This window comes from Protomyctophum parallelum, assembly GCF_964188405.1.
Source record: "Protomyctophum parallelum genome assembly, chromosome: 4".
NCBI classification, from domain to species: domain Eukaryota; kingdom Metazoa; phylum Chordata; class Actinopteri; order Myctophiformes; family Myctophidae; genus Protomyctophum; species Protomyctophum parallelum.
The window spans coordinates 31,481,410-31,546,493 of record NC_139700.1 but is presented as its reverse complement, the minus strand read 5'-3'; the positions used below and the strand labels follow the sequence as shown (position 1 = coordinate 31,546,493).

General features: G+C 41.3%; 1 protein-coding gene across 1 annotated transcript; it reads right to left on the bottom strand.

Annotated features, from left to right (window-relative positions):
• Positions 1-8,327: 8,327 nt before the first annotated feature.
• On the bottom strand, positions 8,328-44,549 carry appl2 (adaptor protein, phosphotyrosine interaction, PH domain and leucine zipper containing 2). Its single transcript, XM_083762617.1, has 21 exons — positions 44,398-44,549; positions 40,328-40,426; positions 38,841-38,900; positions 38,452-38,523; positions 36,264-36,351; positions 36,032-36,073; positions 34,498-34,556; positions 26,445-26,591; positions 25,145-25,227; positions 23,506-23,658; positions 21,038-21,226; positions 20,872-20,914; positions 20,320-20,376; positions 18,533-18,627; positions 16,073-16,234; positions 15,610-15,662; positions 14,707-14,881; positions 12,453-12,489; positions 10,664-10,822; positions 10,078-10,125; positions 8,328-9,238 (listed from the first exon to the last, which is right to left on the bottom strand). The coding sequence occupies exons 1-21, from the start codon at positions 44,452-44,454 to the stop codon at positions 9,107-9,109; spliced, it is 2,010 nt and encodes a 669-aa protein (XP_083618743.1). The 5' UTR covers positions 44,455-44,549; the 3' UTR covers positions 8,328-9,106.
• Between the last annotated feature and the right edge of the window lie 20,535 nt (positions 44,550-65,084).

Genomic DNA, 65,084 nt, shown 5'->3' with positions numbered 1-65,084 from the left:
GTCTAAAAATGGGATAAAAACGTCTAAAAATAGACGTCTAAAACACGTCTAAAAATAGACGTGTTTTAGACGTCTATTCTTTGACGTTTTTTATCCCATTTTTGACCATGGGCTATAGCCCATACCGTACGGCATACTATAGCACGCCGTTTTTCATAATTTTTGAGGATTTGAAAAAATCTAAAAAATCTAAAAACGATGGGCTATAACCCATATATATATTTTTTTTTTTCCCCATTTTTTTCAAATCCTCAAAAAATGATGAAAAACGGCGTGCTATAGTATGCCGTACAGTATGGGCTATTAGACGAGCGTCTAAAAATGGGATAAAAACGTCTAAAAATAGACGTCTAAAACACGTCTAAAAATAGACGTGTTTTAGACGTCTATTTTTTGACGTTTTTTATCCCATTTTTGACCATGGGCTATAGCCCATACCGTACGGCATACTATAGCACGCCGTTTTTCATCATTTTTGAGGATTTGAAAAAAAAAAAAAAAAATCAAAAAACGATGGGCTATAACCCATAGTTTTTTTTTCTTTTTTTTCAAATCCTCAAAATTAATGAAAAATGGCGTGCTATAGTATGCCGTACAGTATGGGCTATTAGACGAGCGTCTAAAAATGGGATAAAAACGTCTAAAAATAGACGTGTTTTAGACGTCTATTTTTTGAGGTTTTTTTATCCCATTTTTGACCATGGGCTATAGCCCATACCGTACGGCATACTATAGCACGCCGTTTTTCATCATTTTTGAGGATTTGAAAAAAATCTAAAAAATCAAAAAACGATGGGCTATAACCCATAGTTTTTTTTCCTTTTTTTTTTAAATCCTCAAAAATAATGAAAAATGGCGTGCTATAGTATGCCGTACAGTATGGGCTATTAGACGAGCGTCTAAGAATGGGATAAAAACGTCTAAAAATAGACGTCTAAAACACGTCTAAAAAATAGACGTGTTTTAGACGTCTATTTTTTGACGTTTTTTATCCCATTTTTGACCATGGGCTATAGCCCATACCGTACGGCATACTATAGCACGCCGTTTTTCATAATTTTTGAGGATTTGAAAAAATCTAAAAAATCTAAAAACGATGGGCTATAACCCATATATATATATACTTTTTTTTCCTTTTTTTTCAAATCCTCAAAAATGATGAGAAATGGCGTGCTATAGTATGCCGTACAGTATGGGCTATTAGACGAGCGTCTAAAAATGGGATAAAAACGTCTAAAAATAGACGTCTAAAACACGTCTAAAAATAGACGTGTTTTAGACGTCTATTCTTTGACGTTTTTTATCCCATTTTTGACCATGGGCTATAGCCCATACCGTACGGCATACTATAGCACGCCGTTTTTCATAATTTTTGAGGATTTGAAAAAATCTAAAAAATCTAAAAACGATGGGCTATAACCCATATATATATATTTTTTTTTCCCCATTTTTTTCAAATCCTCAAAAAATGATGAAAAACGGCGTGCTATAGTATGCCGTACAGTATGGGCTATTAGACGAGCGTCTAAAAATGGGATAAAAACGTCTAAAAATAGACGTCTAAAACACGTCTAAAAATAGACGTGTTTTAGACGTCTATTTTTTGACGTTTTTTATCCCATTTTTGACCATGGGCTATAGCCCATACCGTACGGCATACTATAGCACGCCGTTTTTCATCATTTTTGAGGATTTGAAAAAAATCTAAAAAAATCAAAAAACGATGGGCCCATAATTTTGTTATTTTTTCATTTTTTTCAAATCCTCAAAAATGATGAAAAACGGCGTGCTATAGTATGCCGTACGGTATGGGCTATTAGACGAGCGTCTAAAAATGGGATAAAAACGTCTAAAAATAGACGTCTAAAACACGTCTAAAAATAGACGTGTTTTAGACGTCTATTTTTAGACGTTTTTTTATCCCATTTTTGACCATGGGCTATAGCCCATCATTTTTGAGGATTTGAAAAAAATCTAAAAAATCTAAAAACGATGGGCTATAACCCATCGTATTTTTTTTTTTCCATTTTTTTCAAATCCTCAAAAATGATGAAAAATGGCGTGCTATAGTATGCCGTACAATATGGGCTATTAGACGAGCGTCTAAAAATGGGATAAACACGTCTAAAAATAGACGTGTTTTAGACGTCTATTTTTAGACGATTTTATCCCATTTTTGACCATGGGCTATAGCCCATACCGTACGGCATACTATAGCACGCCGTTTTTCATCATTTTTGAGGATTTGAAAAAAATCAAAAAAATCTAAAAACGATGGGCCCATAATTTTGTTATTTTTTCATTTTTTTCAAATCCTCAAAAATGATGAAAAACGGCGTGCTATAGTATGCCGTACGGTATGGGCTATTAGACGAGCGTCTAAAAATGGGATAAAAACGTCTAAAAATAGACGTCTAAAACACGTCTAAAAATAGACGTGTTTTAGACGTCTATTTTTAGACGTTTTTTATCCCATTTTTGACCATGGGCTATAGCCCATACCGTACGGCATACTATAGCACGCCGTTTTTCATCATTTTTGAGGATTTGAAAAAAATCTAAAAAATCTAAAAACGATGGGCTATAACCCATATATATATTATAATTTTTTTCCATTTTTTTCAAATCCTCAAAAATGATGAAAAACGGCGTGCTATAGTATGCCGTACAGTATGGGCTATTAGACGAGCGTCTAAAAATGGGATAAAAACGTCTAAAAATAGACGTCTAAAACACGTCTAAAAATAGACGTGTTTTAGACGTCTATTTTTTGACGTTTTTTATCCCATTTTTGACCATGGGCTATAGCCCATACCGTACGGCATACTATAGTACGCCGTTTTTCATCATTTTTGAGGATTTGAAAAAAATCAAAAAAAATCAAAAAACGATGGGCTATAACCCATAGTTTTTTTTCTTTTTTTTCAAATCCTCAAAATTAATGAAAAATGGCGTGCTATAGTATGCCGTACAGTATGGGCTATTAGACGAGCGTCTAAAAATGGGATAAAAACGTCTAAAAATAGACGTCTAAAACTAGACGTGTTTTAGACGTCTATTTGTTGACGTTTTTTATCCCATTTTTGACCATGGGCTATAGCCCATACCGTACGGCATACTATAGCACGCCGTTTTTCATCATTTTTGAGGATTTGAAAAAAATCTAAAAAATAAAAAAACGATGGGCCCATAATTTTGTTATTTTTTCATTTTTTTCAAATCCTCAAAAATGATGAAAAACGGCGTGCTATAGTATGCCGTACGGTATGGGCTATTAGACGAGCGTCTAAAAATGGGATAAAAACGTCTAAAAATAGACGTCTAAAACACGTCTAAAATTTTTTAGACGTCTATTTTTAGACGTTATTTTATCCCATTTTTGACCATGGGCTATAGCCCATCATTTTTGAGGATTTGAAAAAAATCTAAAAAATCTAAAAACGATGGGCTATAACCCATCGTTTTTTTTTTTTTTCATTTTTTTCAAATCCTCAAAAATGATGAAAAATGGCGTGCTATAGTATGCCGTACAGTATGGGCTATTAGACGAGCGTCTAAAAATGGGATAAACACGTCTAAAAATAGACGTGTTTTAGACGTCTAGTTTTAGACGTCTAGTTTTAGACGTCTATTTTTAGACGTTTTTTATCCCATTTTTGACCATGGGCTATAGCCCATACCGTACGGCATACTATAGCACGCCGTTTTTCATCATTTTTGAGGATTTGAAAAAAATCTAAAAAATCTAAAAACGATGGGCTATAACCCATACTTTTGTTATTTTTTAATTTTTTTCAAATCCTCAAAAATGATGAAAAACGGCGTGCTATAGTATGCCGTACAGTATGGGCTATTAGATGAGCGTCTAAAAATGGGATAAAAACGTCTAAAAATAGACGTATAAAACACGTCTAAAAATAGACGTGTTTTAGACGTCTATTTTTAGACGTTTTTTATCCCATTTTTGACCATGGGCTATAGCCCATACCGTACGGCATACTATAGCACGCCGTTTTTCATCATTTTTGAGGATTTGAAAAAAATCAAAAAACGATGGGCTATAACCCATCGTTTTATTTTCTTCATTTTTTTCAAATCCTCAAATCCTTTCAAATCCTAAAAAACGTCTAAAACACGTCTATTTTTAGACGTGTTTTAGACGTCTATTTTTAGACGTTTTTTTATCCCATTTTTAGACGTTTGTCTAATAGCCCATACCGTACGGCATACTATAGCACGCCGTTTTTCATCTTTTTTGAGCATTTGAAAAAAATGGGAAAAAAAACCAAAAAAACATGGGTTATAGCCCATCGTTTTTTGATTTTTTTGATTTTTTTTTATCCTTGTTTTTCATCATTTTTGACCATCCCACTGAGCAATAGCCGGCTATTAGACGTGCGTCTAAAAATGGGATAAAAAACGTCAAAAAATAGACGTCTAAAAAACGTCTAAAAATAGACGTCTAAAACACGTCTATTTTTAGACGTGTTTTAGACGTCTATTTTTAGAAATTTTTATCCCATTTTTAGACGCTCGTCTACTAGCCCATATCGTACGGCATACTATAGCATGCTGTTTATCATCATTTTTTACCATGGGCAGCCCATACCGTACGGCATACTAGGAGGATTTGAAAAAAATGAAAAAAACAAAAACATGGGTTATAGCCCATCGTTTTTTGATTTAAAAGAATAAATAATAATCCTTGTTTTTCATCATTTTTGACCATCCCACTGAGCAATAGACGTGCGTCTAAAAATGGGATAAAAAACAATATAATATAAATAGATGTCTAAAAAACGTCTACTTTTAGACGTTTTTATCCCATTTGTAGACGCTCGTTTACTAGCCCATATCGTACGGCATACTATAGCACGATGTTTTTCATCATTTTTGAGGATTTGAAATAAATGGAAAAAAAAAAAACATGGGTTATAGCCCATCGTTTTTTGATTTTTTGAATCCTTGTTTTTCATCATTTTTGACTATCCCACTGAGCAATAGCCGGCTATTAGACCTGCTAATAAAAATGGGATAAAACACAAACAATAGACGTCTATTTTTAGATGTTTTTTTATCCCATTTTTAGACGCACGTCTATTAGCCAGCTATTGCTCAGTGGGATGGTCAAAAATGATGAAAAACGAGGATTTAAAAAAAAAATCAAAAAACGATAACCCATCGTTTTTTTTCAAATCCTCAAAAATGATGAAAAACGGGCTAAATATGGGCTATTAGACGAGTTTCTAAGAATGGGATAAAAAACGTCTAAAAATAGACGTCTAAAAATAGACGTGTTTTAGACGTCTATTTTTTAAATGATGAAAAACGCCGTGCTATAGTATGCCGTACGGTATGGGCTATAGCCCATGGTCAAAAATGATGAAAAACGAGGATTAAAAAAAAATTCAAAAATTCAAAAAACGATGGGCCCATGGTTTTTTTTTTCAAATCCTCAAAAATGATGAAATACGTTGTGCTATAGTATGCCGCACGATATGGGCTAGTAGACGAGCGTCTAAAAATGGGATAAAAACGTCTAAAAGTAGACGTCTAAAACACGTCTAAAAATAGACGCGTTTTAGACGTCTATTTATATTATATTGTTTTTTATCCCATTTTTAGACGCACGTCTAATAGCCGGCTATTGCTCAGTGGGATGGTCAAAAATGATGAAAAACGAGGATTAAAATAAAATCATAAAATCAAAAAAACGATGGGCTATAACCCATCGTTTTTTTTTTCATTCTTTTCAAATCCTCAAAAATTATGAAAAACGGCGTGCTACAGTATGCCGTACGATATGGGCTATTAGAAGAGCGTCTAAAAATGGGATAAAAAACGTCTAAAAATAGACGTCTAAAACACGTCTAAAAAAAGACGTGTTTTAGATGTCTCAAAAAATCTAAAAACGATGGGCTATAAGTTATAACCCATCGTTTTTATTATACTTTTTTCAAATCCTCAAAAATAATGAAAAACGGCGTGCTATAGTATGCCGTACGATATGGGCTATAGCCCATGGTCAAAAATTCAAAAAACGATGGGCTATAACCCATCGTGTTTTAGACGTCTATTTCTAGACGTTTTTCGACGTCTATTTTTCGACGTTTCTTATCCCATTTTTAAACGCACGTCTAATAGCCGGCTATTGCTCAGTGGGATGGTCAAAAATGATGAAAAACGAGGATTAAAAAAAAAAAAAAAAAAACGATGGGCTATAACCCATCGTTTTTATGAAGATATGAAGATAGGTTGAAAAGTGGTGAAGTGGTCCTTTAAAGTGAAACCTGAAAGTGAAACCTATCGTCAAAAAATCACTTTCACCTAGAAACTCCATTCACACTTCTTATTATTCAGCTTACTGTGGAGACACATGCTGGAACTTTTTACTTTGAAATGTTTTGTAGTTTCTGAGTTATTTAACTTAAACACCCAATGCATTCTCAATCATCTCTCCCTCTCAAGTAATTGACAATATATAAAGTCACAACACCAACTTTGATGAGGCAGTATTGCTTTGTTTTCAACATATAAGGTTTACTTAAAGGACCACTTCACCACTTTTCAACCTATCTTCATATAATAGGTCCTCACTAATAATCTTGAAGAAACGGCACGATTTTTTTCTACTCTGTCTGTGTCTCATAGGAGGGCTGTGGGCAGTTCAGAAACCGTCTTCCAGTGACATCATCGATGGGGAATACAAGCTAATAAAAACTGCAAGCTTTCTAGTCCTGAAAAGTTGCAATGTGAAAATGGAAGCCATCGTTCTCACGATAATGAAAATCTAAACATTTTTGTAAAATAATCTTGTTTAAAAAATAATCTGCCTAATGATGATGTCACTGGAAGACTGCCCACAGCCCTCCTATGAGACAAAGACTGAGTAGAACAAAATTGTACCATTTTATCATGATTATTACTGAGGACCTATTATAAGGTTGAAAAGTGGTGAAGTGGTCCTTTAATTTCCTGAAAAATGTAAATTTTTCATTTTCTGAAAAATAAACATTTTGGAGTTGGGTGGTTTCTTCCAGACAGCAAAGATATTATATGACAGCCATTCTTAGTTCACCTTGCTCAAATGTCATATTGAAGCTACTCAGTATTTAGCTGTAGGGCCTATGCCCTCCACAGTGTAACATATTGTAATGTAATGACTCCTCCATGAAATTATGCAGTTAATTTTTTCTTTCTTCTTTTTTTAACTTTGTCAGTATATGTATATATATATATATATATATATATATATATAATATAATATATAACACAATAAAAATATTAAATACAGTATACTACCAGTAACTCTGGAACTGAAGATCCAAACTGTTCAGTTTAAAGCTAAAGTTGGATGCGTGACTTTGAGGACATTAAGCACATTGATTGGCGGGCCAGTCAAAATTGTGCCGCGGGCCGGAAGTGGCCCGCGGGCCTGAGTTTGAGTATCACTGCTGTAGGCTACTACAACTTACGTGGAGTTTAAAATTCAAATGGTAGTATTCTCAAGTGTGTTTAGTATGTTTTATACATTGAATTAGAAAAATGTCTTCTTTAAATACCAAATACTGTATACCGGGCGGTAACCATGAAAGTTACAAGATAGTACATTAGCATTTCTGAGTGAAAAATTAAAGTCATGAACACAGTAAATAGCTACAAAGTTTCTCCAGCGTTTTAATAGTGTATTTTCTATTCACATGCATCGACAGTCGATCAAAGCCTTTTGATTCACTGTGTATGAATTAATTGTACTACACATCCTCCTGTGTATGTTTTGCATTACATTATTTGAAATGTTGGGTCCCCTGTTTTAAGATCTCTGCTTGATCCTCAAAACAATTCCTATAATGCAGCACTTATCCATCCTCACCAACTGTGCACACCGCTTCAAGACACTTAATTATTAATTTCAAGCTATGCAACAGTCAATGCCTTGCAAACAATAAGGTTATGGACGTTTGAGTCTGATTTTCTCTTAAAATATCCTTCATTGTATACTGTATTAGTAATAAAATCATACAACCCTGTTAATGCATTCTACTGCAATCTTACCTTTCCTTTCATTAAATAGTTATTAACAATGGAAGTGCAATAGCATTGTCCCGAAGAGAAATGCCAAGAAATGTAATCACACAAACCAGAAATAATCTCATGTCAAGTTGTAGTTGATGTACTGTACCTCATGTATTAACCCGGACTGTATACATGTACAATACAGGGTCATCTCTAAAATAAAATAAAATAAAAAATGAAAATTAGACTTTGTAAACGCTGAAGCAATGGAGCAACATTAGCTCCACCAGGGAAAAGAAGGACAGAATAAGTAGACATTAATAACACCTATACAGCGTCCCTTTATTGTAAGTAACAAAAATAGAGTCGCTACCAACCCAAAAGACCTACGCTGAGGCTCACCTTGTCTGTACAATGGATTGTCCATTAGAAGTGATTTTTTGGGGGGGTCCAGGACCGTGCCTAGGAGCACCGCTCACATTTCTCATGCAGGCCATCTCTTATGCACATCGCTGTCGGGGCGCAAACCCCATACGTCCACAATTTCCACTTTTTCACGTTTCTTTCTACACTTCAAGAGTAGTGAAAATTGCCGATCTACAAGCTTACAACGTGTCTTTTTGTAGTTCTGCTATTTTCACTATTTCAGAAAACTGTTCCACACTCTGGAAACCCATGTAAAAAATAAAAAAGGGAAAGCAATTTATTTTTGTCTTTACCTCTAGGGGACACCACATCCCTTTTTGTGTAGAAACAGGAGCTTAGTTTGGCTCCTTCCCTGTGTTTATTCCTACTAACAACAACACTACATGTTTAGGGCAGTGATGCCAACACATTCTGTCTGTAGCAGAATCCGTCTTGAGAGATGTCTCGAAAGGGAACACTTTTGTACATGCAAGGTTTCCACCCGACAGCGACGTTACACAGATCTATAATGGAAGTGAGCCAGAACAATAGCACTATAGTGTTAGGAATGGAGGAGTTTTAGGGAGACTCTGACCCAGGGAAAAGGCTTCTTCTTCCTGCCTGAGTTAAGGTCAAGACCATGGGGGTCTTCTTGGTGGCTTGTCCTGTCCAGGGTCAGGTGGCACTAGGCCTCAGATTCCAGGTCCTCCGGTCCTGAACCGTCTTCTGTCTCTCCCGTCTCCGACTCCAAGAGGAGGAATTTGCCGTCGTTGGTTAGCGGCATCGTCTTCATCAGCTGCGCCAGCGCCTCTGGGTCCTGTAGGGTACAACCCACAGGAATTCTGTTACAATACTGTTTCTCAGCCAGTGGGTTAGGAGGAGGACCCATGTTTGGTCGCAGACCAATTTTCATATGGGTTGTGAGTAAATAAATCACAACTTTTCACAAATTAAAAACAATTCCAACATTTTTCAAAAGAATTTCATGAAAAAATTAAAAAATAAATAATAATAAATAAAATAATTTCAGAATTTGTGAAAATAGCAAAAGCTGTGAGATTGTAGATCTGTTGTTTTCACTAGTTTGGGTCCCGGGCCAAACGTCTCCTTTTTTGGTCTTGCGCCAAATGGTTTGAGAACCACTGTTACAAGACCCACTATTGAACATCACCGATTATGTTTGGAGAGCTACTCGATATCTTTGATGTAATTCACAAATAGTTACCGTACTTGTGTACATCAAATTCTCATTTATACTTGGGGTTTAAATAAAATATGTTTCCTGAGAAGTTATGTTTTATATGCAAATTAGGTCTTAGATCTTAAATATGCACTAAATCAGTATGTAAAATTTTGGGAACTACCCATAGATCCGAAGTCCCGTTAGTCCGAACATGCACTGCTCCCGTGCTTGCGGTTAGGTTTAGGTTTGCTCCCGTGCTTGCGGTTAGGTTTAGGTTAGGGTTAGAGATAGGGATAGTCATTTCGGAACAATGAACCTTCTGACTAATGACACGGCACCAAAATTGTAACATAATTTCATGAATTCTGATTTTGGAGACTTTAAAAAAAGCTAATAAGGTTTATGTGTATAGTGAATATTAATATTAATTATTATTATTATTAGTTTCTGAAACTGAAAAGAAGGTAGTTTACCTTCTTGGCTTCTATAATGTCCTTCCCCAGGCTTATTGTATAACATATCTGTGGAAGAAGAAAACACATGTCAAACAGGCCTCAAAAGCCACTGAAAGTCAAGATAATTGAATGCATTGGCTCTCGCTCTGTGATCACTTCAGGCAGCCTGTCTGGCGAGAGAAACAAGCAACCAGGTCTATGAAAAAAAGCCCCAAAAGAAGTGACTATAGGCCACATCATGAGCACTTTTGAAAATAGCAGATCTACAAACTCACGTGTCACATTGCGGCACATGTAGACCTGTAGAGCTGCTATTTTCAGAGAAAAAGGAAACATTTTGGAATATTTTCTAATCAACACAAATCTTGTATGGCGTGGTCTCTGGCACAAAATATTTTCAGAAGTGAGGGGTTTGCAAACTCATGGGGTGGGGGGCTTAGAGCACTGAGAAGCACTCTTTTAAACAACATTTAGAAAGTAAGATGACCAAATAATCAACTACATTTTAGAAACAAGCCCCAAAATCCGCAACCACCAATTTATAAGCGACTATACAGGGAAAAACAAGCCCAACGTGGCTTATAATAAGCAGACATGGAAACACCTTCTCGCCCTCCGTGTTGCTCTCGAAGATGAAGGCGCTGTAGGAGGGCTCGCCCTCATCCTCGCCACCATCGCTCCAGTCTCTACTCTCCACCACGAAACCCATCAGCCTCCCGTTCTCCTGGTGGGCCGCGAACTGGCACACCTCCCCCAGCTGGAACTGAGAGAGGGGCGACACGGAGACGGAATGGGCTATAAATTGCATGCATGCCATTTTGGAAAGAACTTGGGCCACTTCCATACTTCCTTCACAGGTGTTACCGATGATACTAATGAAGACTCTGTTCCTTTCTGGCCAAACAGAGCATGCTGGCTCACTGGAAACACTCTGCTACACCAGTGGGTCTCAAAGTGTCCTTGAGTGGGTTCTAAAAGGCCCTGTACAGGTGTGTACCTCTGAAGGTCATTACACACTGGCGAATTGGCGACGCGATATATTCGTGCGAATAATTCGCATTTAAAAAGAAACAATTGAAGTCCATGCAAGCTTCCACATCAGTGGCGAATGTGCGAATGTGCGAAAATGCGACCGTTTTCGCTTTTATTTGTTCGCTCTGGTGTCGTATTTTGCAGAGATTCGCAGGCGAACTGCAATTACAATATTTCGCATTTTCAGATCACTTATTCGCATCGCGTCGCTAATTTGCCAGTGTGTAATGACCTTGAGAGTGTACAAATGGAACGAAATGGACCCGTAAGTTAGTATCATCTGTAGCACCTGTGAAGGAAGTAGAGAAGGGGCCCGGAAGTAGGAACAGTTATTGTGTGCATATAGCCCACAATAACTGTGGAACCAGAATCACTTTATGTGCACATACAGGTACAATTTAACCTGGAGGGGTTGCTTACATGCAAATCCATGCATTGGACAGAACACAGACAGAACAAAAGAAAGAAAGAGATAAAACATGAAAAAAGATATCTAACTAAAAGATACAGTACCTTAAACTAATCACTAAAGCCCTAGCCTGAGCCAACGTGTTAGGTTTCTGGTCTAGAGGGGCAGAGATTTGCACACCCCCTGATTGGACCTCACCGATCTGTCCGTCAGCCCCATTGTAAGATTATTACAATGGTTCATTGTAAAGCAAGTCTCCTGAGAAGTTACTTTTTAGATCTTATACAATTAAAACTCATCCACTGCCAAGGACTTATTTAACTTATTTTTAAAGGGCCATTAATTGATAACATTATAATTATGAATTACCGCAAATCTTACAACTCTAAATAGAAAATAAAATGGTGGCGGAAGCTGAACTATCGCTCCTGCCATTTGGCAATGGTAACTATTAATTGTAGACATTAAAAGTCATAAATATAGATATTTTGATTAAACCATTCTTACAATTTAGATAACACAGAGTTTTTGTATAAATCCATATTTCAGATAATCTCTTAATCTCAAATGTATGGTAAATCAGGCCATTAGTAATGAATGAGCGCTCTGTAATAACCTTAAACCTCTTAAACGTCTGGTGCATGTACTAAGTGCTGTAGTGTAGAAGTTTGGACTTTTGGTTCACAGTATTGGAAATAGGGACAAATAAGACACCAGGAGGCCCTTGGAACAATTCTTTTTTTCACCCCTTTTCAATAAGTCTAAGGTCAGTAAAACACCTAGGAAAATCTGATATATCTCTTGGAACATTTGGACATTTATACAGAACATTTCTTCAGAACATAATTTGAGGCAATATATAACACCAGATCGGCTATTTTCACCATTTTATTCTCGGGAACAGTTGGTTCCCAAGGCTACTTACTTACTTAGTGATTTTTGCAAAACTTACGCTTATTCTTGTAACTTGAGTCTGAGGGTCGATCAACCTATTGTGAGGAAGAGGAAAGATAATGATGTTCATCTACAAGCTCATAGCATACGAGCTTGTAGGTCTGCTATTTTTGAAAAATCGTGAAAATGTGGCGCAAATCTTTGAATATATATTCTCTCAGAGCGAACGTTTTAAACTCAAATCTTTGCTTCTGAGAGGTTCCTGGAACAACATATATTTCAGATGGCGGTTGACATGAAATATTGAGCAACACTGATATAGAAACATAGGTTTTTCAGAAAACTGTCAGGATTTAGAAGACATTTTTTGAATTTTGACGTCAGGCCTAAATGACAGGAAATTATATGCTGTGTAAGGGTTTTCAGGGTAATGACTGTGTTCTGTGTGAGAGTCATCATGGTTTCGTCAGTCATCGCCGGTTGCCCGGGCGTTCTCCTTGATGAGGACGTCATCGGTGTGTCTGGTGCCAGCTCCCCCTCTGTATCCAATTCCACTGAGCAGATGATCAACTATGGGCAGCATGCTGAGAGACACCCTGCACACTAGGCCTGTCACAAAAGCTTGTAGGTCTGCTATTTTTTTGAAAAATCGTGAAAATTTGGTGCAAATTTGGAATATATATTCTTTCAGAGCTAACGTTTTTAACTCAGATCTTTGCTTCTGGGGGGTCACTGAAACAACATATTTTGAGATGGGGGTCGGAGGCCAAATGCATATGATTCTAGGGGTCCTTGACATGAAATAGTATGAGAACCACTGATTCAGGATTTAGAAGACATTTTGTAGAATCGAGCTCAGGTCTAAATGGGCCAGCAGTAAATTATGACTCCCTCCATACATCCAAGGCTGTCACTTAGCCTTACGTCAAACTTCTGTTACACAACAAATAAACAGATTTATCTTTACAGATATACTGTAAACAATGTGCAGTATACACACTATACAGTACACGCAGTATATAGATATATCAGTCTATTCATGAGTGTTATTGTTAAGTCTGTTTCCTCTCAACGCATTAAGAAAATCTCAAGTAATGTACCGTCCATGTTCACATCATACATACTTTACATCATTATCAGACTTTTATCATTCAACTTCTTCTTTATGTTCCAAAATGACTGGATATACAGCTTTTGCAGCAATTGTAGAAATTAAGCCCGTTCTTATCATGTATACTTTACTTAAGACTAAAAAGACTAACATTTTCCAATATTTTATTAGTTAACATTTTGGACAAAATAGCCAATGTTACATTGAGCTGCCCACCCATCCTATTTTTAGCTTGGAACAACGTGTCGCATCGACCTGTGAGCTTGTAGCTTAGCCATTTTCATTATTATGATTATTTGTCACTCAAATAATTTAATTGTGTTTCTCGGAATATCACAAAAATTGCACAGATATGACAAATAACATACTGTACATATTTAATTACTTTATATATAAAAAACAACATGAAGCCTTTGATATTTTAGTATGTCTTTGTGTACAGCACTTTGTTTCAACTGTTGTGTAAAATGTGCTTTCATAAACAAGGTGGATTGGATTGGAAATCGCTGATCTACAAGCTCAAAACGTGTCACGTTTTGGAGGTTATGAAGCTGCTATTACCCCATTGTGTTTGGGGGAGGGGAGGGATTGCGATTAGGAGATTATGTAATCATTGTGTCAGGTAGTGTTGATTTTGTCGACTAAAACTAAGACGAAAAATGTTCGTCGACTACTTATTTCACTGACGAAAACTAAATGGAAACTAACTGAAAACGAAGCTATAACTACAATAAAACTAAATATATTGACAATTTCGTCAACAAATTTCGTCAACAAATAAAAACTAGACAAAAATGTAAGGAAGGGACTAGTGGACAAGAGATCCAGTATAAATCAGTTTACACTTGGTTGCATGCTGAAAATAGCCGATAATCTCACAACGCATCGCAGCACACAGTACAGTACAGTACAGTACAGTACAGTACAGTACAGTACAGTACAGTACAGTACAGTACAGTACAGTACAGTACAGTACAGTACAGTACAGTACAGTACAGTACAGTACTGCGCTGTGCTGTACAAGTGTAAAATCATTACGACAGCATCAAGGCCCGCCAAAATATATTTTAGTCGACTAAATCAACTGTAGATTTAGTCGACTAAAACCGCATGACATTTAGTTGACTAAAACTATACTAACACTAAAACATTCCAGGTGACAAAAATAAAACGTGCCTAAAGTTTCATTCCAAAGACCTACCTGAGGCAGCTGCTGGTGACCATGAGGTGTGACTCGGTGGTCTTGAAGATGTTGTGGATGGCCCGTGCGGCCAGCACCTGCCTCATGGCCTCGTAGATCACCTCCCGGTTGTCTCCGCGGCGCACCGCCATGGAGCCCAGGAACTGCACCGCAAACACCTGCTGCAGGAGGGAGTCTGCATGTGGGGCAGGAGAAACAATATATATAGCAGTGGTTTTCAACCAGTGGTATGGGGGCCATCTGTGGTTCTTTTTTTATTTTATTTTATCCCACAATTTTGCAACCCATTTTTTTCACTCAGTGTCAATTATCTAATGTAATCCTGGGCGCTACACCTCCTCTGCCAACCTGGGGGGGCAGCGGACTGACCTCATGCTTCCTTCTATGCATGAGGAGTCCAAGCTGCTTCTTTTCACCTGACAGGGGGGAATTTCCCCGGCCGGACGTAGCGCGTGGAAGGAATACGTTTTTCCGACCAGTTCCTTTCCCCTCCATCAGGCGCCCCGGCTGGCCAGGGGGAGGTAGTTTAGAGACCAGGATTACTGCAGAGATGTGTGCTAACGGAGTGGTTTGGTAGGAGAAGGGAAACGGCCATGTGCTTGTGTACCCCCTTTCCATTAGCGTAGAAGGATAATTATCAAACTATTTAATCATTTAGATTTAACCTAATGTGAAAACAAACACTAAAACATGCATAGTCACAAACACACTAGAGCACAAGCAGGCGCGTGCGTGCGCTGCCTGGAGCACACACACACACACACACACACACACACACACACACACACACACACACACACAAGCTAGCATTAAATTGGCACGTCAAGCACAACACTGACACGAACACTTCTAAGACACGCTAATAGTATAATGGTGTATACAATAAAATGCATTAAGCTTTACCGTCACTTTCTGGGGAGCACTCATCATCCGTCTCTCCAAAGGGATTTGTGCGCCTTTCAAGAGCACCACGCAGTTGCGCACACGCACGCACGCACACACGCACACACACACACACACACACACACACACACACACACACACACACACACACACACACACACACACACACACACACACACACACACACACACACACACACACACACACACACACACACACACACACACACACACACACACACACACACAAAGGAGAAATAATTAAACCCCTGTGTTCAGATTCCTGGAATTAATATAATAACCATTACAAGGACAGCTTTCAGGAAATTTGTTTAATCTAGAACCCCTGCGTGCACGCACACACGCACACACACACACGTATTGTGAATACACGCAATATACGCACACACGCACACACACTCACACACAGCTCCTGTTCACACACACACACACACACACCCTACCTCCCCCCGCTCCTGTTCTGGTCCTGGAACTCTGAGGCGGGCAGCATGATATCAAACTGAATGGGGGTGCCGGGCGCTATCAGGTCGTCTGCCTCGGGAGCAGCGCCCGCATTCTGAGAAAAGCCCCCGCTGCTGCCCTGTAGCACGCCTCCTGGCTTGGCTCTGTCAGGGGGGCAGAGGCAAGGGTGACTTACAAAGTGCAATTGCAGAGTAAAAGGCATGAACCAAAGTCAACAAAAACAACAGGGTATATTAAATGGTAGTAAATAACAGTACCAAGAAAACAATTGCTAGAGAGAGAGAAGGATGAGGTGTCGGGCCTTAAGTTATAACATCGTTCCACCTGCCCTGTACTGATAATTTGTACGTTTATCTGTCATTTTGAAATTAATACAAATAGGCTAAATAAATCACAACTTAAACTTTCACTACTTCATGAGACGAGCGACAGTCATGTTTCAGGGCTGTGTGTGTGTGTGTGTGTGTGTGTGTGTGTGTGTGTGTGTGTGTGTGTGTGTGAGAAACGCGTCTCGTTAAAAGAATGCGGTCGCGATCTGGAACAGTTTATTCTTATGTGAACGTGTTGTTTATTTGAATTTATTTTAGACAGTATTTGTTTTATTGTTGAGAACGGGTGTGAGAGGAGGAGAGGAGAGCAGCAGGTCTAACAACACTGTAGCACTGACCACATGGCCAGCGAGAGGCAGCTCTGCAGAGCTCACCTCCTGGCCACTAGCTCTGGCCCTAATGATAATTCTACCCTGCATTAAGCCTATGGAACCGATGGCGTCTAGCTCTCGCATGAAATGCAGACCAGCCTCTCTTCTGTAGCGGGAAAATAAAGAACGTTTTACCTAATACAAAGATGGGTTGTGTAATTAGAAAGCCTACTTTCCTTAGTGGACACACTCTGAGCCCCCCACCACACGTATAACAGAAAGGGATTGTTTTTCCAACGGAAAATAAATACTTTTAGTTACTCCACTCTACCATATTGCCAAGAGAAAAACCTCATAGAAAAGATTCTTTTCCGTCTGGTAAAAACAATCCCTTTCTGGCCAACAAGTGCATTTATACGTGTGGTGGGGGGCTCAGAGTGCATCCACTAATGAAAGTAGGCTTTCTAATTACGTATGTACTGTAGGCGAGACACATCCAAGATGGCGCCAGTAGGCCGGCAGTGTACCGGGGACGTCAGCCCGGTTAATTACATTGTGAGTGAAAATGAACAACAAAATAAAATATAGCCTACTATGCATGTATTTCACAAAATACCAACACAAAAAGTACTGACAACAGAGCTGACCGCACTCACAAGTTACTACTTGAAGACTGCAGTAAAGTTGGAAATAATGATGTGCACTTGTCTCAGAGCAGAGGACAATTAGGATATCGCTCTTTCAGAGATTAAATGGTAGTTAAATGCTGCAATTTGTAAAAATTACAAAATATTAACGTCGCTGAAGTGGGACTCATCGAAAAGACCATCCCTGTACTCATTACATTGAAAACCTATTTACATCACTGCTCTTTGTCTACCTTAGCACGGTTCGCTTATCACAGAGGTTTCAATACGTGAATATATTTCCAACTTTAAAGACCTCTACTATTGAAGCATGCATTTTCCTTCACCGAGTGACATAAAGGCTGCTTTTCAAGAGCCAAGTTATATAACCCACTCAGTTGTTCAGTTCAGTCTAAATTTACAAGATTCACTTCAAAGCAAATTTCAGTCTCTCTCCCTTTCTCACTCTCACTCACAAGCTATTTGTTGTTGCCACTGTACTGTACTGAACTGAGTGTACTCGCCAATTTTCTCTCAAAATAAAAGCATTCACATTTTTCCCACTGAACAGACTGTATTAACACAGTAAGTTGAGTCAGGATGACATAACAGCTTTTGTGCGATCCGAAATACATTGGAAGAGAAACAGAATAGAAGCAAGTAGTTCAAGGCAGAAAGTTACGTGGAAATTAGAGCAGGGATCCAAAACACTCTGTACCAAGAAACCATAAATGGCTACAGCCTCTAGCTGTGGCCTACATTTGTCGAATGGTTTAACCATACTATGAACCCTTGCGTCCCCACTGTGCGACGCATTGTGCATCGGCTGTTTCTGGTGTTGTCAACTGGCGCAGCCCACAGGCTGCATCTGGCCAGGGGGTCCACTCCAAACCGGCCCACGGGATGGTTTGGAGAACAAACAAAAAACTAAATGCACCACCATTTATTCTGTATCTACTGTACGAGAGCTGTCCTATCCTCATGCCGCTCTCTCCATATTGTGTGTAGGTAACTCTGTACTTAAAAAAAGGTTTTAGGGGGAAAAATATGTTTTAGTGAAACCAGATATCGGACTATCTTGGATACCTTGGAAATTTGGTGATATATTATTTGGTGAAACTGTATATTCCGAACACTGGAGAAAATGCACAACATTTGACACTGACGTGCCTCACCTGTCAGGGTTTGGTGAGCCCTCTTGTCTCTTCTCAAAGCTGGTGATGGGAGTGACCGCCTGGATGGCCGTCTGGTTCAGCCGGATGGCCACAGCCTGACCACAACAACAACAACACACAGAACCACCATGTACTTATCAACGTGCAAGTAATTTTAAACCACAAGAGGGCACACTTTCACTGCAAGCGTTTTAAATACTCTATACTCTACACTCTATATAACCTTTAACTACGCGGGTGACACACTCCTCACTTCCACCACCTCCTTTCGCCGTGCCAGACAAATACAACAGGGTTTTTCGAGTCCCATTCGGCCCCGGCGGGGGAATTAGCAGCCACAACGTTACGTGTGTTAGCGCCAACACATGCACTGTCATGCAGTGTTTCGACATTACTGTGACAGCGCTATGACCGCCAACGTCGGTACAACAAAATGATGAATACATACAGAGATGCAGTGACAGTTAATGACATATCTATCTATCTATCTATCTATCTATCTATCCATCTGTCTATGACAATATATCCATCGTTTTGTGCCCAACTTCCCATCCATCCGTTAACAATTCCGTCCCAATCAATGTGATCTATTATATCGCATTACCCACACTGTATATAATTTCCTGTTCATATATTAGAATGGGTAAGGCCATCACATATAATGTGACAAATTGCCAATTATTTGCTAAATCTAACCCCCCGCTCCAGGTTGAGAATTTCTGATGGTAGACTGCATTAAGAATCAACTGTACTGAGTGATTCACTGTGCATTCATTATTATGCATGGCACAGTGTCCAGTCTCTCAACAGGCATTGGAAGGCATCCTTCTACTTAAAATAATCTAACCACGCCAGGCACAGAGAGCAGGAATGAGTAAATGGTTCCAGAATGCAGCTTACTAACAGGCTATCTGTTAGGCACGCACACGTGCACGTGCATAAGCACACGCGCACAAGCACACAACCAAGGCAAAAGATAAGTCATCCTTCAGCTGTGTGTGCGTGTGAGAACAGATAGTGAGGGCCTTATCTGTGGACAATAACGCCCCGTATCAGAGTCAAACCTTGTGCAAACATACACCTTTCTGAGAGATTGCAGAAGGAAATACTGGACATGTACTGTACTGCATGCATTTATTGTGAAGCTCTATTATGTAACAAAACAAATATATGTTTTTATTTACCCCAATTTACAAGCTCACAAGCTTGTGGCATGAGGGTCAACAAAAGATTGTATTTAGATAAGTTGTCAAAAAACTAGTGTGAAATAAATGGTGCATTTATATAGCGCATTTATCCAAAGCATTTACAAATGTGCATTACATTCACACACCGACAGCAGATACCATGTAAGGCACCAACCCGCACAGGGTTCACTGCCCTGCTCAAGGACACATCAACACGGGGATTCCCAAGCAGCCGCCTACCTTTTGTTTGTTCCAGAAATTAGAACAATCCATTTGGTGCAATAACAAAGACTGTGAGGCTGGCTATTATAATCAGAGGGTGAACATCTGACAACTGAGAACAATGTCATGCCACTGATGTCATCGTGTGTGTGTGTGTGTGTGTGTGTGTGTGTGTGTGTGTGTGTGTGTGTGTGTGTGTGTGTGTGTGCACGCGCGCACACACACACGCACACGCATCTTCTTCTGCGAGTCCAGAAGAAGATTAAGTTATATTCTGTAGGCCTAGTAAAATAACATATCTACAAGCCAACAACCAGGCCTCAGTGAGATGCGTTGTCTGCTTATAGAGCCGTTATTGTTGTGTGATCACAAGCCTACCTCTGGGTTGTCCGTAAGGTAGATCTGTCTGGAGATGTTGTTGACAGTGCAGATCCACTGAAAGGAGGAAGCACAAAGACAGACATCGTGTTCAGGCTCTCCTGTTCCAACACATGACACCTCGCCCCAAAATACTATTGTTGTTACTAGTACCACCATGGAAAAACACTAGTACAAAATATTATGTTGTGGCAGTACGCCAAGTACCACAGGCAGCAGGTGTATGTTACATTTTCTTTAAAGTGAAAATAGCCGATCTATAAGCCAAGCTCGCAAATGTCTCACATCACGCCGCATTGTGAGAATGTGTCAGATCATTTTTCCCCACATCAATGTATTGACATATAAAACAAAAACTAATTCAACGATCAATGAAAACACGCTTCTCAATTATTCAGTTATAGAAAAGGTAATCGGCACAATAATCACTGAGAAAAGTATATGACACAAGGAACATGAGGCACGTGTAAGACAATGACTTACATTAGGCAGATAGATGTTAGACAACAAGGAGCATCAGACATGTAAAGAAGTGGCCTCTATGATGCTCACCTCCTCATATTCCTTTTTGCTCTCCGCTTGTAGAATCATTGACCTGGAATTATAGGGAACGAGAGCTGAAGGATGTGATCTCAATGCTGGAACGTAACACGGCTGCATACTAGTGTGAGGTGGGAAAACCTCGATTTAATGCACACATACGCCCGCCCGTCCGTACGTTTTGCCCGTGGGCGAGGCGATCTGAAAGCAGTAGCGTCTGTCCTCACACTCCACGGCCATGACGGAACTGTTATCCAGGTCCAGCACCATCCCCCCTGCCACCGCCCCCCTGGGCTGGCACATCAGGTTCCCTCCCTGGGTGAAGAAGTACAGACGGTCCCAGGCTGTGGTCACCAGGCCTACCTTACTAGAGAGAGAGAGGGAGAGAGAGAGAGAGCGAGAGAGAGAGAGAGCGAGAGAGAGAGAGAGCGAGAGCGAGAGCGAGAGCGAGAGAAACAAGAGACAGAAAATGAAATGAGATGAAAGGGGGAGAGAGGGGGACAGAGAAGATCTAAGTCATGGATGGGACTTTGTGATTACAGAATTTTGGGTTCTGCTGCAAAAATGCAACATAACCGTCTCTGTGATTCAGAAACTCATCAAGTAGGAATAAATAAAACATATATTTCATGATATTATTGGTTATGAGGAAAAGCTTTTAAAAAGCCTCACAAACCTTCACTCAGGCGCCATGCAGTATTTTCTACTGTATGACTAATCTAAAGTACACTTCCTTCTCTACGAAGAAATCTGGCCTCTCAACAAGGCCCTGGTCGACAGAATCCATGGCTTTGACACCAGGGTGCTGCACACAATAGAGGGGATAAAATAGCAGGAGTCTCCAACTTCACGTTGTGGGAACGCACCCATCAGCACCCGCTGTTGAGTGCGCTTTATGCAGCATGCGACATGTCAAACTAGGGGGTTTTCATGATTCTGAATCCATTCCAAGCATTAGTTTTACAAAAAAACACTCCTTGGGCTAAAAACGGCAATAGACAAATGTGATGAGGTCAGCACAAATGTGATGATGTCAGCACATTTTGGGCACATTTGGGTAAGTGGCTATCGCCCATATGTTGATCTGACCCCCAATATCAAAGCGCCAGTGCTCACCCAGCAGTCTGCTGTCAGCCAGGCGGATGCATGCACACGACGTTGCCCTTTAGGGTGAGGTCGCTTCTCGCCCTCAGGTGTCTTACTGGTAAGTATATAGGTATATCACCCAGGTGGCGCAGTGGTAAAGTGCCTACCCACCACTGTGGAGGTTGCGGGTTTGAATCCACCGAGGTGCATCCGGCGTTGTTGCGTCTACAGTATACGAACACAATAGGCCGTGGGAGGGAAGCCGGGTAGGGAGGATGATAATAGTCAATGCACATAATCGTATAAGGGCTGAGGGGCGGTACCTGTCAGCAAGGGAATGTTGAGAGGCAGGAGTTAGACGAAAGCTCTATGTACTCACTGGTAGGCGAGTCAGTAGGATACAAGAGCAGTGACAACACAGAAATGGGTGAGGGGATAAATCAATTGGCATACGGTAACAAAAGTTGGGAGTAAAAGGGGTAAAAAGCACAAAAAAAGTATATACTGTAGGTATGTGGTTCAAACAGAATGGCATTCTACAGAAACCATTTGTCTGGTCTCATTGACATTTTGTCACAGAGAGCGGATGCATATGAGTGAGAGACAGAGTTTGACAGCTCTGGCATTTCACTGAGTCACACTGTGTGGACCCAAGAGCTGCAGCTCAGCCCCCTGGAGCCTCCATCACATATCAGCACATTACTGTCACTACAACCAGGGACGTGCACACATAGACATCAAAGGGGGCTTCAGCCCCTGCCCTTTTACCCGTCTGTAAAACAACTGCCCTCTCCAGACCACGAATGCAGCATTTACTGTGGTGAAAGAAATGCAAATGCCCTCGTCTCCTGATCTTGAACGCAGCATTTTGCATTGAACTAATTTGTTTCGAAATCCATGTCGTACACCGCATCTCCAGTAGATAAAGAGTGCAGGGTTTCCCCCTGAAAATAGCTGATCTACAAGCTCTCAACGCATCGCAGCACGACGCGTTGAGCTGCTATTTTGGGCCAAAAGTGCCCTCTTATGGGATTTCGGCCCCTGCCTCTCTAACACTCTCTGCACGTGCCTGACTAGAACCTGATCTGCCACCTCGTCTGGCTGGTGACACAAATATTGGAATCCGTGTGATTTTTGACATCACACAGAATGTGATGATGTATGATGATAAGAGCATCCCTCACTTCACACAAGTGTGATTTTGTTTTGTTTGTGTTTACCACTTCAGAAAGCGGTCAACATCCGTGCTGTGCATTCCTATATCAATTCTGTCTGTTGGGTCGAACAGAACTAACCTGATGCTGAAATGTCGTGGCGCACAATGATAAACACGGGTCGAATGATAAACGATGGTCCAATTATTGTGTTCTTGCAATGTCCCTCCCTATTTTCAGATTGCAAATAAATGGACTGCAGGAATCAACAGCAGCAGCACACTTACGAAACCCCTCACCCACCCCGCCATCCACCCAACCTGGAAATGCCACACAGTTAAATGTGACATTTTCCTCCGGGGGGTTTTGAGACAGGGAGGCCTGTAACGTCTGCAATTAGTCTCACTTCCTGATGTTGAGGTAGCCGGCCTTTTGGATGAGGGCGCGGTTGACGGGCTCGGTGTCTCTGTCCGGCATGTAGACCGTATCCTCCACTGACAGCAGCTCCCTCTGGGACGCACGCATGGCCTCCGCCTCCGCGTCCAGCTGGGCCTGGATGCTGCAGACAGGAGAGAGAAGGGCTTCATTACAGCGCAACTCCACTGAGACAACTAGCCATTGAGAAAGTAGGCATTCCCGCATAACTTTCGGGTATGATGATGTCACGCGCATAGCCTCTATAGACAGAGAGTATGCAGACAACCTGGCTGGTAGGTCAACTGCCAGCTTTTTTTCCTTAACGGCTAACGGTTAATTAGCCGGCAAGGCCTGACGGTAGGGCTGGGTGCAATAACCGCAATACCGCCATACCACCGGTATGTAACGCATACCGCGGTATCGGGTTCATTACCGCGGTTAAATTTTTATTTTTTTATTTTTTTTAATGAAATGAAAAGTGTATCATAATAAACAGTGACGCTCAGTCAGTCTAATCATGCCAGCAACACAACAACACCAGAGGGAGTTCAAAAAACCATGTGCAACCCAGATTCGGCACAAACAAGGATTGATTGATTGATTGATTGATTAAAATATTTATTAACAGTTTGCAGAATTACACTACATTTCAAGCACAACTCAATACAAAGACTGTTAACTGTGAGTGGACACTTGTTTACAAGAGGGTCCACCTAAATTAATTTCACTCCTATGCCACAAAAATGTGGAACGCCCTACCAACTGTCATTAAGATGTAAATCCCTTGACTACCACCCACCCCTTTCCCTCCTCACTGTATACGTTTTCCCCCTTTTTACCTCCTTTATGATGATTTCCTGTTTTTGGCTTTATAGAAGTGCATAGTGTACAAAATGATATGATGAATTGAAAATGGTGGACCCTCTTGTAAACAAGTGTAATGCTTTATGGCAGGGGTATTCAATTAGATTAGGCCTCCTATGTGACACAGACCGAGTAGAAAGAAACGTGCCATTTTATCATGACTATTAGTGAGGACCGATTATATGAAGATAGGTTCAAAAGTGGTCCTTTAATGATTACCGTCATTATGGGGGGGGGGGGGGGGTAATAACCGCCATACCGGCGGTATAGGGGCCGGCAATAATCGCGGTAATAAAAATCCCATACCGCCCCAGCCCTACCTGACGGTAACCGGTTAATAAAATGTCTCCAATTGGCCAGCCCTAGTTTACATACTGTAGCGAGAAAAAGAATAATGGACAAACCGATTATCAGTCATTGTTTCACTTTTTAACCCATAAGACCTGAGGCCAATTAAACAACATTAAACAACGTTAAACTCACTTTGCCACTCACTTTATGCATGTGTATACCAGCTATATTGGCAATAATGAAGATCATTGTAATTATCTTTATATTTATTTAACACATTAAATTCTCACATAGAAACTTGAATAAAAAGTTTCTCTAATTGATTGAAAATGCAGCACTTTTGACAAAACGTCAGCAAGCGGTGATAGAAATCAAGCCCAAACAAATCGGGCATTGGTCTGAATCCACATTCGATCACATGCTACAGTTAATCACAGGCATCAAATACAGTAGAGACAGACGCAGGTCTTTACTTTTGTGTCATGGTGGATACGGAGCTCAGAAAGGTGTCCATCTTCTTTGAGACCAGCTCCATGCCTTTCTTGAAGAAGTTAACCTAAGAGATGTGGCAAAGGTTAAACCATAACAAACCTTGTGTTGAGCTCGACATACAAAAACGTAAAGTTTTAATCTCACCATTTCTCAAGCAGCTAGCTAGCTACATTATGCTTTGACTAATTCCCTTTCCAGTATGAGTTATATACCCAAATGGAGTGGACATGGAAGTGTGTGTAGGTGTCTGTGTGCGTATGTCATACTTTTTTTTTTAATTATAATTTATTTTGTGTTAGGCAGAAGCTTTTCAGAAAGAGACTACATTTCCATTTATGTTATTCATATTTGATACCTGCTGCTGTTTGATGTTTCTTATTTGCATACGAACTAAATCACTGACATTTTCTACAAATATTTCTTTTGATATTTTTACTTTTTTACCACTATTTTATACCTGCTGCAAATATGTGATGTGATAATAAAACTGTTACAACAGTCAGGTTAGAGCTGGGCGACATGACTATCAATCAATCAATCAATCAATCATGGTTATTTCAAACTTTTGCCTCGAGTACAATTAAAGAACAATAAAAATCCCTGTGAAAATAGGCCAAATAGCAGATCTACATGCTCACAGCAACACGTTGTGAGCTTGTAGATCTGTAATTTTCACTATTTCCGTAAACCACCATTGTACAACGTATAGTGAAATAAATGGTTAAATGGTTATCGATGTTGTTTTGTTTCATCGATTATGAAAAACTAAAATTATCACAAACAAACCAGCTTCTCGATTATTAACAACATTCGTTTGGACTGCGTGTAGCTAGGTACCTGTGACTGCGTGTAGCTAGGTACCTGTGACTGCGTGTAGCTAGGTACCTGTGACTGCGTGTAGCTAGGTACCTGTGACTGCGTGTAGCTAGGTACCTGCCTGTGTGTAGCTAGGTACCTGTGACTGCGTGTAGCTAGGTACCTGACTGTGTGTAGCTAGGTACCTGACTGCGTGTAGCTAGGTACCTGACTGTGTGTAGCTAGGTACCTGTGACTGCGTGTAGCTAGGTACCTGCTTGCGTGTAGCTAGGTACCTGTGACTGCGTGTAGCTAGGTACCTGCCTGCGTGTAGCTAGGTACCTGTGACTGTGTGTAGCTAGGTACCTGTGACTGCGTGTAGCTAGGTACCTGTGACTGTGTGTAGCTAAGTACCTGTGACTGCGTGTAGCTAGGTACCTGTGACTGCGTGTATGTAAAGTTGTGCAGCAATAGGTATCTAGGTACCTGTGACTGTGTGTATCCCAGCATGGGCTCCAGCATGGCCACTCTCTTGCGGTACTGTAAGGCATTGAGGGCACAGTAATACTGCATGGAGGCCTGGTGCTGCTTTCTCCTGGTGTACGCCACCTCTTTCACATGGTCTGCCTTCATCTGCTCAACACAAGAGTTAGAGGCACAGCATGGAACTTTGCCTCGTTTACATAACAAAACAATATTGTCCCTCTACAGCAGCGGTCATCAGCCACTGGACGAGTAGTGTGGTTGTTGTTTTTACCTGCAGAAAACGGTTTTCACCGTTTAACCCATTTAGACCTGAGGACAGATTATAAAACGGTCATCTAAATCCTGACAGTTTTCTGAAAAACGTATGTTTCTATGTCAGTCGTTCTCAAACAATTCCATGTCAAGGACTCCAAAAAATATATATCTCTGCTGTCAGGAGGAAACCACCTAACTCCAAAATGTTCATTTTTCAGGAAATTAAAAATAAAAAAAATTCAGGAAATTAAGAAATAAAATATTTTTAAAACAAAGCAATACTGCCTCATCAAAGTTGGTGTTGTGACTTTATTTATTGTCAATTTATTTACTTCCATTTTAGGGGGAGAGGTGGTGGAGTTCGCTGCTTTAGCAGACAGTTTGAGGGTCCAATGGAGTTAAGAGGTTTTGCCCAAATCACTTTTTACTACTTAGTTAGCCTGCTAAATGGAAAGAGCAGACAGACTAGACAGAATAGAACATCATTATAAATCTACCCTGCATACCAATGTGAACACTCACACAGACACCCACTCCAACCACACACTCCCACGCAGAGGTGTATTCACAATAAGGCCAGGCCAGGCCGATGTCTGTCCAAGTCTCAATCTCACCTGTCCTTGAAAACAGTGATAAAAAAGAAAGGGACAAAATCGCGTCCATTACGTGATGCGACTCTACCATAGACCCTACCAAATACAACACTGTTGTATTCAAGGAGAGCCAGGGGGTGGGGTTCAGCGGGAGAAGGTGAAGGTATTTGATGCCAGTGTACATTACTTCTTAAGGGCACTAATTACACTGCCAATGACCACATGTACTGTTGAATGCCTGTTTTTGAGTGGTGCAACCACTCCTACATCCAGCAACGTCCGTGTACCTAGGTAGGTAGGTAGGTAGGTACCTGTATGTATGTTTGTATAAGTGAGCATGAGTATGTTACTTATTTATACCAGTAGGGGGCACCAGAGTACAGAGAAGAAATTGGAACGATACAGAGAAGAAATTGGAACGATACAGAGAAGAAATTGGAACGATACAGAGAAGAAATTGGACGATACAAATTGGAATGATACAGAGAACCAATAGACGGGAGTTGCACCACTCGGTTCACAATGGTGTGATTTTTAGTGTACAAAGAGTAAAAAGTGCACGCAGAACTACAATGACAAACCTCCTCTCCTAAATAGTCTGTGTCTCCTAGCGTTTGAGAGAGATTTAACTGAAGGTCTGAATAATAATCGCTATTATATAATAATAGTATAATAAAGTATCCTATAATCTAAGTAGCTAGTTAACCAAGATTGTGACAAAAACAGGGAGAAAGAAGGAGTCTTTATTAACTTTCGATGTGTTCTTGTTGCTCCCCCCCCCCCTTCCTCCGACCCCCTGGCCAACTTGTAATTCCTGCATACGCTACTGCTCCCACGTGTACTTACAAATGCACCACTTAAACCCTCTATACACTCAGTAAAACAGACCTGAGTTGCAACTAGCCAGCTCTTGTTTCCTTTTGCAACACGTCTCCTTGCCAGAAGTAGCAGATCTACAAGCTCACAACGTGTCACAAAGCACTGCATTGTGAGCTTGTATGTCGTCGTCGTCTCCCCTCCCCCACGGAATAGGGGGTGTTAAGCGTGCAACCATGCATACATGAATACGCAGAGACGCAAACAACACAGGAAGGTGCTCTTCAGAACAGAGCCTGCAGAGTGATGTACAGTACATCTGTGTGGCATGGCACACTGTGCAGCCATGTCCCATTTGATGTGCTTACAAAAAGGACCCACAGTGCATTACCAGCACATTACTGCACTGCACTGCTCCGCACTGCCCAGCACCTTCCAATCAATGAGGACAAACTCACTTAGTGGAGTCAATTACTCCATACAGTAGTCACTCCACCAAAATAAGTGGAATCAACTCCCCCTCCCCCTCCACGGCTAGGAACCAAATGGACCCTGTAACTCAGAGAGTGTACAAATGGAACCAAATCCATCTCAGAGGGAAATCAACATTGATTTTACAATATAAATTGGGGGCCCAGAGATAGATATGCCATTCAATTGTAATCCATAGCCTAATAGGCGAGTAAATCTATGAAAAAAAAGCACCTTACCCTAAAAAAATTGCAACAAAAGGTTTCTCAACAGTTTTGTGTAGTATTAGGTGTCCCTAATAACATACTAAAAGTTTACCAAAGTTTGATCACCCGAAAGGTGTTATTTTCAAGATGGCGTCCAAGATGGCCTAAAAACCATTAAAATAGCCTAACTCCTTCATTATTCATCCTAGACAAGTCCTTTTTGTGTCTAACCCTATGTTTTTGGGGTCTAGGAGTCCATTGAACTTGTTCAAATTGCAGAGATACAATTAGATAATTGTGAAATCCAATATTGTGTTTGTGACTCACTGACTCTGTTAAAACCCTCTGAAATAGTCACCAGTTTCAAGTTAACTAAACTAAATATTTAATAAATGTCTGAATATTTATATATTTTTTGGAATAAGGTTTCAAGATATCCTCAAAACACAACAAAACTAATAGTCACAATTTTCAGTAATTCAGAAGGTTGTGGCAGAGAATATTGTCAGTTGATAGATAATAGTCTACTGCAATATTGAAACGTTTTGGATAGCTTGGTGGATAAACTTTGGCTCAAACTACTGTAAATAATTCATCATTATACACCCCACCCAAAACTGATTTCTTGCATTCTAGAGCGTCGCAGTCCCGCCCCCTTTCATGACGACGCCAGGCCCAGGAAATAATTCCCAATGCATTTTTCCCATAGACATTTCGAAACGTATTTATTGAAAGACATTATAAGCGTCGTACAAAGCCAACTGTTGTCGTGACAAATCATGACAACAAACACAATATTTTGGACCAAACAAATAATTACAAAGAAGAAAAACAAGTGTTGTAATCTGCTGTTCTTTTCTACTTTCTAATTATTTGTTTGGCCCAAAACATTGTGTTTAATATCATGATTTGTCACGACAAGAGTTGGCTTTGTCCGCAGTGTAAACGTCTTTAAATAAATACTTTTTGAAAAGTCTATGAGGAAAATGAACGGTGATTTCTTCTCCGTCTCTCTCGAGGGGGCGGAACTGCGACGCTCTACTTACTCTTAGTGCAGAGTAGTCAGAACCTAAGTCTCTACCGGGTGCAGAGGGGAGTATGATAGGTGGGGTTGGGTGAGAAGGTAAAGGGGCGTCCGGTCTAGAGTTTAGTGGGCCTAGGGTTCCCCTCAGGTGGGTACAGGGGAGTATGGGGAGTGGGGGGTCACTGGATTTCTCCCTGGGGACTTGGAGCACAGAAGAGCAAAGTTAAGAAGACCCTCATGGTCTTCTCCTCTATGCATGTCTGAGGTGGCTCATACAGTACATGTCCCATTAAAGCTATGGGGCACTTGAGAGCTTGAGAGATTGGGGCTTGTCTGTCCCTGTGGTGGTAGTTCTAAGACCTCCATGTTGTGATATTGATTAATATGGGGGGTGGGTTCAATTAATCGATTATTAATCGGCAGAGCTGTCGACTATTGTCAACATATTCCCCAATTTCCACTGAGATTATGGGGTGAATGAATGTGGCCAGACCCATCTTCTCTTTCTGTCATAGTGACATAATATTGTCCTGCATCAGATCATGTCCAAATCAGGTTCTCCAATCTCCAGTAGCCTCTTCAGTTTTTTGAAGAGTTTTTGAGTGGTGCAACCACTCCCTTACGGAGCTATGTGTGTGGCTGGCTGGGTCTGAGCACTGTGTGTGGCTTGCTGGCTGGCTGGGTCTGAGCACTATGTGTGTGGCTGGCTGGCTGGCTGGGTCTGAGCACTATGTGTGTGGCTGGCTGGCTGGCTGGCTGGGTCTGAGCATAGATAGATAGATAGATAGATAGATATTATAGCAGTGACTGACTAATAGGGGATTCACACTGAGTCGGACTGAATCCGTTTCATTGGAACTGTTTCCGAATACGGTTGCCTGGTCCCCGATGGCCATGATTCACATTGCCCGAGATTCAACAGCGCACCCGGGTACACTTGCATAACACACTTTAATCCTCCTGATGACGGTGTGCTTGATGGCTGGCGCGCACAGACACAGACCATCAACTGTGCGACACTGGTTAACAAGCTTAAAGCTATTGGTTTTGATAGCACATCAGTGAGCTGGATGCAATCCTACCTGGAGGGGAGAGAACAGATGGTGGAGGTGAACGGAACACTGTCCCCTCCCCTGCCAGTGAGCTGTGGCGTCCCACAAGGAAGCATACTAGGGCCTTTACTGTTCCTAATTTATGTTAACGACATGACTTCAGCTTGTGACTGCAACTTGTTCCTGTTCGCAGATGACTCAGCACTGCTGGTCTCGGACAGGAACAAACTGCAGGTTGAAAAGACCCTCAGCTCTGAACTCGGTAGAATCTGCACCTGGCTCGCTGATAACAAACTATCCTTACACCTGGGAAAAACTGAATCCATCCTCTTCGGATCAAATAGTAAACTCAGCAAGGCAGATGGCTTCTTGGTTAGAGTGGGTGACAATATTATCACACGAAAAGATGAAATTACCTACCTAGGTTCCATCCTGGAGGCCAATCTTTCCGGTGATAAAATGGCCACCAACGTAATCAAAAAAGTCAATCAAAGAACAAGATTCCTTTACAGGATCTCCTCACTGGTCAGCAAAAACACCTTGAAGACCTTAACAGGAGCCCTCGTACAAGGTTTCTTTGACTATGCATCCACCTCTTGGTACCACAGCACCTCAAAGGCCCTTAAAACAAGGCTCCAGACCTCTCAAAACAAACTGGTCAGGCTCCTACTTGGCCTCACCCCCCGAACCCACCTCACCCCTGCCCACTTTGACAGGCTGGGATGGCTTAGGGTCGACGACAGAGTACAGCATCTTGCAATGGGTCTGGTCCACAAGATTCGATACACCACCAAGATACCCATGTACCTGTCTAAATACTTCCTTAATGTAAACGAAGTCCACACCCACAACACCAGAGGGAGTGCAACAAACCATGTACAACCCAGATTCGGCACAAACAAGGGACTAAATTCTTTTCGCTCCTATGCCACCAAAATGTGGAACGCCCTACCAACAGTCATTAAGACATGTGAATCCCTTGACTCCTTCAAAACCGCTCTCAAAGGGCACCTATGGATGGCTGCAATTCGAAACTGGCCTCTGTAAAATCTGAATCCCCCCCACCCCCCCACCCCATTTTCCCTCACTGTATATAGTATCTTTTCCCTTTTTTGCTTCCCATATGATGAATTCCTGTTCTGTTCTTTACCTACAGAGAAATGTCTATTTGTATGTCTCTAAATGTTTGTATGTCTTTAAATGTTTTGATGAATTGAACAATGTGGACCCTGTTGTAAACAAGTGTAATGCTTAATTGGGTCGTCCACTCACAGTTGACAGTCTTTGTATTGAGTTTGTGCTTAAAATGTACTGTAAATTCTACAAACTGTTAATAAAGATTTCAATCAATCAATCAATCATTGTCTCAAATAAATCCAAACACACTGAATTGCATTGCCTCTTTGGCTTTTTGCCGTTATACTACTTCACTGTCAGCCTGCCTGCTATTCACTGTGTCAGTCAGTTCTGTGCTCCAGTGTATTAGTTTGCTATGGATTCTACTTCAGCATTATTATTATTTTGTTTTACTTTGGAAACTGTGCCAAGCAAAGCCCAAGAGCCACGTGTAGTCCGCAGAATAAGATCAGCGCGGTGCTGCGCGTATAAGCAGATTCAACAGGAGAAGGGCGGCGTTGAGAAATGCGCTGGTGTTACGCATCGTGCAGTGGCTGTGTTTTTCTTTGTTGACACTTGACTCGTCGACTAGAGATTATGTCACGTTCTTTAAAAAAAAACAGTCCACATCCTTCTTTAGGTACGCATGCATTCACATTGGAACGATCCGTATCTGAATACACTTCAACGGTCCAGAGACCCTCCCCCCATGCGGATCCGCTCCCGGGAACGGTACGCATCATTCACACTACCACAACATCTGCCAAGTGGTCCCGAGTGCGCACCCGGGACCATAGTGTGAATCCCCTATGAGACATCGAGCGTGCGTCCGCAACTGGTTGTGGCCCCCATCAAGTGAACTTTTGACCAATGCGGCCCTCGCCCCAAGTTGAGTTCGACACCCCTGCTCTAGGCCCATGAGGGGCCATTTCTCTCCACTGTATCCCCACTGAGGAGTCCATCTTCCCCATAGACCAGACAAGTGGCCATTTGGTTCTACTGACTGAGTGTGTTTGCTGCAAAGACACTCAGCGTTGTGAGCTTTTATAGATTGCCTATTTTCACAATGTTTGTCCCGGCCCACAGTTTGGGAAACACTACCCTTATAGGGGATTTATTTTTATTATTATTATTGCCAGACACATTTACAAAAAAAAGGGCAGACATTTCTCTGTAAATTTATTCCATGATTTGTGTAATATTCCCATGCAGTCTATCATTTGGCAGCCATGCTTTTACAAATGTCACATGACAGTACCACCCAGTAATAATGAATCCTTATTGTTATGGTATCAAAATAAATCTCCTGAAAGCTTCAACAGAATGTGAATTGTGTATAGGTGATGAATTCACCTATACAGCAGTACGGCATTATAGAAAAGAGAAATGTCCTATTACACTGTTATAACCTTATAAACAATTGCTTTAATATATCATTGTACTTTTATATAATTTATATATGCTAATTGGATTCCTAGATAACCAAGACATAGGGTTAGACACCAAAATTATTTTTCTAGGATGAATAATGGAGGAGTAATGGTATTTTAAGAACTGGTGGCGGCCATCTTGAAAATAACACCTTTCGGGTGGTCAAACTTTGGTAAACTTTTAGTATGTTATTAAGGACACCTAATACTACAAAAAAAAGTTGAGAAACCTTTTGTTGCAATTTTTTTAGGGTCAAACCATATTTTTACCCGCCTATAATGCATGTCAAACTTGGGGTCCTTTAAAATGGTTAAGAATCACTGCTAGAGCCATACAATTCTTCTCTTATGGTTATGGGGTCTCTGGCATATCTTTTCAAATGGGGGTCTGTGGGCTAATACATGTCAATGTAGGGGTCCTTGAGATGAAAAAGTTTGGGAACCAGTGCAGTACTGTACCCCCACCGACTGTGAGCCATCATGTACCCCATCCCACATAATGTACACTCGCACTCAGGACGTAGGGGTGGAGCAACAGCTAATTGAACACAATTGACTCCATAGCACCATCGATTGCACCGCACTTGAGCTTATGTTATGATTCACAAAAGATATTGCACTAATCATATGCCAGCGCAGACACGGCCTTGGGAGTCCATGACATGAAAAGGTTTGAGAATCACTGAGCTACTTTGTAGATCACCAATACAGAAAATGGACGATCTACAATGTGAAGCTTGTTGATCTCGATCAATTTTTTATTTACTTTTTGTGTGATTTTTTCACAATAATGGCTAAATGGCATGCCCAAAACAGTGATGCCAGTCCCATGACGTTTTGCAGCACAGTGCGGACACATTCAACCTCATGCCTCATTCATGACGTTGAATGAGGCATGAGCATCATTCATGGCATGAGCCATTTTCGATTCATTGATTCGAGTATAAGAAAAAAACATTGAAGATGAAGAAAGAAAATATATAAATATTCTTCTCGATTCGATTAACCTACACGAGCAAGATTAAGTCGGATAGAGTTTATACAACGTGCTGGTTTCAATATATTTCAGTAAAAATGAACAGTATTTTACCTTCTCGCTCTCTTTCTTCTTGGGCAGTCGGCTGTACTTGACCATGGCGGCCTCGTGTTCTGTAAGAGGTGAGGATTAGGAGGAACAAATCCAAAGGACAGTGAAGAGAGGGTCAGATCATCCTTATCTGTCACATCCACTTATTTTAATTAATTACTTATTTATTTATTTTTTCTGTTCTTTTTTCACCTAAACGTCATCATTGATGTTCATTGCAATGCCATTGCAATGCCATTGGTCATGATATTTGCATATAAATACCCCCCACAGAGGCTAAAATTCACACAAATAAAAAAAGTCTGGATTTTGATTTTTTTTTAACCTATGACATTTGACCTTTAACCCTAAAATAATTGTAATATATGTTTTTTTGTGATCATTAGAATGTCTAGAACATGTTTTATTAATTATTGTGAAAGATATCCCCCAAATGTAAATTATTAATTTATTACATTATTATATAATTATTATAAATGTGCATAAAATTTTCATCAAACTTTTTATTTTATTTTTCCTAGTAGTCCTAGTAGTAGTAGTAGTACAAAGTAGTAGTAAGGTTGAAATCTCTTTTTTGCAAGTAGAAATATATCCGGGTCTTACAGGGTTAAAGCGTCTTACAAAGCCAACTGGAGTCGTGACAAATCATGACAACAAACACCATTTTTTGGGCCGAACAGATAATTAGAAAGAAGAAGAAAATGGCAGGTTACAACACCTTTTTTGTTGTTTTTCTTCTTTGTAATTATTTGTTTGGTCCAAAATATTGTGTTTGTTGGCATGATTTGTCACAACTCGAGTTGGCTTTGTTCGCTTAAAATGTCTTTAAATAAATACTTTTTGAAATGTCTATGGGGAAAATGCATTAGGAATAATTTCTGCAACTACAACGCTCTATTGTACTATAGCCAAACTACTTGTTACTGCTGTCATGTTGTAATTATTATGCAATTTGTTCGTTTTCTAAGTTTATTATTTTCTTAATATATATTTGAGTATATTTATGAGTTGAAGTTCCGTCATTTCCGGTGCTATGCCCATATATGGTTTGCGTCGTCGATGGTTCACAATCATTGTTCCACTTCCGTTCCGTAGAGATGCCGGGCGGTTTGTTTACAGCGTGTTGCTGACCAACAGGTTCGTGTGTTTAGAGTTGTAACCGTTACATCAAGACATATTGACATTGTGTGGTTTAAATGTCTTATTCATGGAATTAATTGTATTTCAGTGTTGCTGTGTTTATGGGCACTTCAGAGGGCAAAGACGTCCGTCCATTCATTCCCTTCGGTTTAAGCAGCAGCGCCAGTGAGGTGTGTTTGTTTCCTTTCTGCATTTGTTATAGTTTCTTATGATAATGTTTCGGTATTGTTTGGTTCTAATCTGAATGTTCGTTTTATGCTTTATTTTACAACAGTTTGACGTTGTGGATTGATTGTGTGACAGACAATAAATCTACCAGTGATAAAATAACTAACTTGCCTCGTTCTGAGTCCGTTGGGAGTGACACTACTTTTCTTTTGAGTGAGTCAACACTTACCATCACTGGCAATGCCAAATATCTCCCTCAGGGTGCTTATCTCTGAAATATAGAATATTCAAAACATAATTAGACAGATGGTCTTTGTTTGGCATTAGAGGTGTTGCAATAGTGAAGAGGGGGGGGGGAAACATTGTGGTAGATTGTATTAGGTACAAAAGTTCACTTCACACTTTAGTCATAGAACAGCTTGGAAGCTTGTGTGTGTGTGTGTGTGTGTGTGTGCGCCTACCTGTGAGGTCCTTCTCTCTGAACTGGATCAAGGGGAAAACCATGCTGTCGGCCATCTGGGTGGCCAGACCAGAATGGAGCGCGTTCAGCTGGAAAATAGAGACTGTATGAATCTGATGATTCCACAAGGTATTAAACACCATACAAGTGAATACAAATACCCACAAACACCCCCAGGGATTTCAATTTAGTTTCATGTGCTGCTCTTGCTGCCAATTACTACTACAAAAAGCTGCATAAACCATAAATCATATCATATTTTGCTGGAGTGGGCTTAGTACAACAGGATGCACACACACACTCACAATTGTTGTACAACAGTGCTCTTAGCTGGAGAGCATTAACAACTGCCTAATATTAAAACTCTGAACCAAACGCATAAACAAACTGTCAGGAATTATGCCAGTAATGCCACTAATGCCTTTCAATGAGACAGATTGCAACTCATCCAACACGGGACACATTCACTTCAGCTGAATGATTTAGCAAGGTTCAAAAGGTCATGGGATTTGGTGCAGTAGAAAAGCTTTTTTCCCGCAGTGTGATGCAGTGGTGGGAGAAAAGAATACTCGGATTTGTTACTGTGTACTGTATTCAAGGTCTCAAATCTTGGCTATGGGACATAGCTTCGTTACGTGTGTGACGCATGCACGCACGTGCAGTTTGTTCAAAGTGACAGAGACAAGGGCAGCAAAGCTTGTGGCTTATTTCTAACCTATAATGTTTTAAAACGAGTAATACACTGTCTGGATGTTTGAGTTTGAGTTTGAGTTTGAATCTTTATTTCGGTGATTTAAAATAAAATAAAATAAACAAAATGGTTGTTTAAGCTATTTACATTGCTTAATTTACATTTCTTAGTCAACGCAGTGAAACTGTCTGGATGTCATCTTGAATGGGATTAAAAAACTGAGTTCTAGAAGTGGCTGTGTTTGGACGGATGCGCAGAGATGGGGATAATTCAGGTGAAAGAATCAACATTTTTATTGGCTCCGATTCACGTGAGCCTTGACACGTCATCACGCATCATGTTTCCTTTAAAGGGATTGTGACATTTAAAACACATTTTTGTAGATCTTTTGGCTTTTTTGGCTTTTCTTGACATCAATTTCACCAAAAAAAACGAAGTTTGAACATTCAGTGTATTCTCTGCTGTCTGGACTTTTGTGAATAATTATGCAAAAATGTCTCATCTGGTTGGACGGCAGGCATATACGTAGATCCCTGCTAAACCTCCGCCCCCTCCCCTCTGCTCCCTGCCTACCCTCTCTTCCCGCCCCTCTCCTCTCCTCCCTACTTCCTCATTGTGACCGCGACTTTGTTTCTTTGTAATACTTACTAATAATGGCTTCTAGAGAAAAATCAATCTGCTCTGTTGTTGGCTGTGTCAATCAACACAAGTGGACACTGGATACCAACTGGCCTAGATGACTCTTTTATTTTTGACGGTGACATTCCTACCACGTTGTCAAAGAAGCGCATCTTGGGTTGACAGGAAAGGGGAATTACCGACATCTACAGGCTAAAAGAATGTGTTTTTCCATGGCTTCTCAGGATGCAGATTACACATACACAAAAACTCCTGGCAAGAAATACTGGAGTGGAGTTGAGTGTTCAAACTTTTTAGACACGTTTGAAGGACCATGGCCAAGACTTTTAATGTTGTTAAAATTATGTTATAAATAATGTCATAATACCTTTAAAGGAAGTAAATAAATTTGGATTTGTATAGACATTTGATATAAAAATACACAAAAATATGAAGTTTTCCTATTTATTTGGCATCCATTGTTACGTGTAGGTATGCCCATATGATGACTCCGGATATGGTCTAAAAGTGTGAAGTATTGTCATATTTTGAGGTAATCAAAACTGTTCATATCAAGGACCCCCAAACTGATAAGACAAGAGAATATTTCTGTTAGATTAGATTTTTGTACAAATCTGCTATGTTTTGCAATTTGTCTGACCTTATTGAATATACAGTAAACTGGACTAAAACTAAGCATTTTGAAAAAATAAACAATAAACCAGCAAACCCGCTTTAAAAAACAATTCAAGAGAGAGAGAGAGAGAGAGAGAGAGAGAGAGAGAGAGAGAGAGAGAGAGAGAGAAGAGAGAGAGCATAATACACATTATTACACTATGCTCACACACATGTATTATTGAATTGCTAACACAACTCTCACCTCCCCCACAGTTCTGGCGAAGTGCTGCAGTGTTGTGATGACCTCCTCATCGCCCTTTCCAAGGGCAAAATTCTAAACAGACAAATCAAGAGCAGGGAGAGACGTTCTAAATTAAAAGATGTCAAGTCTCTAAGATGGTGGTTCTCAAACTTTTTAATTAGAAAAGAGTAACAGGGGATTCACACTGAGACGGACTGACACGCTGAAAATAGGGAATAGATAGCTTGAAATTGGTTAATAAGTGTGTTGCTCTGGGACACGAAGTCAGGAGGAGCCTGCTGCACATAAATATGTGTATTCCAATAACGTAGTCTGTAGACGATCGATCGATGTCAGACTATAAAACAAACACTATTGTTGCAGGGTGTTCTCATAGGTAGATCAATTACCTTCTTCTCATAGTCCAACAACTGCTGGGAGAGCTGCTCTGTGGCCAATCCCATCTCACTCTGAGGGGGGACAGAGAGAGAGATGAAACAAGTAAACATTTTTATTTTATTTTTAGATAGATAGATAGATAGATAGATAGATAGATAGATAGATAGATAGATAGATAGATAGATAGATAGATAGATAGATAGATAGATAGATAGATAGATAGATAGATAGATAGATAGATTTTTTTATTGGCCTAAAATATGGTCTATATACATTAATTCATGAATTCACTTGCTGACCGGCTGTCGGTATTGAGCCATTTATGTATAGGGGTTTATATGTGACCATACCATTGACATCCTATACAAGGCAAAATCCATTCCAAGTATTAGTTTTGCACAAAAAACACTCCTTGAGCTAAAAACGGCCATTGCCGCAACTGTGATGAGGTCAGCTCATTTTGTGGAATTTGGGAACAGTTGGGCAAGTGGCTATGTCCGTTTTTAGCCCAAATAATGTTTTTTGTGCAAAACTAATGCTTGAAATGGATTCAGAATCACGAAAACATCTCAGTTTGACATGTCACATGCTACATAAAGCATAATGAAAATGTGAAAATCTTCTCTTATATAGGATATTAATGGTATGGTCGCATAATATGTGATAAACCCCTATTAACCCATTTAGACTGTAGGACGTGTGGAAATGTCATAGCTAATCCAACCGACAGATTGCTAGTACACACGTCCTAGCAATATCAAACGAGAGAAAAATATTCAGATTTGTTTCCTTTTTTGGGGGGTTGGCGTCTCCTTCTGCACCACAATCCTTGCTCTTTGTGCATGCGCGTGGCCGTTCCCTTCCCTGTATACGGCTCAGAAAGAATGCCTCGTATCTCCTAATCTAGGGAGCTCTCTGTGGTTGTGACCAGATGGATATACTAAGCTCTACATTTCTGACTTCAACATGCCTCTCGTTCAAAATATGAACGTGAGGGATTATTCAGCGACTTTATCGTAATGATAGCGAGGTAAGCAAGCACAAATATTTCTCCCGGTTTTTGTCCGGAACGGAAGGGGGGGGGGGCCTTACAGAGTGAAAGCGGCCATATCTGCGCGGCACCCCGAGCTGTTATTTTGAAAGAAATCCCAGCACTGATTGTGTTAAGTAAAATAATTTATCAGAATTATAGCCAATTAGCCAGCCAGCCAGCGAGTTTTGAGTGATTAATTATGCTAATTACTCAATTTCTGCCAAAACGGTGACTCGTATTACTCGGCAAACAGCAGAAATAGATTCAGCATGTAAAAATCATGTCGAAACAACACATTAAGCACAATTATGTATCATAATTATAGCCAATTTCCAGTTTTTAGTGATTCATTATGCTAATTACTCAATTTCTGCCAAAACGGTGACTCGTATCACTCGGCATACGGCAGATATGGTGTGTGTGTGTGTGTGTGTGTGTGTGTGTGTGTGTGTGTGTGTGTGGTACCTGAGCACCAAACACCCTCTGCATGGACTGCAGCAGTTGGTTAGTGTAGTCTGTAAGGGTCCCGGCATCCTCCTCAAACACGCTAAGCAGAGAGCGAGTCTGTGGAACAATACAAACACCTTGTTAATCAATGACATTAAATTAAGTATAAAGGTGGTGGGCCCTCAGGCGCTAGTGGTACCTGTCCATCACCGCATAGACTGGGGGTTCGGTGCAACAGGTTAATCAAACTAATAATTGATTAATCGATTATGAGTTTAGAATAGTGAAAATAACAGATCTACAAGCTCATGACGTGTCACATCGGCTATTTTGCAAGACAACTGTATGAACATTTACATATACAGGTAGGGCTTTAAGTGGTTAATCAGACTACTAGATCATAAAATGTGCTTCTCAATTATTCGATGAATCAAAAGAGTAATTGGTCAAATTATCAAAGATAATCAATAGACTGCTGGACATTTAAAGACATTATTAACACAATGTTTTGGGAGGAAAGAAAGGTGTGATCAGGAGTGCCAGATACACAAACAAAAACACTAACAAAAGTAACATCCTGTTTGGGTGTTGTAGCTTTCTCTTGAGTTGACAGGTGTGGCAAACAGGTATGTAGGTAGGTACTAGGCAGATAACAATGAAGACACACCCAGTGGCCTTATTCCATAAACACTTTGCATGTATTTTCAAACCAAATAAGTAAGACATGCAGACTTGTTGAAAAGCTGTAAATCTGAGGCTCGATTTAGAAGAATGACCAGTGGGATTACTGGAATATAGGTTCTGTTCAGATTTGGGTTATGCAACAAATGGCACAAACTAAGCAGAACATAGTCCACTTGTATCTAGTAACAAACGACCTAGTGTATACTGTTGTGTCCAAGAGAGCCTCTACTGTGAAGGAGAGAATGCACTAAACATGCCTCCAGTGTTTGTTCCACTTATGTAAAGATCAGCTGTGTGTGTGTGTGTGTGTGTGTGTGTGTGTGTGTGTGTGTGTGTGTGTGTGTGTGTGTGTGTGTGTGTGTGTGTGTGTGTGTGTGTGTTGTACAGTGAAATACTTAAAGAGTAAAGACCTATAGAGCGTCGCAGTTCCGCCCCCTTTCATGATGACGCCAGGCCCAATGCATTTTTCCCATAGACATTTCAATTTAAGGGACCTCATAAGCGTCGTACAAAGCCAACTCGAGTTGTGACAAATCATGACAACAAACACGATATTTTGGAACAAACAAAACAACATAAAAAAGTGTTGTAACCTGCCGTTTTCTTCTTCTTTCTAATTATTTGTTTGGCCCGAAAAATTTAGTTTGTTGTCATGATTTGTCACGACAAGAGTTGGCTTTGTATGAGGCTTAAAAGGTCTTTAAATAAATACCACCTCTCATACCACGCGGGATGGGAGAGCAAACATCTACTGCTATTTCAAGATGAAATCTCTGCACATACGTGCGGCTGCACAACAGTGACACTTGGTGATGAAAACCAACTAATTTGCTATTTTCATGCTCGGACACAGAGACACACAAAGCTAAAATAGGTCCTAAGAGTTGCTTGTGGCTACAACCAGTCAGAACAGTCTGGCCTATTTTAGTTGCCTGCAAGTGAAGTCAGGAGGTCTCTTTCTTCAACTTGTCTAGTGTCGTCTAGGTCAGTGACATCCTTCTACCCTAATGGAACCCTCTCGTCTAGGTCAGTGACATCCTTGTACCCTAATGGAAAGGGGGTACACAAGCACACGGCCGTCTATCTGTTCGCCTTCTCCTACCAAACAACTCAGTTAGCACACATCTCTCCATGCACAAAAACTCCTGCACGCCGCCCGAATCCATATGCACTACATCGCTTCCCCACAACTGCCATATTTACGTACTGTACATAGATAGATAGATAGATAGATAGATAGATAGATAGATAGATAGATAGATAGATAGATAGATAGATAGATAGATAGATAGATAGATAGATAGATAGATAGATAGATACTTTATTGATCCTGAAGAAAATGTGTTTTGTCCAACAGCTCCAGTGTAAAAACATACAGAATAAAAAGAGCATGATGAACATATAAAAATACATTACATCATAGAAAGCAGTAGAAAAAGGCAATAGCAATTTTAAATTTATAAAGGCATGAGTTAAAAGTAAAACACCAAAAAAGCAAAGCAAATACATCAACTGACCAACCCCCTCCCTCCTCGTCTACCCCCCACGGCCCCCATTGATTCATTATATAGTCTAATGGCCCTTGGGATAAAGTAATTCTTAAGTCTATCTGTGCTGCATGTCTGGGATAAAAACCTGTTACTGAATTTGCTCTTCTGAGAATAAAGTGCTGTGTGCAGTGGGTGACTAACATCGTCCAGGATGGCTAGTGTCTTAGCCAGAGTCCTCTTCTCTGACATCACCGCCAGAGTCAGGCGTGGTCCCTGTCACCTCGCCTGCTCGCTTAATCAGTCTGTCTAGTCTGGCTGTGTCCCTCTGTCTGGCGTTCCCTCCCCAACACACCACAGCATAGAAAAGAACGCTGGAGACCACTGACTGATAAAACATCTGCAGGAGCTTCCCGCAGATGTTGAAAGAGGCCAGTGTCCTCAGAAAATACATCCTACTCTGACCCTTCTTATACAGACAGTTTGTGTTGACTGACCAGTCCAGCTTATAGTCAAGCTCCACACCCAGGAACTTGTATGACTTGACCGCTTCGACTTCCACCCCCTCCTCCAACATTACTTTTGTCAGACTGAGTACAGTCCAGTAAAGTACAGTACAGTGGAGTCCGGTACGGTACGGTACGGTACGGTACAGTACAGTACAGTACAGTACAGTACAGTACAGTACAGCACAGAGGAGTACAGTACAGTACAGTGGACTACAGTACAGTGCAGAAGACTACAGTACAGTACAGTACAGTACAGTACAGTACAGTATTCCTGCTAGGTTGCCACATTTGAGACATCCAAGCAACTTCGTATATAGAAACATTGCCACTTGCCATGCTTGCTTTTATACGGAAATAAAAAGAAGCAAAACAAAAAATAGGGCCACTCGGCCAGGTTGCCAAGTTTACACTGTCCAAGCAACTGCAATATGCAAACATCGTTGGTTGCCTTAGTATCGCCCCCCACTATTGCCTTCTTCCCATTTGCGACGCGTGGCGCTAGGATGAGCGGGCAGAAGGCCCGCGAAATTCTAGTCATCATCAAGATGCATTCCTGATGCATTAGTATCAGCATGGCCCTTTATCCAGCAAGTATCTGATGCAACAACAGCACATTCAATGAAATACAAATAAATTAAACAAAAACATCATAATGGCAAATTAGCAACAATATCACAATTTAGTGGGCCTATGCTCTCAATTCACAATCTGTATCAGAATTCAGTATACTCTGTTGCTGCTGCTGGCTATGTTTCAATGGAATGGATGACAGCAGCAATAGCACTGAAACACCCTCCCAGTCACACACACAGAGAGCTTGTGAAGCCATGCAGCAAGGCCCACTTTGGGTCCAGAAAGGTCTCGGCCAGGGAAAGTCATCAAAGACGCCTCAGACAGATTAGATCAATAGGTTTACGACAGTCAGAATGGCTGCGAGTAAAACACGACTGTACGAAGTCGTGTTTTACAGTCCATTCACTCATTGCTAGGCTACTTGCCAAAAACAGGGAACAAATTAAGCTCTGATCAGTTCTTTTTGGCGAGCGACACCGTCCTACCAGGGAGTATATAAATGCGGATGGACGATCAGACAGACAGCAATGGGATCATTGGGATGGATGCGCCCTCCGCCCTGTTTAATCATCGGTGCAGGGAAGAAGAGGGAAGCCCTTTCCATTCTCCAGCGACACGCAAATAACACCAACAATAACAATGTTTGTCACTAAAACAGGCCGCGACTCGTCACCAAACGTCGGCACGCATAATAATAATAATAATAATAACAATGAAAGCTGCTGTCATCGACTAGCGCTTACGGAGCAGCAGGAGTTGATTGCAGTGCTAGCTTACTGCTTTTCACACAAAATCATGTCTTCTTCACCGTGTTGTTAAGCACATAACGTCCTACCTGAGGACTGTCCTGTAAAGCGTCCTCTAAAAGCAATTTGTGATGAACAGCCGGCATCTTGTGTCAGCGGCGGAGAGGATAGAGAGAGAGAGAGAGAGAGAGGAGAAGGGAAATTAAACCCGGCCGGGGGCTTGAATTATTCAGACACTGTGTGGACTCTGTTTCCCAGAGATCCGTTGGGGACACGTAGGCGGTGCTTCGTGCTTCCCTTCCTCCCACTCCTATGCTCCCACTGCAGTTCCACTGGCCTCTCAGAGCGACCGCAGCTAGTAGTGGTCACTGGTCAGTCAGTCTGATCAGTCAGGTCAGTTGTTGACTTGTTGTAATTGAACAATAGACTTAGAGTTATGGATGGAACACTAACACTGAAGCCACCTAATCTGCTATTATTATTATTATTATTATTATTATTATTATTATTATTATTATTATTATTATTATTATTATTATTATTTGGAAATCAATAAAAACGTGCGTTACCACGCGTAGCCTGCCTGGCGTATCATTATGAATGTGTACATGACATGTCACAGAGTTATTTCAGGGACAACAGTGCCCTCATCCGGGTCTAGGACGAATTGCAGGTGATACTATACCATTTGCATTGTAAACAATGCCAGGGCCAATCCACATATTTTTTAACAGTCTATGATCCACACTCCACAGTCAAGTTCTGTAGGGCAGAGGTTCCCAGCCACTGGTACTTGTACCACTAGTGATACTTGAGCCCCTCTCTGGTGGTACTCAGACGAGTCGCCCAAAAAAGGAGAAAAAAGACAAAAGTGGAATGAAATATTTATTTATATTAATACAGGTAGTTCTTCTGACCAAGCAATTGGTTGAAATTGGCTCTCCAGCCGTTCTGAAATGAGCATGACATCACAGCTAGCCGTTAATTGATTTGAGAACATATTAATCACATTATCAGTTGGTATTACAGTTGCCCATAGGTCCATCCCTTATTATTTCCTTGGTGTTCTTCCTGAAACCATCTCACTGCCTGAATATCAATCAGACCTTGTCGCTTTTGTGACTCTTCTGGCAAGACGCCTTATTCTGATCCACTGGAAAAGAAACAAACCTCCCTCACATTCACGTTGGATCTCTGTTATCTGCATAGGCCTACTGATTGTATTTTTTCTTCTTCTTGTGAGTACCGTATGTGTGTTGTTGTTTTTTGTATTTGTTGGTTCTGCATTTGTTAAAAAAAAAAAAAAAAAACTTTAAAATCTAATAAACAGAATGTTGAAAAAAACAGTTGTGCGTCAGAGCAGCAGTAAAATTGGCTTAGGAATGGAACAAAAACAAAACAATTCAAAGAATAAATTGCATTTTCTTCTGAAATGAGCATGACAGCATACCTAGCCAATTATAGAAGATTTGAGAACTGATTAATCCCATTACAACTATTATCAGTAGTCAGATAATCAATTGATTAATCAAATAATTACATTTTCTTCCTGGGCTAATAACAGATAGATTGCGTAGATGGGGCAGGTCTCTACGCTCCTGTATTTTAACATCAGTTATTATGGTGGTACTTGGAGTGCCAGATATTTTCTGTGGTGGTAGGCTACTTGGTATAAAAAGGTTGAAAACCCCTGCTGTAGGGGACCCTTGAAAATGCTTTGGCCATGTCTCTCGACCCACGCCCACCTTAATAATAGAGAAAATACATCATAAATAAATACTGAAACCAGCCTACTTGAGTATAGCCTACACGTACTTTTGTACCACTGCAGTACATAATACATTTGAAATGCACTTGCTTTACTCCTGACTTTCTGCAAATCACACATATAAACCCACCCTGCTAATTACTACTGACTTCTCGCAGAGGCTGCAGATTGTGCAGAACAAACTAACTACCTAGTAGATCAGTGGTTCTATGAGAACGTTTAATTCCATGGACCCCCATTGACTCTGCGAGGTACCCACCACCTGTAAGCATGCATTTGACCCTGTCGAGGAATCCTCAGGGTCTCTCTGAGATCCACTGTCAATTCACTCACTGCACAATATGCTGACATGATAATTTTGTATTTAAGTCATTTAATTTGCACCTTAACCCATTCTGACCTGAGATCAGATTCTAATCTTGTACATCCTGACAGTTTTTTTTCGTATTTGAACTGGGTACCCCCAAAATAATCACATTTGAACTGGGAACCCACCAAAAAATCATATTTGAACTGGGTACCCCCACAATAATTACATTTGAACTGGGAACCCCACCAAAACAATTATCATTTGAACTGGGAACCCCCCAAAATAATATTTTAACTGGGGACCCCCCAAAATAATTCATATTTTAACTGGGGACCCCGCCATCCTGACAAGTACTTGGAATTGTTGAGGAATTACATTTACTAGCCCTTACCCGAGATATCCCCCCCCCCCCTTGTGGCCATGGGGGGTACTGCGCCCGGGTGCGTTTTTAATTCACTAATAAATAAATTAATAATCATTAATGTGTCAAATTGAAAAAAGGGCTTCGTTACGCCCTCCATATTCATATGGTCAATGCCTGTGTGAAAAGTGGGAGCGATTGGTGCAGGCAATGAGGAGCTACGGCAGTCACAGTGACACACACACTCAGACATCGACTGAATTATAGTATGATGATGATGATAGTTCGACTCGGTTCTATAGATAAATAGTGTGAAGAAAAAACAGATCAACAAGCTCACAACACATTGCGTTGCCAGGCGTTATGAGCTTGTATATAGCTATTTTCAAGGAAATATAATTTGACAATTTGGCCAATGTTTGACCAGTTTGTATATAGTTTGTTGATTACTTTTGATACAGTAATCCAGCGCAGCGATAGTTCATTGAGACACGGAACTCAGAGGTCTTTATATAATCCCGATTCAACAGGATGCGACTAGTAAACTGTCTGTGATGAATAAAAAAAGATTACGCTCTAATATAGAGGTGCAAGAGGAAAATGCATCGTCTGATCTTTGTAAAGATACCAGTATTGTGATTAAGAATGCTGATAAGGGAGGAGCAGTGGTTTTTACAAAACAAAAGAATCCTCCCAGCTAACATGTCCATGTGGGCACCATATGGGGTGCATGTGTGTTTATGGGTACCAAGTGGGCATGGGCTAGAACTGGGCAATTATACTGGGTTCCAGGTAGGTTCTATGTGGGCTAAGTGGGCATGGCTTGAACTGGGCAAATATTGAGGGTTCGATATGGGTTACAAATGAGCCAAGTGGGCATGGGTTAGAACTGGTCACCATGTATGGGTCCCTTGTGGGATATACATGGGCTAAGTGGGCATGGGTTAGAACTGGGCACGCATGTCTGTGTCCCATATGGGTTACGTATGGGCTAAGTGGGCATGGGTTAGCACTGGTCACCCATGTATGGGTGCTATATAGGTTATTTATGGGCTTAGTGGGCATGGGTTAGCACTGGTCACCCATGTATGGGTCCCTTGTGGGATATATATGGGCTAAGTGGGCGTTGGTTAGAACTGGTCATCCATATATGGGCCTCTTGTGGGATATATATGGGCTAAGTGTGCATGGGTTAGAACCGGTCAACCATTCCTGGGTCTTATATAGTTTATTTATGGGGTTAGTGGGCATGGGTTAGAACTGGTCCCCTATGTATGGGATCCTTGTGGGATATATATTGGCTAAGTGGGCATGGGTTAGAACTGGTCATCCATATCTGGGTCTCTTGTGGGATATATATGGGCCAAGTGTGCGTGGGTTAGAACTGGTCACCCATGTATGGGTCCTATATAGGTTATTTATGGGCTTAGTGGGCAAGGGTTAGAACTGGTCACCTATGTATGGGTCCCTTGTGGGATATATATTGACTAAGTGGGCATGGGTTAGAACTGGTCATCCATATCTGGGTCTCTTGTGGGATATATATGTGACCAGTGCCAGTGATTTCAACCACAAGTCGGCAATAGTATAACTTCACAATTGAACGAAATACATTCTTTCTTTCTTTTTTGAGGTTTTCGTTTTTAGCCACATTAACACAGTTGGAATGTTAAAGAATGTTTTTATTCCATCAGAAAGTCGTTTTAGTGTCATTAAGTCATTGTAATTGCTTAAACAAGTCACTATGTCTAATGTTTTAACCATTGGGTTAAGCAATGCTAACCAATGCTAATCAGAAAATCAGCTTTCCTTTCAAAGTATGCAATACTTTAAATAAAACAGATTGTACACAATCGTTTTTGAAGATAATACTAGTCTTTTACTAACTGGCTAACAGAAATAGCAGAGAAAGAAGTATTAACCATCGTATTTTGTAAAAAGTGTGTTTATTTTCGGTCCGCCTAAAGCTAATGTTCCAGATGGGGGCACTGGTGAATCAGAACAATGGAACATGTTGAAATGGCTTCCTGTTTCCAATAGCAGAAGAAGAAGACAATGTAAACATTGTAAACATTGTAACATTATGTCACCATAACGTGGCTATTATTAGTCACTAATAAGTCATAATAACGCAGATCACATCGATATGTAATATAGCGCGATATGTACTTGTTTTAGCTACAGGATTGATATCAATATAATGCTAAACGTAGCTAAAAAGCTATCGTTGGGGTTGCCAGGTTCTGAGAAATAAGCAACCCGGTATATGAAAACAAGCCCAAAATAAGCGAAAATAGCCGATCTACAAGCATTTAACAATACAAATCTTGTCACTGGACCCTGGCATACATTATTTTCTGCAGACAAATAATAATAACAGGCTAATATAGCTATTTTATTTGTAGGCTACTCATCTGGAACATTTACATAGGCCTGATCTAATAAGGGTCCACTTGGTTACCAACTCTCCATAATCAACTACACTTTAAAAACAAGCCCAAATAATCAACTACACTTTATTTTTGTCAATTACATTTTTAGTAACAGGTTATAAATTATTATAAAATTGGTACAGTAGGCCTATGCATTATTTTTCTTTAGAAACAAGGCCAACTAATTATAATAAGCAGACATGGCAACACTGCTGGTTGAATAATGGAGGGAAAACAGCGCCCCCTAAAGTCATAGATCACTGCTGAAATCTTAGATGGGCAAATTATTTACTTTGAGGTTTCCAATTCAACAAGTTTCAAATGGTCATATCTTCTTCATTTCCCCCCCAATTTCAAAGAGCAATACATCATATGAAAGGTTACAGTGTGCAATTTCATAATATGTAAATAACTGAAAAATGACCATGGCCCCCTTGTATATTAAACCACTGTCCCCGGTCACATATGGGGAAAAATATCGAAAGAATATCGAAAAAATATCGAAAAAATAATGCGATGATGAAAAACATGCGATGATGAAAAAAATGCGATGATGAAAAAAATGCGATGACGAAAAAATGCGATGACGGAAAAATGCGATGGCGAAAAAAATGCGATGGCGGAAAAATGCGATGGCGAAAAAAATGCGATGGTGAAAAAATGCGATGGCGACAAAGGGTGAATTGCAAAGTTGCGAAAAAATTGCGATGGCGAAAAAAATGCGATGGCGAATAAAAGCGATGGCGAATAAAAGCGATGGCGATGGCGAAAAAAAAGTGCGAAAATGTGATGGCGAAAAAAATGCGATGGCGAAAAAAATGCGATGGCGACAAAGGGTGTATTGCAAAGTTGCGAAAGAATTGCGAAAAAATATCGAAAAAATTGCGATGATGAAAAAATTGCGATGACGAAAAAATGCGATGGCAAAAAAATGCGATGGCGAAAAAATGAGATGGCGAAAAAAAGCGATGGTGAAAAAAATGCGATGACGAAAAAAATGCGATGACGAAAAAATGCGATGGCGAAAAAATTCGATGGCAAAATAAATGCGATGGTGAAATAAATGCGATGGCGAAAAAAATGCGATGGCGACAAAGGGTGAATTGCAAACTTGCGGAAAAATTGCGGAAAAATTGCGATGGGGAAAAAATGCGATGACGAAAAAAATGCGATGACGAAAAAAATGCGATGGCGAAAAAAATGCGATGACGAAATAAATGCAATGGCGAAATAAATGCAATTGCGAAAAAATGCGATGGCGAAAAAAATGCGATGGCGAAAAAATGCGATGACGAAAAAAATGCGATGGCGGAAAAAATGCGATGACGGAAAAAATCCGATGGCGAAAAAAATGCGATGACGGAAAAAATGCGATGACGAAAAAAATACGATGACGAAAAAAATTCGATGGCGAAAAAAATGCGATGGCGAAAAAAATGCGATGGCGAAAAAATGCAATGGCGAAAAAAATGCAATGGCGAAAAAATGCAATGGCGAAAAAATGCAATGGCAAAAAAAATGCGATGACGAAAAAAATGCGATGACGGAAAAAATGCGATGACGAAAAAATGCGATGGCGAAATAAATGCGATGGCGAAATAAATGCAATGGCGAAAAAATGTGATGGCGAAAAAAATGCGATGGCGAAAAAATGCGATGGCGAAAATAATGCGATGGCGAAAATAATGCGATGGCGAAAATAATGCGATGGTGAAAAAAATGCGATGACGAAAAAATGCGATGGCAAAAAAATGCGATGGCGAAAAAATGCGATGACGAAAAAAATTTGATGGCGAAAAAAATGCGATGGTGAATAAAATGCATGGCGAAAAAATGCGATGGCGAAAAAAAGCGATGGTGAAAAAAATGCGATGATGAAAAAAATGCGATGACGAAAAAATGCGATGACGGAAAAATGCGATGGCGAAAAAAATGCGATGGCGGAAAAATGCGATGGCGAAAAAAATGCGATGGTGAAAAAATGCGATGGCGACAAAGGGTGAATTGCAAAGTTGCGAAAAAATTGCGATGGCGAAAAAAATGCGATGGCGAATAAAAGCGATGGCGAATAAAAGCGATGGCGATGGCGAAAAAAAAGTGCGAAAATGTGATGGCGAAAAAAATGCGATGGCGAAAAAAATGCGATGGCGACAAAGGGTGTATTGCAAAGTTGCGAAAGAATTGCGAAAAAATATCGAAAAAATTGCGATGATGAAAAAATTGCGATGACGAAAAAATGCGATGGCAAAAAAATGCGATGGCGAAAAAATGAGATGGCGAAAAAAAGCGATGGTGAAAAAAATGCGATGACGAAAAAAATGCGATGACGAAAAAATGCGATGGCGAAAAAATTCGATGGCAAAATAAATGCGATGGTGAAATAAATGCGATGGCGAAAAAAATGCGATGGCGACAAAGGGTGAATTGCAAACTTGCGGAAAAATTGCGGAAAAATTGCGATGGGGAAAAAATGCGATGACGAAAAAAATGCGATGACGAAAAAAATGCGATGGCGAAAAAAATGCGATGACGAAATAAATGCAATGGCGAAATAAATGCAATTGCGAAAAAATGCGATGGCGAAAAAAATGCGATGGCGAAAAAATGCGATGACGAAAAAAATGCGATGGCGGAAAAAATGCGATGACGGAAAAAATCCGATGGCGAAAAAAATGCGATGACGGAAAAAATGCGATGACGAAAAAAATACGATGACGAAAAAAATTCGATGGCGAAAAAAATGCGATGGCGAAAAAAATGCGATGGCGAAAAAATGCAATGGCGAAAAAAATGCAATGGCGAAAAAATGCAATGGCGAAAAAATGCAATGGCAAAAAAAATGCGATGACGAAAAAAATGCGATGACGGAAAAAATGCGATGACGAAAAAATGCGATGGCGAAATAAATGCGATGGCGAAATAAATGCAATGGCGAAAAAATGTGATGGCGAAAAAAATGCGATGGCGAAAAAATGCGATGGCGAAAATAATGCGATGGCGAAAATAATGCGATGGCGAAAATAATGCGATGGTGAAAAAAATGCGATGACGAAAAAATGCGATGGCAAAAAAATGCGATGGCGAAAAAATGCGATGACGAAAAAAATTTGATGGCGAAAAAAATGCGATGGTGAATAAAATGCATGGCGAAAAAATGCGATGGCGAAAAAAAGCGATGGTGAAAAAAATGCGATGACGAAAAAAATGCGATGGCAGAAAAAATGCGATGGCGAAAAAAATGCGATGGCGAAAAAAATTCGATGACGGAAAAAATGCGATGACGAAAAAAATGCGATGACGAAAAAATGCAATGGCGAAAAAAATGCAATGGCGAAAAAAATGCAATGGCGAAAAAATGCAATGGCTAAAAAAATGCGATGACGAAAAAAATGCGATGACGAAAAAAATGCGATGACGAAAAAGTCTGTTAAGATGTTGGTTCAGGTTTATCAACCATGTGAACTGTATTTTCAGTGGCTCTCAAGAACAGTTACTAGAATTTAAGGCATAATAGTTTAATAGACATAATAAAAGTTTACCTTAATTGGAGCACAGTCAGCAGTCCATATCATGTTTAGATGTTGTTGTAAATAAGTCTGATTATTTAGAGACTAGAGTTTATAGGAAAGAAACAGAGCGTAAAAGTTTTCTGGACTTTTCCAGCTATCATCCGCCAGGCCTCAAAAAGGGCTTACCGTATAACCAATTAGTGAGAATCAAAAGGATATATATAGTTCTAATAGTGCTTTTGAAGAACAGGCTGAGTTGTGCTCCAGGTTTGCTGCTAAAGGGTACAGTGCAAGCATGCTCAAAGAGGCTCTAAAGAGAGCAAGATAGATAGGAAAAAGTTGTTAACTCCTAAACCACCGGTTTCTACTTGTTTGTGCATGCAACTACTTTCTCGCCACTCTCAAGAGATATTAGACACAGGGCTCCATCGTTGTTAGCTTGTAGATCTGCTATTATTATTTAAAAAAATGGCAAATAAGATTAGGGATAAGGGGTAAGGGGTGGCGCAAGATATAGGTCAATGTATAGAGAAACATTGGTAGGCCTACATCCTGTCTAGTGATCCCAGTATAGGTCATGTATTTAGAGACAAACCTGTGTTCGCCCACAAGAGGGCCAAGAACCTAAGGGACACACTTGTTAGAGCAGATCTATATAGCCCACCGAAACACTTCTTGTCAACTCTCCCCCCTGGTCATTTCCTTTGTCTTAATGCCACAGACGAAAAACATCTAAGTCCACACTATTGATCCATAAATGATAGATAAGGGTTCAGGACAACGAGGCCTTTTCGTGGAGGGGTCAGAATGAAATTTGGACTTAGACTGTTTTTCGTCTGTGGTACTCAGCATATACATTGTAATGCCATGATTAGTGAGTACGTTTTACACCCACACTCGGGGAAGAATATCTGCGGCAGGATTTCATGCAAAACAAAGCCACCAGGGGCAGGAGGCAGACTTTTGAAAAACACATTTTTTGACATTACTCCTCCAGATTCTGTTCAAAAATCCCGCAAATCGTTACACTCTATCTCTACAGTCATATGTTCAAGATGGATCTCTCCCATATTTCATATTCCATCCTAATTGGCTAACATTGGCTTTCAAAGTTTGCAGGATTGACCCTTTTGAAACATAAAGCCTCAAATCATGAATGCAGTGTGCAATTTACGTGAAATCTTTCACAGACTTTCCTACTAGGCTGAGGAATATATCCCAGCCTTTTCACATTGGCTTGTGCCAATGGGTGGATCTTTGCAAAACACATTAGGGAACAAAATGCCTCAAATCATCCAATTTCCATCAATGGTGTAAGAACAAGTGGCACCTTTTTTACATTTCTAGTTAATTCTGCTCCTTTAAAGGTATATTCAGTGATTTCACTTAATTCAAATATCACATAATTTTTGTTGTTTCGTTGTGATAATCCTCTCTACTATAGAGTGTGCTGGCCATATAAGGAGTTCCTCCCTGTCCCCAGTTAACCCATGGGGGTAAAAAAACCTTAGGTTTCGTTTTTGACTCTCTATCCTGATTGGACGAAAGGCTGGGTCCCACAGCCAAAAACGAAACCTAAGGTTTTTTTAGTAAAATCACTGAATATACCTTTAAAGCAGCTGTCTCTCCACGTCAACTCCCTTTCACTCTCATACGCTGCCAGCTAACTCATTCATAGCCCACATTCAATCAAGTGGTCCTTAAGCGGTCCTTTTACTACTCACTACTCTGTGCATAATACATGCCAAGCTTAGCTGACTCTGTGGTTGTTCAGATGTCAGCGTTCAAATTCCCTCCACATTCCCGGCCTCATTCCTGTAGCATTAGTTCTGTAATGAGTGATTATTTGATTATAAATGTGATTTAATGGATTGTACTATTTGGTATCTAGTTCTGTTATGGGTATCTGTGACTATAATGTGTTTTATGGATTGTGTTATGATCATGTGATATGTGATATATCTATGTGGTATATGGAATCATTATGCATTGAAAGGTTTGTTGTTGATATCAGAGCTGTGTCTCAGTGCGCAGATAATCTGAGATATCAAATGTGATATGATATCAGAGGTGTGTCTTGGTGCACAGATAATCTGGGATATCACATGAGCAGAGCCACACCGCCATATAAATGCAATACCTTTGCAATAAATGGTTAATGGTCAATCTGAGCTGAATAGTCTGAAATGGTATATATTTTTTTGTATTAAAAAATGTCACTTCACTGTCATGTGGGGACTGCCCAAAATCATGTGGGGACCCTCCTGTGGGTCCCTACCCCCAGTTTGGGAACCACAGCCTTAAAAGTCACCATGGCCACCGTGGTTTCGTGGCCTCTCCAAAATGTCAAGTAAGCTTATCACCATTTCACTGTTTGCAATCTCATGTTCTCTCCTTTTCATCACTGTATGATCCCCATCATCCCCATACCATCTGTGTTGACACAACGACCCATATTGGAGTAATAGGAGTCTGGTGATCATTATTATTATTCATGTGTGTGCGTGTGCGTGCGTGCATGCGTCTGTCTGTTTTATCAAGCATGTAGGCCTACCATAAGGGTACAGTGGAGCATTATTTGGGATCACACAGGAATGGTTGTGACGCCAAACCCCCCCCACCCCCCCCCCCAGACTGACTGTATAGGCCTAATAATACTGTGCATCCCTTAAAACTGCTTTATGTAAAGCACACACACACACACACACACACACACACACACACGCAGAGCAGAGTATTTATTCTAAAATCTATATAGTCACTATTTGGAGGTATACTGTATAACACATGTACACAAAATGTACAGTACCGGTATGTGCATTTAAAAAACTATTGCTCTTAACACAATTTGGTTGTTTTTCTGTGAAGAGAGAAACACCAGGAATGCATATGCAGAGGATGGAACGCAGGAAGACTCCAGACCTAGGTGAGCTTAAACCCCACCCGATTGGTCAGCTGATTGCCACGTCAGCGAATGACATGTGGGTCTTGCATAACACTGAATGAGCCCCTCGAGTATATCTGACTGAACTAACTCTGCAAGCTACGTATGGCCTATCATTTATTGGCCATTAAGGGACCATCTTATGTATCTTATGTAGCAATGTCAAATGTCCGCTAAACATAAATTGAGTGCCCCTCATTTCATTTCACACAGGTGTGATTTTTTAAAATTAGTTCAGCATATAAACTATGGATATCTTTTGACATTGAGTTACTCTTTTTTTGTTTACTGCACCACTTATTATCAATCTCCTCAGAGGGTGACTCAGTGGAATTAAAATTAGTGGACAATTCCTGTAGGCTACAGACTCAATAAAGAAATTGTTGAAAGCATTTGCCATAGCCACATTATTATCAATAAGGCAATTGTTTACTTTCAAACTATTTATTTTAGAGTGCTTGTGCCTACTTGAGTCTTATTCGGTTGATATGCTGCCATAATTTAGAGCCATTAGCCTCTTCAATAAGCTTGTGGAAGTAGTTACTCCTAGCCGTCCTTATAGCTCAGACAGCACTTTATTCCTCAAGCCTGTGAAGAGGAGGTGGACAGTGTTGTTTTTTGTTTGTTGATAGTGTCAAAGTGTCCTGGAGCAAGACTCTGAACCCCTAATTGCTCCCGATGTACAGGTTGGTGCCTTGCATCGGTGTGTGAATGTGGGTGAATGTAATGCACAATCTCTGTAAAGTGCCTTGGATAAAGGGCTATATAAATGCACATTTACACCTGACGTTGTGTGGGAGTTCAGACTGACCCAGATCGTACTGAATAACTGCCAGCTTGCATAAGGTCTTCAAACTTTGACTCGAGTATAAGATGAACAGGTCATTGGCAAATATGATAATTTGATCTCCCACCATGCAAGCGTTCATATTCCCTGGACTCCAGCCTTTCCCCTTTGTCTCCACCTTCTTCACCTTCTTCCAGGAGAAGGTCTCTGGAGTGAATTTCCACAAATCATTGAAGTTTTGGTCGTGGCCACCAAAATGCTCTCCATTGTATGTAAAGGCTGAATGCCAGTAGCGTCCTTCATGGAAGAGGCTGTGTAGAAGGTGTGTTCTTCATCATCCAGAGGTACGTCTCTGTGTCAAACACTCTTGTGGAGTTGTGGTGTTGTAGTACTGACCTCCGAAGCCCCCCAGCCCCCAAATACAAACATCTTTGTCCCAATGATGGTGGCAGAGTGACCATACAGTATGAAGCAGGAGGTGTACATGGTGTTCCTGTAAAGTCTAGACCATACCATTGTGCTGGTGTCCAACTTGCACACGTCATTATAGCATGATGACCACTGGGTCCTTCCTACATGAATAAACATGACCTTCCCCAAGGCACAGGCTGAGTGGTTCCACCTCTCCTCTGGAACATTGCCGCCGGTAACCCTGGGTTTGGACCATCTGTAGGCGTCAACATCAAATCCATGAAGCACGTCGTGGAAAGCGGCCAAGTTGGGGCGCCCCTCACTTCACACGAGTGTGATTTTTTAATGTATACTGAGTGTATCATAATGTACTGTATGAGTGAGCAGACACATGATGCCATTGTAGGGAACATTTCCTAATAAACTAGACCTGTGCCCGCCGGCCACCGGCCTACTTGGGAACGATGCAAGTTGGGAACCTACAGTAGTATGAAATACCTGTTGTCATAGTACCCATTTTAACCGTCTGTGTCCCTTTTGTGCCCATACAGGTATATACAGTATGTGACTCTTTTTGATACAGAGACAGTCATGGCGGCAAGACTAACTGTTATTTTTTAATCCAAAATGATCGAGTTAATAGAACAGGCAGACTCTTCACATACTAGAGCATGTCTGAAAATGACATGTAAATATGAAATAAATGCTTAATCGTGTAGCTAGGTGGAATGTTAGAGTCACGTACAGAACTTTCAAGCCTGTTTTCTCAACTCGCTGTTTTCTTCTATTTATAATTTTTATCCCACGATTTTGTAACCCATTTTTCAGCCCTGTGTAAATGATCTAATGTGATCCTGGGCCCTACACACCCTCCGCCAACTTAGTCCCCATATATGGGGGACATGGGGAGAGCAACGGACTTGAACTCATGCTCCTGACAGGGGGAAGTTTCCCTGGTTGGACGTAGCGCATGGAAGGAACACGTTATTCCAACCAGTTCCTTTCCCCTCCATCAGGCATGTTTATCCATGTTGCTGTCCAGGGGGAGGCAGTTTAGAGACCAGCATTACTGCATGTTTTTTGTGAGGGTACCTACCCTAGGGGACACAGGGAGAACATGCAAAGGCCCTTTCGCCAACCCCGCCTCGGGTATGGGCACTGATGATGCGGAGGAGGAAACACGACGCCAGCACCCACAGCATCCCGAGCGGGAATCGAACCCAGGACCTTCTAGCTGTGAGGCGACAGCACTACCAACTGTGCCACCGTGCAGCCAACTGTGCCAGCCATTACTCTATAAGCCATATCTCCAAAACTGGTAGGTCAAACTGAACAACCAATTTCATATGACATGAAAACGGAAAAAAATCCAATAGCTTAGTCCTGGTCACAATTTGTAACTAATTTAGTAATTTAATATGTATCTGTCTGTCTGCCTGTGTCTGAAGCGTGCAAACTGACTGTGCACTTGTTAACATAATGAGTGCCGCCTGCTGGCGCATGGAGCTGACCTGTTCTGACATTCCACATGTTGATCCTTCCCCATCCATCCTTCCTCTTCGATGTCTCCCTTTTGACTGATACATGTCCATTTAAACTCTAGACGGGCCTGCCCCAAAGTTATTAGTGCAGCTGCGCCCTAGATTGTCAACTCAATACCTACAATTGGAGAAAAGCTTTTAGACATTGCTGCTGTAGATCAAGGTGAATATACGTTTGCACATTGTGGGAGAGCAAATCAGAAATGATGATGAAGACACAACCTATAGCCTTTGTAGTCTATGTAATGAGAAACACTGGTATTTTTTATTCTAAAGGGAATTGGCAGCCATTGTAAATGTATACGGTAACTAACAATGGGTAAAATGTGAATAGACTTTTTTGTCAGGCAAGTGCACAGAGTTGGAGTACCGGTAGTTTAGAGATGAACCTTTTAAAATCTATTCTAAAGGGAATTGGCAGCCATTGTACGGTAACTAACAATGGGTAAAATGTGAATAGACTTTTTTGTCAGGCAAGTGCACAGAGTTGGAGTAGTTTTAGACATGAAAAGATAAAGATGTGTCGAAGAAGGTGTGACCGTACCCTGAATGACCTAGTTGGTGCTCAAAATAGTGGGGCAGATAAGCAAACCATTTGTGCATTGTATATACATGATTAAAGCATGATAGCCATGCAGAGCCTGTCCCCACTTAAACAGCCCTCAATAGACACTCAGGGGCACTCTGTTATAGCTCACATAAGCCCAGCCGAAGAAGCTGACGTGCAGGAGTTGAAGTCATCAACGTTCCGTACAATGGGAAGGCCTAAATCAGGAACTGCATTAGCCATGCAGGGGGGGATGCAAGGGGTAACAAGAAGACTCACCCCGTTTCTGTTTTCCTCCCAGAATTTTCTCCAGTGAGGGGTGGGAGAGGCTGGACAGCAGACGGCTGGATTTTGAATTTCTCTAACTATAAACTTTCATGACAGCAGACAGTCCAATTGCCATGGCCAGTCTCAGACTTGCGCTCGGTGCCAAAGAATCCATCAAACATGGAAAGCCCAAAGAGCCCCCCTCCAAAGAAAAGAGGAATTAATTCACATTGGCCAACATCTGTAAGTCTACAACTTACAGTACAAGGCACGACCAAACGGGGGGACCCCTAACGCAGCCACCTCTCCCTGGCCAGACGAATTGTCACCTCGAGATGTTGAGCTCTCCAACCGAATCAGAGATAAAGTATTAGAACCTCGGCGTGAAGGTCCGAATCAGGGCCTCGTGCGCATTGATACACCAATGGGCTCATGCTGCCATGCTTAGGCAGTCAGCTTAATGTGGTGCCTCTGCAATTCCCTACAACAAGTGGCCCCTCAGACCAGACTAGCAGGTCCCCAACTCCCGTAAATGAGACGTATAGCTTGCAGAGTTAGTTCAGTCAGACATGCTCGAGGGGGTTCATGCCGTGCTCAAAGGCGCATACTATACTCAAGGGGTTAACATGCTGCATTACTATGTGGGCGTATAAGTGTGTGCAAGGCCCACACGTCATTCGCCGATGCGGCAGTCAGCTGACCAATTGGGCGGGCTACTTAAGCTCACTAGACTGCATGCTCTTCCTGCCTTCCTCTGCACGTGGTTCCTGGTTGTATGTGATGTTTGCTCCCACCACCACCTCAGCACCACCGGTGGGCTCTGCTATTTATGTTCCCCATGGGGGGTTTTTATTGTATATCTATCTCCCTGCTCTTAATGTTTTATGTTGGCGATTAATCGTGCCGAGCAGGGAGAAAATCCAGCAGAGCCGAATGCCAGTCAAATATATCATATCGTAATGAGTGTGCACTCATTACTCATTCTGTAATAAATATTGGTAAATCTATTCGTGAGTTGTCTGACTGAACTATCATCAAGAAGACAGCAAAAGCAAGAATGTAAATTCTGTAAAGTCTGTTACCATGGATAATTCAAATAGTGAATCAGGCAAAGAAACGGTATTGGGCCTGCTATGCGGCATAGAAAAGCGTCTGGCAAAAGATCCAGGAGGCGCGGAAAGCTACTCCAAGGAGATCCCTCAGACCGAAGTCGACAAAGCGACTAAATCGTGGTACATCCCACATCTCATGCGAACACACGATGAGAAGAACTGGAATCCCCGTTACCGTGACCAATCTAAGTAGTGAATCAAAAATACCGGATCCATGGGGGGGGGGGGACTGTTAGTACATCATTAAGAATATAAGAAAGCATAAGAAAGGAGGTATCTAGAGACAGGCTTTAGACTGAAACATGACCGCAGCTCTGCTCCCTCCCCAGCTCCTAAGAAGAAATACAGATCCTTAGGCTATAAGGCTTCCCCGAATACGAGCCCTTTATAGACTCCTCTGACGGTTTGATATGGTTTGACCTTGACCAACAGTCGTAATTGAAAAAAGCTGCTTTTCACTACGGAACTAATGTGTTTATTGAGTGTGAAGGTACTGTCGAAGGTGAAGCCAAGGTTTTTGACGGAGGAGCAAATGTTGAGGGAGGGCAGAATCCGTCGGTCCGTCGGTCCGTCGGCCGGTCCGTTTTTAGGTCGGCCGCTCCGTATTTACGTCGGCCGGCCGGTAACTCTGTAATTTCTGTACCGTTTTGGACGTGGGTGGTCTCATTTGAATCGTGTGGCCCCCCCGGGGGCGTCTATGGGGGTCTCGAGGTTCGGGGACCCCTGGGGACCCCCAGGGACCCCCAAATGGTAACTCTGTCATTGATGTACCATTTTGAACGTGGGTGGTCTCATTTGAATCGTGTCGCCCCCCTGGAGGTTTCTTTGGGGGTCTCAAGGTTCGGGGTCCCTGGGGGTCCCCAGGGGTCCCCGAACCTTGAGACCCCCAAAGAAACCTCCAGGGGGGCGACACGATTCAAATGAGCCCACCCCCGTCCAAAACGGTAGAGAAATGACAGAGTTACAATGTGGGGGTCCCTGGGGGTCCCCAGGGGTCCCCGAACCTTGAGACCCCCAAAGAAACCTCCAGGGGGGCGACACGATTCAAATGAGACCACCCCCGTCCAAAACGGTAGAGAAATGACAGAGTTACAATTTGGGGGTCCCCAGGGGTCCCCAGGGGTCCCCGAACCTTGAGACCCCCAAAGAAACCTCCAGGGGGGCGACACGATTCCAAAGAGCCCACCCCCGTCCAAAACGGTAGAGAAATGACAGAGTTACCATTTGGGGGTCCCTGGGGGTCCCCAGGGGTCCCCGAACCTCGAGACCCCCATAGACGCCCCCGGGGGGGCCACACGATTCAAATGAGACCACCCCCGTCCAAAACGGTAGAGAAATGACAGAGTTACAATTTGGGGGTCCCCAGGGGTCCCCGAACCTTGAGACCCCCAAAGAAACCTCCAGGGGGGCGACACGATTCAAATGAGACCACCCCCGTCCAAAACGGTAGAGAAATGACAGAGTTACCATTTGGGGGTCCCTGGGGGTCCCCAGGGGTCCCCGAACCTCGAGACCCCCATAGACGCCCCCGGGGGGGCCACACGATTCAAATGAGACCACCCACGTCCAAAACGGTACAGAAATTACAGAGTTACCGGCCGGCCGACGTAAATACGGAGCGGCCGACCTAAAAACGGACCGACCGGCCGACCTAAAATAGGACCGGCCGACGGTCCGTCGCGACCGACGGTCGGTCGCAAGAAATGGATTCTGCCCTTGCTGGAGGTGTTTGAACTGAGGGTGAATGGAATGGTGTTATTTTTGTATGGTGCCGTGTATGGTTTTCAATGTCACATACTCAGTGTTACACAGAATGCTCACTGAAAAGAATGAAAAGAAGATGAAAGAAGGTTCTTTTCAGTGGTGGAAAAAGTACTCTCGCTTTTTTACTTAAGTAGGCCTACAAGTATCAATACTGCAATATAGATATACTCTGTCACAAGTAAAAGTCCGGAATTCAATATTTACTTCAGTAAAAGTACAAAGGTATTGACTTAATTACCTGAAGGTACCAAAATTAAAAGTACTCATTGTGTAGAATGTCCTATTTCAAGTTTTCAAATGTATAATAATCTTTTGAAAAAAGAAAATCTACAAGCAGTATGCCTCTGAAATGTAATGGAGTAAAATACAGAAAATTGAAAATACTCTAGTAAAGTAAAAAATACCTCAAAATCTTACTAAGTACAATTCTTGAGTAAATGTACCTAGCTTAACTTTAACTTAACTATTTTTACTATTTTTAAATAAAAGCACACTGAATTTTTTTAAATAAAGCATAAATGTAATGAGAGCAAGAATTGAGTTATTCAGCCCCTGGAATGTAATCTAATAAAGACTGCCACTGTAGTTCAGACAGATAACTTGAGTGGTCAGGTGGTGATGTGTTACCTAACATCTAAATCCCTCCATTTCACTGATGTCCTCAATTAGAGCCCTTTGATTTTGATCACGCACTGACTGCTCTCTTGTTTATCGTAACACTTAGGGAATAATAACAGCCATTAAAGTGAAATAAACCACATTCACAAGGTCATTAGAATAATCAACGTTACTGGAATGAATGCAGTAATGCACACAGGACACCGATGTGTGTGAGTACTACGTGCCATGGGATGACTGTGTGTGTGTGTGTGTGTGTGTGTGTGTGTGTGTGTGTGTGTGTGTGTGTGTGTGTGTGTGTGTGTGTGTGTGTGTGTGTGTGTGTGTGTGCGTGCGTGCGTGCGTGCGTGCGTGCGTGCGTGCGTGCGTGCGTGCGTGCGTGCGTGTGAGCCAAGCCTCCTGGCTTGGCTCTGTCAGGGGGGCAGAGGCAAGGGTGACTTACAAAGTGCAATATCAGAGTAAAATGCACAAGCCAAAGTCAACAAATACAACAGGGTATATTAAATGAATGGTCAAATAGATAACAATTGCTAGAGAGAGAGAAGGATGAGGTTGGCAGAGCGCCATGTGTCAGGCTTTAAGTTATAACATCGTTCCACCTGTCCTGTACTGATCATTTGTATGTTTATCTCCTCTCATGTTGAAATTAATACAAATAGGCTAATAGGCTAAAACTTTCACTACTTCACGAGGCGAGCGACAGTCATGTTTCAGGGCTGTGTGTGTGTGTGTGTGTGTGTGTGTGTGTGTGTGTGTGTGTGTGTGTGTGTGTGTGTGTGAAATGCCTAATTAATTATGTACTCATTAGGCTTACGACAAAGTGTAGGCTTGGGCGTGTGTCGCCTGGCTTCAAACCAAGACATCCACCGCTCATCCGAAGGGGACGGCTACGAGAGATATTAGGCTGTTGGACTGGTCTGATATGATCCATCCTCTGGGTTAGGACTGGTCTCAGACCAGTGGTCTGATATAATCCATCCACCCACTGCCTCAAGAATGGAGGAGTAGCACGAAGGCTCTACGTCCTCTAGTTAATTCCAAACTATTTGCATTAGGACACTATATACCTTTCTCAATTAAACATTTTGCATTTAGTACAGACATCTGGGATACTAGCAGACGGGATGGAGTTTGGTACCATTTTAAATGATATGAGCATTTGTGCCTGTCGTAGACATGTGCAGAGCAAGTTCAGTCAGGGAACCTCAGTGCAGTTGCTGCCGGCCGTTAATTGGGCTGCCTCAGCATCACGCTCTCATTCACATGATTCACTCAGCCAATCACACACTCACTCCATCTTATTACCAGCTACTTTAACCGGAGGTTTGCATTCCTCTGCCTGCTTGCTGCTGCTGTATCAGCGTGCTGCTGTATACAAACCTGCTGCGCACCCACCTCCACCCCAGCTACCACCTGTCGTTTTGGATCTACTGTTTAGGTACAGGGGATTTGGGAGTCCCATGGCCGGGACTGATGCGCTTGATCTGAGTACCTAAAAAGCAGATCCAATACATCGCCAAACCATAATAAATATAATGCATTGCTCATCTATATTCAATAAAAATATATATTACATCCTTCTTGAGTTGTCTGACTGAACTGTATTCCTACAATCAATGTTGTTGCCATGCTGCTATACCCTTCAAATTGGGAAAACAAGCGTTTGTTTCACTTTATCAGAGTGTTTAGTGTAACACAGCTCCAAACGGAACTCACATGACATGTATTGGAAAGGGGACTCGATAATATTGGAAGGTCTGGAAGCTGACCTAAGCCTGACCCTGCAAGGTCTAATGAAAAGACTGTTTGTTCAACATTCGGTGGCTTCTCCCTGTAAGGGCTGTCAAGAGAGAGAGAGCTTCCGAACCCGAGCTCACATGAGCCCGGCTGTGTCTCCCTCCCCATGTGCATGCATATCGTAACAGGGGATGATTAGCATGTAAAGCCCATTCCGTGATCTCCTTTCCCCGCAGCGTGTCACACAGACACACGCGCACGCACACACACACACACATTGATGAATAATGCATTATGAAAAAAAATTATATGCCTAAATTCATATCATTTTTTCCTGTCTACACCCCTCCACCCGTGTAAAAACAAAGTGGAGGCGCCCCATTGGCTATGTTCCACCCCACCCTCCTCCTTTCCCCCGGTTTCCCAGGCAACCATGTCAGGGTGGAGGAAAAGAGCAAATCATGTGAGGGCAGAGCATCTCTTCCTCTCTCTCTCTCTCTCTCTCTCTCTCTCTCTCTCGCTTGCCCTCCCTCTCTCACTCTCTCTTGCAGTGTGTGTATACCTCTCTCTCTCTCTCTCTCTCTCTCTCTCTCCCTCCATGCTTTCACTTCTCTCTCAACTCTCCACTGCAGAAGGGACAGACAGACAGCTGAGGAGGACGCAGACCA

What these genes read in the sequence shown, in the direction of transcription:
- appl2 (XM_083762617.1), bottom strand. Translation starts at nt 44,454, where the DNA reads ATGCCGGCTGTTCATCACAAATTGCTTTTAGAGGACGCTTTACAGGAC. An exon ending in TGTTGGACTATGAGAAGAAG is followed by an intron (nt 38,524 to 38,840) that starts GTAATTGATCTA and finishes TTGTCTGTTTAG; the next exon opens with AATTTTGCCCTTGGAAAGGG. An exon ending in GCCTCGCCCACGGGCAAAAC is followed by an intron (nt 20,915 to 21,037) that starts GTACGGACGGGC and finishes CTATAATTCCAG; the next exon opens with GTCAATGATTCTACAAGCGG.